The 72089-nt window shown below is 35.9% G+C and overlaps 1 protein-coding gene and 1 long non-coding RNA gene across 2 annotated transcripts; both read left to right on the top strand.

The window, feature by feature from the left end:
• Positions 1-51072: 51072 nt before the first annotated feature.
• Positions 51073-51931, top strand: LOC112740472 (uncharacterized). Its single transcript, XR_003171185.2, has 2 exons — positions 51073-51257; positions 51388-51931. It is a non-coding gene; the product is annotated as an uncharacterized lncRNA (long non-coding RNA).
• A 4407-nt stretch (positions 51932-56338) lies between these two features.
• On the top strand, positions 56339-59066 carry LOC112743574 (uncharacterized). Its single transcript, XM_025792839.3, has 5 exons — positions 56339-56803; positions 56921-57238; positions 57327-57651; positions 58038-58154; positions 58264-59066. Exons 1-5 carry the CDS (start codon positions 56507-56509, stop codon positions 58383-58385), a joined length of 1179 nt encoding a protein of 392 aa, XP_025648624.1. The 5' UTR covers positions 56339-56506; the 3' UTR covers positions 58386-59066.
• The last annotated feature ends 13023 nt before the right edge of the window (positions 59067-72089 follow it).

Genomic DNA, 72089 nt, shown 5'->3' with positions numbered 1-72089 from the left:
CTACATAATTTAAAACTCTTCTTTTCTTATTTATCTTCTCTTTCTTATTTTACGTTCTCATAATTCTTCTTGTTTTATCCTCTTAACAAGAATAAAAGATACAAAAATCAAATAAAAAAGAAGAACAAATACATAATACTACAAAACCACTGGGAAGAAAAGGAAGAAAAAAAATAAATGAAGCAACAATAATAGCAATAAAAGAATGACGATGAAAAAGAAACACGCAAAAAAAAAGAAACACGAAAAAAAATATAATTATATTAAAAAATGTAGAATATCCTATAATGAAAAGTTGATAAAACTAAATTTTTTGAGTTTAGACCAACTTAATTAAATTTAGTTATAAAAAAAATTTAAAAGTATAACATAATTCATTTTAAAAGAAGATACATATATTAGTAAATTAGTATTATACATGATGATGTAATAAGATATAATTAAATGATAATATAAACAAATGTATATCTCAATTAATCGAAATTGAATTCTAAAAAGTTAAATAAACTCGAATATTATCATTTTTTTTTCTAATGAAAAGCAATATTTTATTCATCATCAAGTTGTTCTTAATATTAATAGAGTTCACAGGCAAATAAGGCAATGACCCATAGGCATGTGTTCCTTTTTGTTTATTCCCATGTTAATTGCTATAAAATTTCACAAACACAACTTTATATATATGGATTAGGTAGTTACCATAATACCACAATAGTTTAATTCATAGTATATGGAGTATGTGACTGAAACTTTGAATATTTGGTAAGGAAAATAGAGGATTAGGCAACATGCTGGCTGACTCAATGCATTTAATTTTCGTGAATCGTTATGACGAATCAACATAGTTAGTAGAGAATCATTGTGTGTATAGAAGGTGATACAATTTATTTCAAATAGTCATGACTCAACCATCGTTGTTTTAAGTTAACCGACCCAAATAAATTTCCTTTTTCATTATTGATTCATGTCATAATAGCCCATAACTGTCAATTCCCCCTAGACGACTTTGTCAAGTTAATAGTGACCTTAATCGTAAATTATAAAATTTTATATTGCAAGTTAATTGAATCAAGATTTAATCATATAAATTAATTTTATTGATTAAATATGAATAATATTAATAAATTTAATATTAGTGAAAATTATAATTACTTTGTTTTCTTAATAAATAGTCTTAATTCAATTTTTAATAATATAAATAAATTTCTAAATGTATAAATAAAAATATTTAAAAAAAATTGTATACATCAATGTTTTTTTAAATATCTATTATATATCATATGAATACAATGTTATGAAAATCGAACAAAATCGCCCAATAATACTAAAAATTGTTTGACTATACGATTCGATTGATAAGTCAAAATCGTATGTAAACTACTAAGGTTTAGTTTGGGTAAACAACTTAATTAAATTCCTTTTAGCAAAATAGTTTAAACAATAAATGACTATATTAAAAAATAATTTATAAATAATTTATTTTATCTTTAGATTTTTAACTCTAAAAGTGCTTATTTTATAAAAATGTGATAAAAAATAGTTGTATTATGAGATAAGTCATTTTTTTTACCTTTTTATAAACTTTAAAATAGTTTTTTAAAAAATTACAATTTAATTTTAAAAACTACACTAGACATTAATATTACTACTTTTCATAAGTCGTAAACTCAAAAAAGTCACTTTTAAAACTTACCAAACAGACCCTAAATCGATCGGCCATAATAAATAAAAAATCAACCGTTTTTTAAAAAAGGCTTCTTTTTCTAAAACTTATTATTAGGTGCTTTAAGAGCAAGACATTCATCTTGCTTTCATCAATCAATTGTCTTCAACATCATCATTATATAAAAATTAAAAATATTAATAAAATAAAAATATAATTAATTTATGTTTTAAGGAAACATTTTAAAAATATAATAATAATTTTTTTTAAATATTTTTGATGTATTTAATGAATTGAAAACTAAAAAAATTGTAATAATTTTTATGATAAACTACCAAAAATTCACTTGAATAATTTTGTCGCTGATAAAAATGCATTCAAATTTTGTTATTGACAAAAATGCCCTCAAATAATTTAGAAACAGGACAAAATGTCTAAAAAGATTTTTTTTTGGTAAGTAGCAAATGACTTTTATATTTGACAAACTACTTATGCATTTGATCTAAAATTTTATAGGAATATTTAGATAACTATCTAAAAAAAAGATAAAAATCTCTATATTTTTTATTTTTTAAAAATATTATTAGTTATTGAAAAAAATCGTAAAGAAAATATATACTTAGCAAAAAATCACCAAATTTAAAGAATAAAAATATCTCATTTTTCTAATCATACTTGTAAAAAAACACATCAAAATTTATTTTCTAAACTATTTTTTGAGAATACATATTTAATGTTGGATATTTTTGTCGCGTTTTAAAATTATTTGAAGGGATTTTTGTCGATAATAAAATTCGAGTGTATTTTTATCAGTGACAAAATTATTCAAGTACATTTTGGTAGTTTTCCTAATTTTTATACGGTTTAATTACTCTCTTGATCCTTATAGTTTTGTGAAATTTTTAATTAGGTCTCTATATTTTTTTTATTTTAATTGAGTCCTTACACCGATTTTTTTTAATTGGGTCCCTATACTTTTTTTCCTTTTATTTAGATTCCTGCACCAATTTTTTTTAGTTGGGTGCCTATACAATTAAACTAACTGTCAAAAGGGACCTAAATGAAAAAAAAAAATTGTGCAGGTACCAAATTAAAAAAAATATAAGAACCTAATCAAAATTTTCACGAAACTATGAGAACCAACATAGTAATTAAACCTTTTTATAAAATATTTTCTTTTATGATATATTTAACATATATCTTTAGGACACAAGATAACAAAACCAATCAAATAAGAAGTATCATAAAACCAACACAATAAATAGCAAATAATAAAAGCATTCATAATGCTCTCAGAACACCCAAACATTTTTCCTTTTATAATTGACTATTCAAGTACATGACAAAAAAATTTTTTCATATATAATAAATTATTTTTATTTTTAATATTATAACATAATATATTTAATAATATCAAAAAAGCATAGCAGCTTGTTTGCTTATTTGGTCTCATCTTTGTAGCTATCAAGTTTCGCATTTTTCTTCGAATTCAGTATTCCAAAGTCCAGAAACTGAATATGTTAAGTTTGGTTGAGTTTAAAATGTAAGTTGTGACTAAGTTTGATGTAGTACGAATTTGGGGGAGCGATGCTGTAGGGTGGGAGTTTGTAGGATTGGAAGGCATGTCCGGGGGTCTACTGTTAATGTGGGACGTCATGCTGTTCAAAATGAATAACTGTTACAAAGGGGAGAGATGGTTATGTGTTAAAGGAGTCCTTTTGAAAAATGATTTTTGTTGTGCTTTTGGTTTGGTATATGGTGCTCATACTAGAGTAGAAAAACTTGCTGTGTAGGAGAAACTAAGCTTTATAGCTGGCTTATATCAAGTCCTGATATGCTACATGGGTAACTTTAATGAGGTTATACAGGTTGAAGAGAGGAAAGGTCAGGACAGATTAACAGCGTCAGCAGAAGATTTTAAGAGTTGGGTTCAAGATATGCAATTAGTGAATTTACCTTTGAATGATCGCAAATTTACATGGTTTAGAGGCCACTCTTGCTGTCGTATTGATAGAGTTCTAGTGAGTGTAGAATAGATGGAGAAGTTTTCGGAGATTCAGTTAAAAGGGGGTCTGCGAGACTTGTCAGATCACTGTCCAATTATAGTTGAGAATACCATATGCAGAGGTGGTTCGCGTCCATTTCAAAGCTTAGATTCTTGGTTTACACATGAAGGTTTCCTAAGAATGGTCAGAGAGAAATGGAGGAATCTTGGTGAGGTGCAATTTACGGATAAGTTGAAGGCTCTTACGGTGCCTTTGGGAAGATGGCATAAGAAAAAATTTGGTGACATAGATAAGAAAATTCAACAGTTTGAGGAGGAGATTAGAAAGATAGATGAGTTGGCAGGAAATGAAGTTTATGGTGGTACAGCGAAGGCTAGAAGGAAGGCTCTAGTAAGCTGTTGCAAGCAGTAGTGTGTGAGAAAAAAAACACACTGGAAGCAAATGTCACGCTCCAAGCATGCGAAGGACATCGATAAAAATACTAGGTACTTCTATAACTTGGCGTCAGCAAGAAGAAGGAACAATAGAATTGATGCCTTGGAAATTAACGGAAGGTTGATAAGAAATCAAGCTCTGATCAAGATTGCTATCAGAGAACTTTATAAAGAGTTGTATCACCAGGAGAGATCACCGATGGTGGGATTTAGGGACGGACTGATAAATCGGATTGATGAAGAGGAGTTGATAGCTTTAGAGAGATTACTAACAACGCAGGATATTTGAGAGGCAGTATGGGATTGCAAATCTTCCAAGCCTCCAAGAAGTGATGGGTATAACATGAATTTCATTAAGAAGTGCTGGGATGAGATTGGTGCAGAGTTTACCACAGCTGTTCTGGATTTCTTTCGATCATCAAGGTTGTCTTCTAACTCCAATATTACTTGGGTGTCTCTTGTACCTAAGTACACTAGAGCCAAGGAGATTAAGGACCTCTGACCGATCAGCATGGTAGATTGCGTATACAAAGTGATTTCCAAAGTAATGGTTAGGAGGATGAGATCAGTCATGCCAAGTCTAGTGGGGGAGACACAGAGTGCTTTTGTGAAGGATCGAAAAATACATAATGGGGCACTTATTGCTTGCGAAATAGTGCAATGGCTGAAGACGAGAAGAAAGAAAGCGGTAATCATTAAATTAGACTTTCAAAAGGCTTATGATCGGGTTAAATGGAGTTTGTGGATATTGTGCTACAGAAGATGGGCTTTGGTTAGAGATGGAGGGAATGGGTTAAGGAGTATGTTGGCACAGCATCTATGTCGATCCTGGTAAATGGCTCACCATCTAAACCATTTAAGATGGAGAGGGGTTTGAGACAAGGTGATCCACTATCTCTGTTTTTGTTTGTTCTAGGTGTTGATGTTCTGCAAAGGATGGTAGGGGTGGCAGTCAGGAACAGACGTATTGTGCCACTGCTGGCTGGTTGATAAACCACTATTTTATGGTTTATCTTGTACTCAATTGAGTGGTTTTTATCAACTCTTTACCCACTTATTCATACTATTCGCATGTTTTACGTTTTCCTTCCTGATTTTGTGCTATGGTTGAAAACATGTTTCCTAGGCCTTTAAATTGCTAATATTAATCCTCTCTTATTACCATTAGATGCCTTGAAATGTGTGTTAAGTGTTTTCAGAGATTACAGGGTAGGAATGGCTTAGAGAATGGAAAGAAAGCATGCAAAAGTGGAAGGAATACAAGAAGTTGGAGAAACTGCTAAGCTGTCCAACCTGACCTCTTCGCACTCAAACGGCTATAACTTTAGCTACAGAGGTCCAAACGACGCGGTTCTAGTTGCGTTGGAAAGCTAACGTCCGGGGCTTCGATTTGATATATAATTCTCCATATCTGCCCCGAAGTTAGGCAACGCGAACGCGTGAATGACGCGTCCGCGTCGCATCTGCGAACCTCAACCCGCACGGCCGCATGCACGACGCCTCTGCGTCACTTGCCCGTGACCTAAACGTAACAGAAATCGCAGGGGGAGATTTCTGAGCTGCTTTTGACCCAGTTTTCAGCCTAAAACACACAGATTGGAGGCTATAAAGTGGGGGAATGCATTCATTCAAAGAGAGCTTGCCAATTTTTACTTTCCATGATTTAGATAGGATTTAGATTTAGGATTTTTATTCACTTTCTGGATTATCTCTTTTGATCAGGTTCAATATTCCTTTTATTTACCTTTGCAAGCTACTTTATGAATCCTTTCATGTTACAGATTACTCTTTTATTAATGTTATTTGAGGTATTTCAGTTTAATATTGATTTCTCTTATCCATGCTATTGTTGATTTTACTCTGAAGACATTTTTATTCCAAGTAGATTTATTTTTCTCCTTTTGTTCTTGGTTAAGAAATCAGTAACTCAGGAGTTATCAAACTCAAATGTGATTGATAATTGTTATCTTTGTTAATTGAATTGAACTTCCATAATCCCAATCTTTTCTTAGGAAATAAATAGGATTCGAAGATCAAACCAATTAATCCCTTGACCTTCCTTTATCTTAGTAAAGGTTAACAAAGTGGAATTAAGATTCAACCATCATCACCATTGATAAGGATAGCTAGGATAGGACCTCTAATTTCTCATACCTTACCAAAAGTTTGCTTTACAGTATTTATTTATTTTTAATTGCCATTTAAATTATTTGTCATATTTGTTCCTCATCCTTAAAACCCCAAATTTACAATCTCCATAACCAATAATAAGAACATACTTCCCTGCAGTTCCTTGAGAAGACGACCCGAGGTTTAAATACTCGGTTATCAATTTAAAAGGGATTTGTTACTTGTGACAACCAAAACGTTTGTAAGAAAGGTTGATTGCTTGGTTTAGTAACTATACTTGCAACGAGTATTTACCATAACTTCTAAACCATCAATCTTCAGTTCTTTCAAAATGGCGCCGTTGCCGGGGAACTGCTAACGTGTGCCTTATTATTGGTTATTGTAAATATTTTTCGTTTGCTTGTTTATTTATTTTTGATTTTTCCTTTTTATTTTTATTTGCTACCATGAATTCTCACCCCTCTCGCTTTGAGTTTGGCTCTAACTTTGTTGAAGGAAATAGAAGTTACAGTAGGAATATGCATCAAGGTCAAACCAATCAAGGATGGATGGAGTCAAGAGGATCTAATCAACCCTTCAGGCAACAACACCCTCCAAGATATCATGGACAACGACCATTCTACAATGCATACCCAGCTGATAAATATGGTGGACAACCTTGTAACTACCAACAAGCCCCACCCCGTGCCTATAGACCATCCTCTCAACATAACCTCGAACCACCACACTCACAAGCTTCTCTTCACCATTCGCCACCGTATGATCCTTTCCTACCCCAGTTCCAATCCAATCACTCCCAAGCACCACCACTTCCCTATGTTTCATGTCCAAATCCATCACCCAGAGAATCAGAGGTTCGCCTCAAGGCAACAGTAAATAAACTTCAAACAACCATTCGACAACTGGAGCAAGCAGTAATTCAATTAGCTTCTAGACACGCGAACATTCAAGGACCGACCACAGCCCCATGTGGATAATCTAATGAAGAGCGTAGCATGAAGGAGACACTAGAAACTCCAGTGGACAAGGCAGAGCATGAATTCGTACTAGAACAAGTAGAAGAAGCTGTCATTGTACAAGAAGAAGAGTTGGTTGAAGATCTAAGAGACGCTGAACCTCCATGGGAATCCAGAGTTGAGGAGAACTCCGTCAAGGACGTTACAGTTAATGCTAAGGAGGATAGTGCACAATCCCCAAGGCAAGTCGTTTATGAAGAACTAGACGGAATAACCCAGTACACAAATTCCCTTGATGATGATAGTCACAAGTCAAGTTCTCTTAGTAATGAACTTGCATCCGCAAGTGAATTCTCTGAGATCGAAGAATCTTCCCCAAGTGAATACAAAGATGATGCGGAGGTAGATTTCTCTCAACCTCCAGTCTATGACTTAAGTGATGAGGAAGACATAGAAGACTTTGATCAGGACACAGATGCATTTGAAGATCCTTGCAAAGAAGTGGAGGAATTCACAGAAGATTACCAGGGAGCAGAACTTATAGAACCACTAAAAACACCTATCCCAAGGCCATTACCACCTAATACAAGCTTCAAGTGGGTACACTCCTTAGCTTTAATCTTTACTTTTCCACTTGAATATGGTTTGCTTGAAACAGATGGCCAGCTTAGAGCTCTCTACGGCTTTAAGAGTAAGAGGGAAATGGCTCGCACTCAGAGCTGGTGCACAAGGTTCAATAAAGTTCCACGCTTCAACTCGAAGTGCACAGATTGGTATCATGTTCAATCGAATGGATCTCGGAAAACATTTGGTCATCTTGGTGAGAATCTAATTTCCAAACCGCCCGGATGGAAAAGTATAGATAAAAACGAAGGCGGATTTAGAACCAAAGTTTGGGATCCTGGAAAATATTCTGATATTCATCACTCCGGGAGCCTGAAAATATGTTTGAAGCTGCTCAGAAGCTTCACATGCCTAGTTTGGGACCCCGGAGGCTGTTGGCATTCCAAACATTGGTGGAAATTTCTGGACGAATTTAAGCATAAGCCACCATAACAGGAAGCTCACCAAATGTCCAACTTAAGGACTCTAACTAAAAGTGCTAGGTGGGAGACAACCCACCATGGTATGATTGTTCCTTTTTCAATTTTATTTAGTTTTATTTGTTTTTGAGTTTTATTATATTTTATTTCATTGAACCTGGAATCATGCATAACATTCATATTAGCATTGCATTATGCATTTTGCATATTTAAAAAAAAATTTACGCGACGCGACCGCATCATTGACGCGCCCGCGTCGCAAGTGTTGGGAGAGAATAATAAAACGAACAAAGAGTCACGCGAGAGCGTGGCTGGAGGCGTGCCCGTGGCACAAATTGTCCCACGCGACCGCGACGCTGACGCGTCCGCGTCGAATGGGAATACTGGCCTCCCACGCGACCGCGTGCCCTGGAATTCGACGTCATAATGGTGCACAGTCGAAAGTTGTGCTAGAGTGGTGCTGGACTGGCGCTGGACGCGCAGTCCATCTCACACGACCGCGTACCCCACGCGGCCGTGTCACATCCTACTAAGTGGCTACTCGCGCGATCGCATGCCCCATGCGATCGCGTCACCCAATATTTGGCAATTAATGATTTTTTAACAGAGAGTTGTGCGAGAGCGAGGCTACCCTCGCGCCAGTAGCATAAAACGGGTCACGCGACCGCGTGACCGACGCGACCGTGTGCCCACGCGACCGTGTCGCTTGCGCCGCACAGCTCAACCTAAATTGCCAAAATATCTTATCTTTCTCTTCCCAAAATCCTATTTTCTCTTTTCCCTCCTTATTTCTTACTTACTTCTTCTTCCCTTCCTTCCCTTCTCATTCTTCTTATCTTTTATTTTACTTAATTTATTTGCATATTTCATTCATTGCATCTTAATTTTGTGCATATTTCTGTTTTCTTTTCTAAATTCATTATTTTTTACCTTTGGTGTTAAAATTTTCTTATTTAACTGTTGCATCTTCTCTTGAATTATTTTGGGTGCTTAGTGACTTGTTTTATTCTGGATAGGTAATATTATTTATATCAATGCCAACCTTTTATACCTGTATTACTTTTACATTGACATGAATTTATATTATCTCTCCTTACCCACACTCTCTTCCCTATTGTTGCAAATTTTTGCACTCTTGATTTGCCATGTACTTCTACTGTTTTCTCACTTGCATGTTGAAGCTTCCATGTAAATGAGACCTCTATTATTTGGCATTAACACCCATATTTCATTTATTTTCTTATCTTTATTTTTGGGTTACTCTTTTTCTTTTTCTCTTCTTTCAGGCTGGCCACCGAAGACGGAAAAAGGGAGAAACTTCTATAAGGGAAAACAGACAAGTCCATCTGCACAATCCTTAGAGAAAAGCAACAGTTGAAACAACCCATCCACCTGCAAATCTCAGCATGCACCGAGGACGGTGCAATCTTTCAGTGTGGGGAGGTCGATACCGATCTCCGTGGGTTAATACCTTCCTATCTCAAACACCAATATTTTATTTTCCTTGTTAGTCGTTGCATTTGCATGATTGATTGCATATTTGTTTGATTTTTTCATATTTTACCACTTGGTTAAAGTCGTATTTTCTTTTTCAAGAAATTTTTAGAGTATTTCACTAATTTAAATTAAAACTTTTTATTAAACTTGTTTGAAGAAATATTATTTTGGAACATGGTTTAGAGCTCGAACACACAAAACCAGTGAGATTTTGAGCCTATTTGATTGGTTGCATTTTATCAACCAATAATTTATTTTTAGTGTGTATTTTTCTCTCTAAAATTGTGATCTTTGTCTTGCTTAATTCTATATTTTCATGGTTTGATGTATACATGCACTTATATGATTGAGGCCTTTGTTTCACTGAGCTTACATACCCATATGGCTATACCTTTTCATTATTCTTTGCAAACCAATGTTGAGCCTATTATACCCATTTGTTCCTTACTTTAGCACATCATTAACTCTAAGCGGAAAACAATAATGTCCTTAATTTGAATCCTTAGTTAGCTTAGACTAGTGAGAGTGCTCATAAATTAAGTATGGGAAAAGTTGAGTTTGGAACCATTTGGTTTGAGAATTGAGTATGTTAGAATTTTCTGAAAATGTGAAAGAAATGTTTAGGACATAATTCATGCATCCAATAATTTAATCATATGCATTGAAAAAAAAAATATATATATATAAAAGAAGAAGAAGAAGTGAGAAAAAGAAAAGAAAAAGAGCAAATAAGTAGAAGGGGACAAAATGCCCCGAAGTAAATGTTGAAGGCAATGCATATGTACTGTACTTGAAATTAGAATGCATGAATATGTGAAAAACATGGTTAATGGATAGTTAGATGTGGTATTATGATTACATGGATTGTCTAAAGTTAGGTGGAAAGTTTAAGTTAATTGAGGATTCAGATTTTAGTCCACTTGGCCAAATACAATCCTACCTTGACCCTAACCCCATTACAACCCTTAAAAGACCTCTTGATATGTGTATCTGTGCATTAAATTTATGTTGATTGTTAGATGAAGAGCAAGCCTTAGAAAGCAAAGTTAGTAGAGAATTGAGAGAATCGAACCTAAAACACTTGAGCGATTAGAGTGCATACACTTCCAGTGAGGGTTCGATGCTCGATTCTTTGTTCCCGGCTTTCATGAGCTATTTTCTTCTACAAGTCTATTTGTACTTCATTTTTATGATCTGAATTAGTGAAATCCAGTTCATATTTATTCTTGGAGAACTTATTTACTCTTAACCAAGTAAGTAAAAGCATTTAGCATGTAGTTGCATTCATAGGTTGCATTTCATGCATTCTACCATTCCTCTTCATTTCTTTATAGCTTCTCTTGAGCTTAGCATGAGGACATGCTAATATTTAAGTGTGGGGAGGTTGATAAACCACTATTTTATAGTTTATCTTGTGCTCAATTGAGTGGTTTTTATCAACTCTTTACCCACTTATTCATACTATTCGCATGTTTTACGTTTTCCTTTCTGATTTTGTGCTATGGTTGAAAACATGTTTCCTGGGCCTTTAAATTGCTAATATTAATCCTCTCTTATTACCATTAGATGCCTTGATATGTGTGTTAAGTGTTTTCAGAGATTACAGGGCAGGAATGGCTCAAAGGATGGAAAGGAAGCATGCAAAAGTGGAAGGAATACAAGAAGTTGGAGAAACTGCTAAGCTGTCCAACCTGACCTCTTTGCACTCAAACGGCTATAACTTTAGCTACAGAGGTCCAAACGACACGGTTCCAGTTGTGTTGGAAAGCTAACGTCTGGGGCTTCGATTTGATATATAATTCGCCATAGCTTCCCCGAAGTTAGGCGACGCGAACGCGTGAATGATGCGTCCGCGTCACATCTGCGAACCTCAACCCGCGTGGCCGCATGGACGACGCCTCCGCGTCACTTGCCCGCGACCTAAACGTAACAGAAATCGTAGGGGGCAATTTCTGGGCTGCTTTTGACCCAGTTTTCAGCCCAAAACACACAGATTGGAGGCTATAAAGTGGGAGAATGCATCCATTCAAAGAGAGCTCGCCAATTTTTACTTTCCATGATTTAGATATAATTTTGAGAGAGGTTCTCTCCTCTCTCTTTAGGATTAGGATTTAGATTTAGGATTTTTATTCACTTTCAGGATTATCTCTTTTGATCAGGTTCAATATTCCTTTTATTTACCTTTGCAAGCTACTTTATGAATCCTTTCATGTTACAGATTACTCTTTTATTAATGTTATTTGAGGTATTTCAGTTTAATATTGATTTCTCTTATTCATGCTATTGTTGATTTTACTCTGAAGACATTTTTATTCCAAGTAGATTTATTTTTCTCCTTTTAGTCTTAGTTAAGAAATCAGTAACTCAGGAGTTATCAAACTCAAACGTGATTGATAATTGTTATCTTTATTAATTGAATTGAACTTCCATAATCCCAATCTTTTCTTAGGAAATAAATAGGATTCAAAAATCAAACCAATTAATCCCTTGACCTTCCTTTATCTTAGTAAAGGTTAACAAAGTGGAATTAAGATTCAACCATCATCACCATTGATAAGGATAGCTAGGATAGGACCTCTACTTTCTCATACCTTACCAAAAGTTTGCTTTACAGTATTTATTTATTTTTAATTGCCATTTAAATTATTTGTCATATTTGTTCCTCATCCTTGAAACCCCAAATTTACAATCTCCATAACCAATAATAAGAACATACTTCCCTGCAGTTCCTTGAGAAGACAACCCGAGGTTTGAATACTCGGTTATCAATTTAAAAGGGGTTTGTTACTTGTGACAACCAAAACGTTTGTAAGAAAGGTTGATTGCTTGGTTTAGTAACTATACTTGCAACGAGTATTTACCATAACTTCTAAACCATCAATCTTCAGTTCTTTCACTGGTAAGGACAATATAGAGTTGTCACACCTCCAGTTTGCAGATGACACTATATTGTTCTGTCCACCAGAAGAGGAGACTATCAGAAACTATGTCAGGTTGCTAAGGTGCTTTGAGATGATGTCAGGGTTAATTATTAACTTTGATAAATCAAGTTTAATCCCAATCAATTGTGAACATCAGTGGACGTACAACATGTGCAACTTATTGGGATGCAAGGAGGCCTGCCTTCTAGTCAAATATCTTGGCATTCTTTTAGGAGCAAACCCAAGACTGGTTAGGAATTGGAAACCGATAATTGACAAGGTAAAGGAGAAGCTCAGCCTGTGGAAGACAAAGGTGCTCAATAAAGCGGGCAAGCTAGTCCTTATTAAATCTATGTTAACTAGCTTGCCGGTGTACTATTTGAGCCTGTATAAGATATCGAAGGTAGTGGCAGAAAAGTTAATATCATTGCAGAGAAGATTCCTGTTGAGCAAGGAGGAAGGTAGGAATGGTTTGGCGCTAGTTATGTGGGAGGTTGTTCAAGCCCCTAAAAAGATGGCTGGGTTAGGGGTAGGTAATGTTGTGGTTAGAAACATTGCACTCCTCTTCAAGTTGTGGTAGCATTTTTCAAAAGAGAAATGTCCATTATGGAAGAAAGTTGTATGCTCTTGATATGATTTAAACCCCATTGTGATGTTATCAACTCAAACATTACCTACTAGAGGGGGTGCATGGAAGGATATCTGTCAGCTGCAGTTCAAGAATAGTACTGTAAAAGATAAGATGATTGCGGGGTTGTCCATGGAGGTGGGTGACAGAAGGAGGACTCGATTCTGGAAAGATATTTGGTTACAAAGTGGTCCGTTAAAGATAAGTCTTCCAAGGCTTTTCTCTATTTCAAACAAAAAATGATCTGTCATAGGGGATTGTGGGTTTTGGGATGGGTTAGAGTAGATTTGGAATTTCAAGTGGAGGCGAGATTTATACCATTGGGAGTTGAAATTAGTGGATCAATTGTATGAGACTTTAAGGTCTATAAAGCTAGCACATGATAAGCAAGACAGAATTTTTTGGAAGTTTGACAAGGAAGGTATATTTTTAACTAACTCTTTTGTGCAGGTAATACAGTCAGAATCACTCCCTGAGGATATAACCAGCTATAGTTTCACAAGAACCATATAGAAAAGTTTGGTGCCGCCACGAGTGGAGTTATTTATTTGGTTTACATTGATAGGAAGAGTAAATAATAAAGAAAGACTGCATAGGTTGGGAATTATTAGTCACGGTGATAACATATGCATTTTGTGTAAAAAAGAAGTTGAACATATTCACCATTTGTTCCTGGGTTGTGAGTTTACTTGACAGGTATGGTGTCAATGGCTATCTGAATTTGGGAGATCATGATCTATTTTGGGCTCACTAAAAGAATACTTTGAGAGTTGGACAGGTGTTGCTAACTGGAAGGTAGAGTGCATCAAGTGGCTCATATGCTTTTTTTTTTCGATTATTTGGAACGTTTGGCTAGAGAGGAACGGACGGATTTTTAATAACAAGGAAGGAAGTGCAGAGGAGGTATTTCAGAAATCTTTAAACAGTTATAGAGATTGGAGTAGTTTGGATCCTTTTTGTTGTTAATGGCAATGCCAGAGATGACATTAAGGAAATTTTTTGTTTATTTTCTTTACTTGTTCATGTTGAATTGCTGGTTTGTTTGTCGCTCCACTTTATTGTGTTAGAGCTCTCTTGTTAAAAAAAAAGTATTCCAAAGTCCACGGGGTGCAAGTTCTAGAGGTCGATCGTGTAACACCTTAACTTTTAGTACCTCATGATCGTACTAAAAGTCCGAGCACTACTTATCTCTATTCTTTTATTTATATACTGCGTTTATTTTATATTGAGCTTTCGCGAATACGAACCGAATAGAGATAATATTGAGGGAGAAATCTAAGGCTAAACCAACTACAGAAAATACGGATATATATTTACATAAAGCAACGATGTTCAATCACGGCTCCCCGCCAAGGATTCCTGGGCCTGTCACTGAAATAGAAGATCTGTAGGGGTGAGAACGTCGTCCTCGCATATTCTCAGTAGGGATAGAAAATGCCATAAAAATATACAGAATAATATACAAATAGTTAACTCATAACCCGAAACAAATTTCTTTATTAAACCCTTGAAATCCTTCTTAAGTCTTGCCTAAAACCGTGTAAAACCCTTTCTTTAAATCACATTACTTAAACAAAATTTTCGTAACATTAACAATTCCTCATCTCTTAACAACATTCTTCAATTATCGTAATATCTAAATAAGCCAGCAATGCAAATAATATACTTAAACCCAAACCACAAACATCAGCTCCCACCACATTATTAAATCCACAGCACAAGTAAAATGTCCAGTCAAGCATACAAGCAAGTCACCAAGACAACAGCACAATCACAAATAAACAAGATAAACAACCACAATCAAATGCAAATGCGCAAACAATATGATGCATGCCTTTCCTATGCAGGCCATGAGCTCACGCGTCGATTCTCTATCCACAACCCGACGTTACTCGGAGCGAACCCCGAATATGGCTTCTTACCATGTCAGTCAGGCACAATTATCATCATGGGCGAACCCGTGTCAGTTAGGATATATTGGCATCACGGTAAGAAATAGGCTATCAGTTAGGCAAACATTCCCGCATTAGCAATTTCAGGCTATCAGTTAAGCAGGCTGCATTAGCAATTTGGCACAAAGGCCCATTCAATCAATCAATATGCTATCAGTTAGGCGGACATTCTCGCATTAGCAATCTTTGGCTATCAGTAAGGCGGGCACTTCCGCATTAGCACTTTTCATTCTCTTTATGCCTCCACATCACTAATTACATACACACACCTCCACATCACCTACATTATTAAACGTACCTCCGCATCACCGCTTAATTACACATACCTCCTCATCACCAAATAATCAATCACTCTTATCTCCACATCACCTCATAGGTATACCTTCTATCTTAGCATTAAAACCATTAATTTCTAAATACCCAAACTTCTTTAACTTTTAATCAAGATAATAATCATCTTCTTAATAAATCGAACTCAATTCCTAACTTAAAACAAAATCTTTTCTCAATATATTGAACTTAAAGCATTATACTTTTCTTAATAAATCGTACTGAAAAAAAAGAATATTTTTCTTAATAAATCGAAATCAATTAATACGATTCTTAAATCAAATTTTCTTTTAAATAATGCTTTAAACAAGCCTCGGAGTTTTATAAAAATTTCTACAGTACTTCCTCTAAAATCCGGCCTTTGTCACCCTTCAAGAGTCCTTACCAAACCATCTTCAATTCTCAAAAATCCTTCTTGATAATTCAAACAAATCAAATTCAATATTATAAATCCATTTTTAATTCTCAAAGATCACTTTCAATAAATCAAATTTTTAATACAAAAACCCTTTTCTCAATTATGAATAAATATGTAAACCAAATCTTTTTCTAACATAGAGTTATTTCTCAAAATAAGCTTGTAAATCAAGTTTCCAAAATAAAATTACTTTTTTCGTATATTTTTACAAGAATTTAGACAGAATCTCTTCTTAAAAATAGACTTTACCACCCTCACGGCTCCTTCACTTTCATCATACCTTAACTTAACTCAATTCAAACCAGTACTCAATTCATACATCATTTTACCAAAGCATGTACATAATTTATTCACAGCCACAGTTTCGACAATTCTCAAACATTCAGAAAATCAAATACATATTCATGAAATTCAATTATTTTCACAATCACAAATCCAATACAAATTCATCATTTAACTAATCCAGACAGTCATAAATTATTTGCAATTACTCATTAAGCTTTTGAGCTTTCATGAATTAAAAACTTATAATTTTAAAAACGAATCCCTACCTCCGTATGAAATCAAAATCAACAAAAGTTTTGAAAATTTTTTTTGACTGAACTGCTGAAAAGAAAAACGTTAGAAATCGTGTGTGCCTTCTAAAACTTCAATTAACCGAACTCAAGAGGAAGAGGAACTATGTTACCGTCAGCTTCCACCAAATAAAAATAATACCAACGTATAAAAGAGAAAGATATGAACACTTTTATTGAATTAAATTTTTTATTAGAGTTTCGAATATCAAAAAATCGAGCACCGAAGATCAAAAGTTCCATGGTTTCTCATTCTCTCTCCCTCTCGGCCTTCATTCTTTTTCTTTCTTCTTTGAATTCAGTCACATTAGAGAATGATAAGGTGAGATCATGATTAATGTAATAGAAGTGATTCGGTGTGAAGGTTAGTAAAAATAAAAGAAACATGTGTCATGGTGATATATTATAAAGGAAACTTGTATAATGTATAAGAATTATATATATGTATATAAGCATGTAGCCACGTTATCTCATTCCTCTCTTTGTTTCCTTAAGGCTTCGGCCACGTCCCCCCTTTTATTTTTCTTTTTCTTTTAAATAATAATAATAATAATAATAATAAATTTAATTTTTATTTTATTAAATTTTTTTTTTGAAAAATAATTTAAATTTAATAGAATAAATAATAATTAAAAACTACATCTCAATATAATATATTAGCTCATAAATAATTAATTATTTAATTTTTAAAAATATGGAGTCTTACAGGTTATTCTCGCAGCAAAAGTTTGGTTGCTGCCAGAATTTCTTTATTACACGCGTACATGATAAAATACACACACTTGTACACATATAATTTAAATTAAATATATATTTAAATTTAAAGTATAAAAAATATACTTATTTTTTAAACAAAAAATTTATGAATTAAGATATAACTAAACTATTTTTTTTTTATTTAGTCATTTTTTGTTATTGTATAACATAATATATATATTTGAAAATTGATTATCTTTTTCAACTCTTACGTTGCATTTATATGAGACTATAGCATTTTAATGAATTTTTTACTTTTAATTTATATATTTTTAATTTTTCATTAGCATATATTTATATTTTTGTATATTTATCGATAATTTTATATAATATTTTATTAAAATTTAATTATTTCTATTAAACTACAATGAAGTAAGTGATTGAATTTTTAAACTAATAAAAATCGATTACCAGTTTTCAGAAACTTGAATAAATGTAGAATATGGTAAATAAAAATATACAGTATGTGCATATTTTTATTAACAATTTTGTTAGCTAATCAACAAGAGTGCAGTCAATTAGCAACATTTTTTTTAACTTTATTTTGGAGAGAGTGCAATTTCAAATGATCATGAGAAACAACCAAAATCAAACGAAAACAAATATCCAAAATTTAAAACAAACATTTAAAAGTCAAATGAAATCAAACATTTAAAATTATTGTAAAAATAATATCCAAAAACCTAATAAAAAGAAATATCTAAAATGTGAAAAAAATCCAAAACCTAATAAAATGAGACATCCAAAAATATTAGAAAAAGAACATTTGAAAACAAAGAAAAAAATATCTAAAACTATTAAAAAAATTCAAAACCTAAAGAGAAGACATATCCAAAACATAAGAAAAATTACTAAAAAGAATCATCTAAAACCAAGAAGAAGAAGAAGAATCCAACAGCAACAATGTCCTTCGCCGTCCACTACGTGGAGCATGGCGTCGTTGGTGGCGGACGAGTGGCGAGCCTCACTCGATGGTGTGTGGCTTGTTGTCGTGGCATGATCTGCAACCTTCCTCTGCCTCCAAATGCGTGCGTTTGGAGGCATCGTGGCAACCGGTCTGACATGTATGGCTGCAAGATCCATCATCAGGAGTTAACAGTAATACTTGTTCAATGCCGAGCATCCGTGCTGCATGGAGAGTTTCATGCGTCCAGCGAGAATTGTTTGGAGAGCCGCACACATCGCGACTATCAGGATTGGATATGGAAGGGAACGACGCCGTGGAGAGAACAGTTGGGGGAGGACGTTGGAGGTGTGAATGGAGTCGTTGTCATTGGTGTAAGATCCCGAATTTTTGGAAGTTAAATAATAAGTTATTTATGATTTATTATATTTACAAAAGATTATATTTTCAGAGATTTTTATATTGATTGAAAAATTTTCGCATTCAAAAATTTAAAGCTTTAGTAATTGAAAAATAATGAGAATTTTATATGCTTTAATTTGAATATTTATATTATGAACTTTATTTTATAAATAAAGGAAAAATCTATTTGATTATCTTTAATTTTGAATTAGAGTATTTATTTAAAAAATAAATTTGTAAGTAAAAATAACTAGTATTCTCCAGAGTAATTATATGGAACTATATTTGATTTTTAATTATTACTCTATACCTTAATTTTATTATTTGTTCCTAAAAGAAACCCTAATTCCTAAAATCAAAACCTAATTACCAAAACCCTAAAATCCAAACACACTAACCCTAACTCACTCACCTCACTCACGCCGCCACCCCTCAACCCCCCCCCACACACACACCCTCACAACGCACTCCACCCACACATACGGATTACCGGAGAAGAAAAGAAAGGAGAAGAAAGGAGGAGGAGACAGAGCCGGCGGGGCTGGGAGCTACCGTCGTTGTCGTTGTCGTTGTTGCTAGTCAGGGGGGGAGAGAGAGAGGGGGACGGAGAGAGGGAGAGGAGACGCCGCCGTGCCATGTGAAGTCGTCTACACCGTCACTGACGAAGAAGAGATGCTGCTACTGCCATGCCAGATCGTTCGCATTGCCACCTGCGCCACCATTCGTGCTCGTTGTTGCCCGAGGAGCCGCGAGGAGTTGCCGCCGTCAAAGTCTTCAGTGTCGCCATCATCGTTGTGGGCTTCAAAAAGAGAGAAATGGCTCGGGAAGAGAGAAACGCGTGACGGGGGAAGAGCTGTCTACTATCGTTGCCGCCGTTGCCGAAAACCACCATTGGAGCCACCACACTCTTGTAAGCTCTAGCCCTGTTTTTTATTCCTTTCTGTGACGCCAAAGTCGTGATTACCATAAGGATTGTCGCTTTAGTCGTTTATGTTGGATGATATTGTCACAACGAGTTATTCTGCCGCTGGTTGAAGCTGTCGTCGGAGTTCTCTACCACTGTTCTACTCGCCGAAAGTCATCTGGAGTTGCTGCTGCTCTGTTCTCTCAGTTATTCGTAATTATGGTAAGCTTTCCTTGTTCCAAACACCCGGAGTCGCTATTCTGTTATATATGACTCAGGATTTTGCGACGTTAATATCTTAGGGTTGAGCTACAGTTCTCGCATGTTTGTGAATAAAGTTGCTGTTGTGGCTATGGATATAGTGGAGCTGTAGTTGCGGCTGTCGCTGTGGTGGGCCATGAGAAAAAGGTTTTTTGGACGCATTTGGTTTTGTGGGTTTCGGCTATTCGAGGTAGGAGCTTTTTTCTTAAATTCATTTTACTTTCAAGAATTGTTATAAGTCGATATTATTGTAAAAATGTATTTTTATGATTTTGTAAGACTTATGGATTGATTGGTTAGTTTTGGATGAATATGACTATTTACTTGATTGAATTATTCATCGATTAAGTTGGTATTATGGTAGTTAATGAAAGTTTGATTTGGAATCTGATTTGTTTGCTTATATTGATAAATGGTTTTGTATTTGGAAATATGAATTGTATGTTTTATTGAGGAATGGTTTGGTTGGAACCCTTGAAGGATGGCAAAGTCTAAGTTTTAGAAAAGATGCTGCCAAAAGTTTTATAAGTATTTAAATAAATTTAAAGTAATGAACTAGATTATTCAATTCGAGTGGATTTAAATAATCTGAATTTGATTAGTGAAACAAAATGATTTTTAAGGCTTTTTGGGAAAGTCTTAAAATAAAGAAATGAAGTTGAAAATATGTTTTGGGTATTTGATTGAACGGGAATGGGTTTTGTTTGACTAATTTTGGTTTAAGGACTATGTTTTTTTATGAGTTCTAGAGGAAATTAAAGTAATAGAAGTGAATTAGATATTTAACTTATTTTAGTTTGATCAATTATGAAAAGAAATATGTTTTGGGTACTTGATAGAATAGAAACAAGTTTTATTGAATTGATTCAAATTAAAGATCATGTTTTGAGGATTTTTAATGAAAAATAAAGTAATGAAAATGAGTTATATGATTTTAGTTGATTTGAGAAATGAGTTTATGATTTACTTATTTAGTTTTGAGTAACAACGAAAAGAGATTTATTTATTTAGTTAAAGATTCAAAAATTTAATTAATTATTAATCTAAGGGTTTTGGGAGTAGACAAGCTGAGGTCGAGGATTCCCTCTCTTGTTGCAGTGGACAAGCTTGATGTTGAGGATTCCCTCTCTTGTCGTATCGGAGAGTTAGATAGAAGGTTGAAGATTTTCTTCGGTTCAATTCTGTATTATTAATTCAATTTTTGGTAATGTTTGATTATGTTTGATTGAAATGAGATTTGGATTGATGTGGTAAGGATGTTGGCTTTGTCTGCTCATGAATACGTAAGTTGAGATTGAGGATTCTCTCTCTTGTTGCGATAGACAAGTTGAGGTTGAGGATTCCTTCTCTTGTTGCGGTGGGCAAGCGGGATTGAGGATTCCCTCTCTTGTTATATCGGAGAATTGAATGGAGAAGGTTGAAGATTCTCTTCAATTCAATTTCTAGCTTTGGTATGAACGAGTTAAGTTGAGAATTCTCTATCGTTACATTACAGTCTCTCTCTGTTTAGAAGGTTGAGGATTCCCTTTTGGAAGGTTAAAGATTCTCTTCGTGTTTAGAGACGATATCTAGGTTAGCTACCAGATGTGTCATGTTCTGGTAGTTTAATCGACATGTGAGCTATGGCCAGTAGGACAGGCATGCATCATATGCTTCTATGTGACATTATTTGGGTGTGCATACTGTATTTGGTTTGCCTATGTAAATATTTCTGATTAACTGGTAATTGCTATACTTGCTATATTTGCTCTTGATTGTGTTTGAACTTTATTACTTGTGATTATGACTGGTTAGTTTGGATTATGGTGGTTTGAGTGTTAATTTGATTATGCGTTGAGTCAGAGGCCATGATTTGATTTGTGTTGGGCCGGAGGCCATGATTGGATGAATCAGTGGTAAGTTTGGTTAGAATGGTTCTTTGGCAAGCAGTGAAATGTTATGTTTGCTTGGAATTTTTATAAGTAAAATATGAATTTGGAATTTTGATAATTAATTATTGATTTATGAAAAAATTCATAAGACGAGCAATGATCACTACAGCTGAAAACAACTTTGTTTTTATTTATCTTCTTATGACAATTCTACAACTTCTCTGCTGAGACCGTGTGGTTAAGTTCTCACCCCCTATAACCTTATCTTTTCAGGAAACGGACAAAGAAGCTTATGAAGAGATTATTGCGCTTTTGGCTATGCGATATTCTTGCACTAGCTTAGTTATTATTTTTTTCTCGCCATTATTATTATATTTTTGTAAAGAGGGATAGGAGTCGTGATTTGTAATGATAGTAATTTTTGTAAGTACTTGTATAATGAACTCTAGTTATTATGTGTATATATATATGAGGTGACTTGTCTGGTTTGTATGTATGTATGTACGTTTCCAAAAAAAAAAAGTATTTCCGATTTTCACAGAAAATTTGATACAAATTCGAGTTAAAGGCTCCTATTTTTATTATTAAATATATGGATGTTGTCGTAATGTCCTTGCTATCAGAATGACGCAACCGGAAGTGTGACATTTTGGTAATAAGGGTGTTACATTATGGTATTAGAGCAGTCTTTCTTGTAGAGCCTAAGGAATGGACTAACTATGTTTTAATTTCATACTCTGAGCGTCTGTCATATTGTAGGTCTTGTCCTGATGACGAGAGTTAGAGCTTTATGCAAATGACTGTCTACTGATAAACCCCGTTTTTAGGGTTTATCATGTGTTGAATTTAGAGCATTTTATCAACATTTTCTCACATTTATTCAATGAAATAGCATGGTTTTGTGATTCTCCCTTAATTTGTGCTTAGGTGTGAAAACATACTTTTTAGACCTTAAATTAGCTAATTTTGATTCACCTTTGATTCCACTAGATGCCTTGATTGGTTTCTTAAGTGATTTCAGGTCGAAAAGGTGAGGAATGGATCAAAGGAGTGAAGAGGAAAGCATGCAAAGTGGAGAACACATGGAAAAGCCAAAGAATTGGATGAGCTCATGGACGCGCACGCGTGCTGTACGCGTACGCGTCGGTGCCCGCATGTGATTTTTAAGTGAAAACGTGCCCAACGAATTCTGAGAAGCTGTGGGGCCCAATCTAAACCAACTTTGGCGCCAAAACACTTAAAAGGACCAAGGATTGGAGAGCAAGGGGGATTCCATCACTTTACACATAGTTTTAGTTTAGTGAATACTTTTGGTTAGTTTTAGAGAGAGAAGCTCTCACTTCCCTCTAAGATTAGGATTAGATTTAGGATAATAAGCTTAGATCTAAGTTTTAATTCATGCTTTCATCTACTTCTACCTTTCAATTCTTTGTTGTTACATCTTGTGCTTCTATTCTTTTGTTGTAATTTCGTCTACTTTGTTTCTATACTTTGTTGTTGATCTACTCTTGTTTCTTCTATTTCCTTTCAATTCATTTTGAGGTAATTCATGTCAATAATGTTCTTTTTGATTGTTGTTGTTAATTCCTTGTAATAATTGTTGTTAGATTTCATTCTTGTTGTCAATTTACTATGCTTTTCTTTTATACCTTCCAAGTGTTTGTCAAAATGCTTGAGAGGATGTTAGAGTAGAATTTTATGTTCTTGGCTTGGGAAGGTAACTTAGGAATTCTTGAGTTACTAATGTCTAAGTGATTGATAGTTGGTAGCCATTGACTCTAGCTCTCATTAATTCAATTAGTGAATATCTAGGACTTATGGACTTGGATTGATATAGCTCATTTAACTTTCCTTTACTTGTTAGAGGATGAGTTAGTGGAATTAATCCTTGCAATTATCATATTGTGGTTAGCGATAAGGATAGAGATCCTTGACCACCAAATCTTGCCAAGACCTTTTTGTCATTTGATTTCCATTGCCATTTAATTCTCTTGTTTCTTATCCAAAACCCCAAAATATACATGTCCATAGCCAATAACAAGAACACTACCCTGTAATTCCTTTGAGAGATGACCCGAGGTTTAAATACTTCGGTTATTAGAATAATTAGGGGTTTGTACTTGTGACAAACAAAAATTTTTGTATGAAAGGATTAGTGTTGGTTTAGAAACTATATTGCAACGAGATTTTATTTGAGAATTCTAAACCGTCAAAAATCCATTCATCAAAATGGCGCCGTTGCCGGGGAGTTGTAATGGTGTTGTGTTATTGGTTATTGTATATATGTGAATATTGTGAATAGCTTGATTTTTGGATTGCTCGCTAGTTTTTGCTAGTTTTAGCACTTTGTTTCATTATTTCTTATTAGCTCTTGTTTCCATTTTCTCTTCTCATTATGAATTCTCACTTTGGCTATGAGTTTGGTTCTAATTTTGTTGTAGGAACTGTGAACTTCAATGACCACATGTGTCAAGGATGGAACCAACAAAGATGGGAGGAGCCTGAAGGAATTGATCACTCCTATTGGCAACAACCTCCGAATTCGTATAGGTATAATCACCTCCCTAATGCATGTCATTTCAATGGCTCTGGTGAATCTTTTTGCGACAATCAATTGCCACCATCATATGCCTATGAATCTTATCCTCAACATGAACTTCAACCATACTCACAAGCCTTTCCAAACCAAGCACCTTCCTATGATCCATATCCACCATATGACCAATCACCCATACCATATCCTTGTGACCATTATGAGCATGAATCTTTAGAACCACCACAACCTTATCATGATTACCACCATGAACTACCTCAATACCCACCATCTCCATACCCTTCTCAAGTAGAACCACCTTCCTACTATGAACCTTCTCTCCAAAATGATGAACCCTCTCATCCACCCCAAGCTCCAATAGATGATCCTATCACCTTGCTACTTCAAGGACAAGCGGATATGCAAAGGAACACCCTAGAGTTTGTGACCAACTTGACCAAGGTAGTGCAAACTTTAGCCTACCAATGCTTGAACACTCAAGGTGCTTCCGTGACCACGTGTGAAAGACCAAAAGAAAAGCAAAGCATGAAGAAGAGGTTGAAAAACCCGGTGGAGAAAGAGGAGTCGTGTTTTGTGTTGGAACAATTGGAGGAACCTACAATTATTGAAGAAAAAGAAGACATGGTTGAACAATTAGGAGATGTGAAACCACCATGGGAGTCTCAATCGCCTCCGGAACATATCAAAATTGAAGAATATGAAGAGGTTGATCAAGAGATGGAGTCAATCATCAACGAATTCCTATCAAAAGTTGAATCCTCTCCCATTAGGTGTGAAATTGACATTATTGAAGACAACTCCACACCAAGTGATATTGATATCCTTGTGGAAGAAGTCGACAAGCACGAAGAAATTGAAAAAGGTTGTCAAGAGGTGAAAATAACTAAGGAAGAGCCCAAAGGAATAGACCTTGCATTGTCTAAGTGTGGGGAGGGTCCCCTCCCCAAGTCACCGTCTAACCCAACATTCAAGTGGGTAAAATTCTTATCCTTAAGCTTCACTTTCTCACTTGAATATGGCTTAATTGAAATGGATGGACAACTTAGATCTCTTTACGGAGTTACTAGTAAGAGGGAGTTGTGTAGTGGTTGGAAGTTTGGAACTAGGCTCATTGGGGTCGAACTTTCAAAGCATAGGGACCATGATTGGATGAACGCAAACTTGTGTGGGTCTAGGAAGAGAACTTGGCTTGCTAAAGAGAATTCTATGTGTCAACCACGCGGATGGAAGAACCATGCCAATCAACTTGCAGACGGGTGCGAAGATAAGATATGGAACCCCGGATCACACTTTGAAGACCAACTTTAGGAACGCATATCTTGGGTTGAACTCCACCCAAGCTTGGTGAAGATGGTTGGAATTTCTGTCAACCATTTGAGGAGCAAGGATCCTTGGAGATTCAAGGATGAGTACAAACACAAGCCGCCATGACAAAGAGCTTTCCAAAATGTCCAACTTAAGAACTTAAACTAAAAGTGCTAGGTGGGAGACACCCCACCATGGTAAACTCTTTCCACTCTCTTGTAGTTTGATTAATAAGTGATTTGAGTTGCCATTGTAGATAGTTTCCTCTTCATATAGTGATTTAACAATTTGGTTGCTAGTTGCTTGTGATGCAAGTTTTTCTTGCTTGTACTTGAAAACCCTTCGAAAACCAAAATATTTTTTGTAAATTTGCATTTATCGTTGGTTTTGAGTTGTAGGTCATGTTAGGGTGATCTTTTAGCTATTTGTGGTGTTTCTGAAAAAAAAGGGGGAGGGGCAAGGACGCATACGCACGCTGTACGCGTACGCGTCGATGAGTGAACGCAGATCCCATATATATTCCAGAGAGTTGGGCCAACGCCATGCAAACATTGGGCTTGGGGCACAAGAGAATGCACGCGTACGCGTACATGATGCGTACGCGTCAATGCGCTGACATAGTTCCCATACATATGACCCGGGAGTTGTGCTAACTCCGAGCCAGCACTATGCGTCTAGCCCAACTTTTCACCCATGCGGACGCGTACCATACGCATACGCGTCCATGCCCACATTTCCATTCCACGCGTAAGCGCGCATGACGCTTCCGCGTGTACTCTCTCTTCGCCAATCCACGCGGATGCGCACAGGACGCGTACGCGTGGATAAAAAATGTCTTAGCCCCAGGGACGCGAGCCCTAGCGCAATCGTGTCCATCACCCTTACCTCTTCCAATGTTCCCTCTCCCTCTTATTCTCTCAACCATCAACCGACCACCGTCCGGCAAAACCCATCATCACCGTCGGCTGTCCCGTTCTCTCCTCTCTTTCTTTCTTCTCCTCTCCTCACCTATACCCCTTTCCTTGCCTTTTTCTCACCATTTCGTCCCCTGCTCCACCTTCCGTGCTGCCGCGATCTGTTGCGTACCGCCATCTCTAGGCGGCACTGCACCTTTCTTCCTTTCCCAGCTCCATTTCTCTTCTGCTCTATCCCCAGGTTACACCCTGACCGGCCCATTTTCCATTCCTTTTGCTCTGTTTTTTAGTTCCTTTTTAGTGTATTCTGTTTTAGTTAGCAATGTTTAATTTCTGCTTGTTAGGACAGTTAGATATGCATGTTTTAATTGATCCTGGGAGGTTAGGTAGTTAGGTTGTGGTTAGAAGATTTTAGGCCTGATAAGTGCTCCATTCCTGTTTACCTGAATTGGCTGATTTGAAACTGCTTTGTTGACTGTAATTGATGCTGGTGTTCTATGTATATTATCATTGCTGCATCACTTTTGGTTCATATAACTGGTTTAATTGCTGCCTGGCTGAAGTGAATAATGTGACTCTGCTTGTTATCATCTAGCACATGAGTTGATTAGTGTTTACATGTTTGCTGCATTCTGCATTCATATGACTTTGTTGCTGCTACTTTTGTTATCCGGGAACATCCGATTTACTGCCGGAATGCTGCCCAAATTTCTAGAAATTGTTTTGTTTTTAAACTTGCTAACTAGAACTGAACTTGACACTCTTGACATGGAGCTTCACCTGACTTGCACCAAGTTTATTTCGTGGGTTACTTTGGGTGGCATTTCCATGTTTACTTTGTTTCCCGCTTATATGCATCGTACTTGGTGACCATGGGCATTGTTGATGAATCGCTCTCCTATTGTCTGCTTCTATGCACACTCATATTTCATCATCAATGACTGCATCATCCTCATGACTGAGTGTGCTTGTTTTCCATACCCTTTTTGAATTTCTCTTGATTAAGCCAATAACCGTCATACCACTACTTTTTGAACTAATTTTCTGACTTCTAACTTGATTAACTTACTAACTTTTCTTTTTAATTTCAAATTAAACCTTTCACATTCTTTTGTATATGACAAGTATTGTGCTTAATAAACAAGCATTGTATGCAACTATTGCTTGAATTCTTGGTTTATAGCTCAAATTGAATTCTGATTTTTGTTACTTGCATTCCAAGTATTCTCTTCTTTAGCTCACTTCATGCATATGTCATGCTTTGCTTTGTTTTCCTCTACGTGGCTTAATTTTTTATATCTTGTATATCTATTTTTTCAGGATGGCCGATAGAGGAAAATCTAAGGTTACCTCTAGAAAGCGCAAGAAACCTCAGCCCTCCACCCTTTCTCCTTACTATGACTATGCCAAGAACCCTCTTAATGAGGAGGACAAAGCTAACCAGCAGCTGCCGCCTATAGAGGCGTATAGGTTCCCTAACCTATACTACGAGCTCCGCTTTCCCGACATACCGGAAGAAGAATCTGAATATAGAAAAGAAACTGACCCTCCCAACTGACGTGAGGCGAGCCATTCAAACACGTATTCAGGGGATGGACCTAGACTTTATTGATAGGAAGCTAGGCGGGGTGAACTCATCCTGGGTGAAAAAATTTTACTGTAACTTCTTCAGACACACCTTTGATTCAGTTCACCTGCGAGGCGGTCAGATATTGGTTACGGAGGCATCTATTAAGGATAGATTACACTGTCTGCCTAGGACTGATGGCATAAATGCCATTGAGCAGGCGAAAGTGGCGATACATTGTATGACCTTTGATTACGATGCTCTGAGGGATGTTATTGCCACCACGGATGCCCCTTGGGTGATGGACACTAACAATAAGAAGCCCAAGCGGATGCTGTTTACTTATCTTTCGAGGGAGCCAGGACGTGGCAGCAGATCTTTACCCATTACGTCATGCCTACCACCCACTTTACTGAAATTCCGGTGGACATGCTCGTCCTGATTGGATGTGTTATGGAGGGGAAGGAGGTCTACTTCCCCCGGTTGATCAGGAGATACATGTGGCGAGCAAATGTCCGTGGCATGCTCCCATTTCTCACTTTGGTCACCGAGATGATTGAGCTGGCCGGCACCCCATGGGAAGCAGATGATGAGACACCACCCCCCGACCACGGAAAGGAGGAAGTGATTCCGTGGGGACATGGGTGCATGAGAAACCCCCATCCTGGCGCCGCTCTAGAGCCAGAGCAGCAGCGACACCTGTCGCTTCCTCTTCCTCAGCCGCAGCAGGCCCCGCAGCACCGATACCACCACCAGCACCCCAGCCTACCTATCTGTTAGTACAGCGTCTGTTCTGCTTCATGGAGCGTAGCGAGTGCCACATCATGCGACGTCTCGATAGAGTGGATCAGATGTTTATCGCACTGGGAGTCGAGTTGCCCCCTATTGCCGATTCTTCTTCTTCTTCAGAGGAGGAGGAGCAGGAGGAGGAGCAGGCTCAGCAGGAGGCACCACCACAGACACAGGCTATCCCGGAGGTTCAGCAACCCCCCGAGGAGCCACAGCGTCAGCCCCAGCAGCCAGATACGACTGTTGACCCTCACCATGAGTCCGTGTAGTAGCATCGAGGACGATACTCCATTTTAAGTGTGGGGAGGTCACCGTCGGTAGAGTTGCCATTTTGGGTGATGAGTTCGGACATTTATCACTTCTTTTATGTTATTTTTAGTACTTTGTACTTTATTTTTACTGTACTTTTGGATTATTGTATATATTTGTTATTTCGGGTACTTTTATTTTAGTTCGTTGCATTTTTGCTCCATAGTTTAGACATGCTTTTTAGATTTTTAGTTGCTTTGCATTTGTAGTTGATAGTGTGTATATATATATATATATATATATATATATATATAGTTACTTTAGTTTAGTAGTTGTGATTTGAAAATTGTGGATTATTAGAGCTTGGTTTACCCTCTTTACATAAGAAATTTGGTTTGATTTGGAAAAAAAAGGGATAAACCAAGGAAATTTTAAAATTTCTAAATCACAACATTGCATTTAGGATAAACTTAGTCAAAACAATATATTTTTTCCAAAGAATCTATTTATAGGGCACCACCCCAATTGATTGAGAAAATTTTTGTGGAACTTGCTTGAATCATATATATTTTATGGAACATGTTTTGAGCTAAGAACACAAGCATATGAGATTTGAGCCTAATGGTGTGGTTACATCTTATAACCACTTATTTTTCTTCTTGTGTGAATTATTCTCTTTCTATGATTGTGATCCTTGATTTGCTTAATTCTATATGTCCATTATTCCTTGTATTCATGCATTTATATGATTGAGGCCATTATTTCATTAGCTCACTTACCCAAATAGCCTACCTTTTACCTTCCATTGTTAGCCAATTTTGAGCCTATGCTTATCCCAATTGTTCTTTATTTTAGCACATTACAAGCCTAAAGTGAAAAAATAATAAAAGCCCCTTGTTTGGATCTTTGATTGGCTTAGACTAGTGAGAGTGCTTATTATTCAAGTTTGGGGAGAATTGGGAACATTGGTGGGGATAGAAGGGTACTTTGTATTTTTATATTTAGAAATGGGTATATGTTCATGTATTAATCAAATGTTAACCCTTGTGCATTGATGCTCTTGGAAAGAAATGAAAAAAATGAAATGAGAAAAACAAAAGAAAAAGAAAAATGTGTGGAAAAGAAAAGAAAAAAATAGAAAAAAGAAAGAAAGAAAAGAAGAAAAGAAAGAAATAAAAAGGGGACAAAATACCCCAAAGTGAAGTTCAATAAGAGTCAATGCACAAGTGTTGTGAAATGAAAAGAAAAGGCATGAGTATGGGAAAAAAGTGAAGAATGGATAGTTAGGTTAGAACTTAATTGTATAGGTTATCATAGGTTAGGTGGGAAAGTCTAAGCTAATCCAAGATTCAAATGTTAGTCCACTTAACCATATATGACCCTACCTTGACCCTAACCCCATTACAACCTTTGAGAAAGACCTCATGATAATTGCATGCATGCATTGAATAATTGTTGATTGTTAGATGAAGAACAAATCTTGGAAATCATGATTAGGGAGGAATTGAGTGAATCAACCCCTAAACACTTGAGTGAGTAGAGCGGATACACATTCAGTGAGGGTTCGATTGTTCGATCACATGTTTTCACCATAATAATTCTTATTCATGCAAGTTTGTAAATCTTTTTGCTAATTCAATACAATTGTGGGTTGGATTTGATTCCTATTCCTTTTAGCCCTTGTGCTTGTATATGTCTCTTGGAAGTTGATTTGTTATGACCAAGCATTTGCATTCATGTAGGTAGTTGTATTTAGGTAGTTTGCATATAGCTTAGTTCCATTGAATAAATGTCATACCCCTTACTTCATTCTTGGTTTAGCATGACAATATGCTAAGGTTTAAGTGTGGGGAGGTTGATAAACCCCGTTTTTAGGGTTTATCATGTATTGAATTTAGAGTATTTTATCAACATTTCCTCACATTTATTCAATGAAATAGCATGGTTTTGTGATTCTCCCTTAATTTGTGCTTAGGTGTGAAAACATGCTTTTTAGACCTTAAATTAGCTAATTTTGATTCACCTTTGATTCCACTAGATGCCTTGATTGGTTTGTTAAGTGATTTCAGGTCGAAAAGGTGAGGAATGGATCAAAGGAATAAAGAGGAAAGCATGCAAAGTGGAGAACACATGGAAAAGCCAAAGAATTGGATGAGCTTATGGACGCGTATGCGCAATGTACGTGCACGCATGGATCGCAAATATCAATGCAATGTACTCAATACAAAATTCCGCAAAGTTTAAGAGTCTAATGGATCTTTATAGTATAAGATGAAGGTTCTCCACATGTTATTAATTAATATATATTCGATATTAGCTTCAGATTACAAACCGAAGATCAATTAAATTGTGACTCCCATGGACTGACTTGTATTTGTTTTTGATAATTCATGACATAGATTCTCCTATTTTATTTCTCCATTCAATTAGATGCCAAATCCAGAAAGAGTGGTTGTGAAAGATGTTTTATTGTTGTTACCCTCGTTTTTTTGAAGAAAGAGTTGTCAAGGGACGCGCACGCGTGCTGTACACGTATGCGTCGGTGCCCGCACGTGATTTTTAAGTGAAAATGTGCCCAGCAAATTCTGAGAAGCTGTGGGGCCCAATCTAAACCAACTTTGGCACCAAAACACTTAAAAGGACCAAGGATTGGAGAGCAAGGGGGATTCCATCACTTTACACATAGTTTTAGTTTAGTGAATGCTTCTGGTTAGTTTTAGAGTGAGAAGCTCTCACTTCTCTCTAGGATTAGGATTAGGTTTAGGATAATAAGCTTAGATCTAGGTTTTAATTCATGCTTTCATCTACTTCTACCTTTCAATTCTTTGTTGTTACATCTTGTGCTTCTATTCTTTTGTTGTAATTTCGTCTACTTTGTTTCTATACTTTCTTGTTGATCTACTCTTGTTTCTTCTATTTCCTTTCAATTCAATTTGAGGTAATTCATGTCAATAATGTTCTTTTTTTATTGTTGTTGTTAATCCCTTGTAATAATTGTTGTTAGATTTCATTCTTGTTGTCAATTTACTATGCTTTTCTTTTATACCTTCCAAGTGTTTGTCAAAATGCTTGAGAGGATGTTAGAGTAGAATTTTATGTTCTTGGCTTGGGAAGGTAACTTAGGAATTCTTGAGTTACTAATGTCTAAATGATTGATAGTTGGTAGCCATTGACTCTAGCTCTCATTAATTTAATTATTGAATAGCTAGGACTTATGGACTTGGATTGATATAGCTCATTTAACTTTCCTTTACTTGTTAGAGGATGACTTAGTGGGATTAATTCTTGCAATTATCATATTGTGGTTAGTGATAAGGATAGAGATCCTTGACCACCAAACCTTGCCAAGACCTTTTTGTCATTTGATTTCCATTGCCATTTACTTCTCTTGTTTCTTATCCAAAACCCCAAAATATACATGTCCATAGCCAATAACAAGAACACTACCCTACAATTCCTTTGAGAGATGACCCGAGGTTTAAATACTTCGGTTATTAGAATAATTAGGGGTTTGTACTTGTGACAAACAAAAACTTTTGTATGAAAGGATTAGTGTTGGTTTAGAAACTATATTGCAACAAGATTTCATTTGAGAATTTTAAACCGTCAAAAATCCATTCATCATCTACTGATTAACTTTGTTAGTCTAACGTGCACATTTCCCGGTATTCAGTTTGGCCAACCTAATGCTAGAGGTCAACGTATTTGGGAACACTAACGGGTTATCATAGATGATATAGGAGTATAGGTAATGCGACTCGTGGGTTTTGGGAACATTAGAAGTTGCTCTTCAAAGATTTCTCGATTTCAGATCTTAATCTTTGCTTGTATCCTTGTGTCTTGATACGTCTTTCCTTCTATGTTTGACATTGGAGTTCTTTGTTTCAGATTCTTTTTTGGACACTTATTTGAGTGTTTTTTAATCATGTTCTTTTGTTCGCATGTATCCTTGTTTGATCTTATTAAGAATCACTCTTTGGACCTCTGGAAACTTGCTATTAAGTTGAGTTACCTCCATTTACGAACTTGTGTTTCTTTGAATCGACTAGAACTTATTTTGTTTTGGTATGCTTCATTATTTCTATCGAAGCTTCTTGGTTCAAATTCTTTCTCGATATGCATGTTGATTTTCTTTCAGGTGTATTTTGCTATTTTTTTTGCGACCTTGCTTAATCGTGGTATAAGGTATCCTTCCTATTTCTAGCGAAAGAGTTTTGTGGATGTTAGATTTGTGACAAGTAATAGGTTTGCAAAGTGATTGATTAGGTTGAAAACTTTCGGATAAGTTGTGTGATAAATTACAATTGAAAATTATGAAGGTGAGCTATGTTGAAGTTTGGGAAAGAAACCTTTAATACTTGAGGTGAAACTGGTTATTACCACGGATATATCAGATGGTACAATAAAGTAGAATCAGGATATTATGGAATAAGAGTGTTCTCGGCGAATAATAAGTGAGTTGAAAAGTTCCTACTGCTTGATTAGTTATGGAAACAAGAGGGTTGGTCTGCTAACCACATTGTTTTTCAAACACCTACCTTAAAAATTTGCACCATATTGTGTTTCTTCAAGTTTTGGTAAAGTGTTGGAACCATATAACTTCTTTGTATTGAGTCTATCTTGTAGCTTCTGCTTCGCACCACACCTTTTCCCTTATATATATCTACGTCATATGACGTATCTAATATCTAAAAATTTATATATATGCCAAAGATTTTTGTTTGTTCCTGAAGTGTTCAAAAGTAAAGTGTTAAATCTATGCAGTCTTTTGTATATTATGCTAATTTTCGAGGACGAAAAATTTTATAAGTAGGGTAGGAAGTAAGATCCCGAATTTTTGAAAATTAAATAATAAGTTATTTATTATATTTACAAAAGATTATATTTTCAAAGATTTTTATATTGATTGGGCAATTTTCGTATCCAAAAATTTAATACTTTAGTAATTAAAAAATAATGAGAATTTTATATGCTTTAATTTCAATATTTATATTATGAACTTTATTTTATTAATAAAGGAAAAAATCTATTTGATTACCTCTAATTTTGAATTAGAGTATTTATTTGAAAAATAATTTTGTAAGTGAAAATAAGTAATATTCTCTAGAGTAATTATATGGAACTATATATGATTTTTAATTAATACTCTATATCTGAATTTTATTATTTGTTCCTAAAAGAAACTCTAATTCCCAAAATAAAAACCCAATTACCCAAACCCTAAAATCCAAACACACTAACCCTAACCCACTCACCTCACTCACGCCGCCATCCCTTCACCCCTCACACCCCCATACACGGACACACCCTCACAACGCACTCCACCTACACACACACACACACACACATACACGGATCACCGGCAAAGAAAGGGAAGGAGAAGAGAGGAGGAGGGGACGGTGCCGGTGGGGTTGGGAGCCGTCGTTGCTGTTGTTGTTGCTAGTCAGGAGGGAGAGAGAGAGAGCAACGAAGAGAAGGAGAGCAGACACCTTCATGCCATGCGAAGTCATCGCCGCTATCACTAACAAAGAGGAGACACCGCTGCTGCCATGCTAGCTCATCCTCGTTGTCGCCTGCACTGCCGTTCGTGCCTCTCCCTGCCCAAGAGCTGCTATTGCCAGAAACCACCATTGGAGCCACCACCCTCTTGGTACGCTCTATCCTTGTTTTTGATTCCTCTCTGTGATGCCAAAGTCGTGATTACTGTGAAGGTTGTCACTTAAGTCGTTTGTGTTAGATGATATTGTCACAAGTTATTCTGCCACTGGTTAAAGCCGCCGTCGGAGCTCTCTACCATTATTCTGCTTGCCAAAAGTCATCACCGGAGCTACCGCTGCTCTGTTCTCTCAGTTATTCGTAATTATGGTAAGTTGTTCCTTGTTCTGAACCCCTAGAGTCACTGTTCTATTATATGTTATTGAGGATTTTGCGATGTTAATATCTTAGAGTTGTGCTACAGTTCTTACATAAAGTTGCTGCTGTGGCTGCGGATATAGTGGAGCTGTGGTTGCGGCTACCGCAGTGACGGTCCACAAGAAAAAAGGTATTTTTTGGATGTGTTTAGTTTTATGAGTTTTGATTATTTGAGGTAGGGGATTTTTTCTTAAATTCATGGGTAAAATACCTCAATAAACCAAAGCTCCCCCAATGTTACCAATATCACCCAATTGGATATTTGGCATGTGGATCAACCAAATGACTTTTTTTTATATAAATCGAAATAGGGTAACTCATTTTGCATTATATAAAACTAAATCGAATTATACTTGGTAGAATTACTATGAAACATGTAAATCGAATCAGGGAATTTCGATTTACAACTAAGCCTAGTAAATCGAAACAAGTTGTGCAGATTTATGCTTTTCTGGTTTCATTCAAGTAAATTGAATCAGCCTATTTCAATTTACCTTTCTGGAGACAACAACACATAATTTGAATTAGGTTGAGTAGAATTACTATTGATTTAGCAACATATTTAAATGGAGGCAGGCTAATTCGATTTTAGAAGGAAACCAATGTGTATAAATAGCTGTAAAATATGATTTCTCCATCATAGTGAGGCTCACAATGGCTAGTGATGAGAGCTTTTTGGTCTTGGTACACTATAGAGGGTTGATTAAGAAAAAACGCGATTTGGAATTAATTTTACGGATAAGGATCCGCTTAGTATTTTCATTAGAGCTTCGAAGACCTTCACCGAGTTTAAGGATAATATAATCCAAAAACTGGGCCTGCAAGGCGTGAAATGGGTGGAGAAGTTATTCTACAGAATTCCGATTTCGGTTTTGCGGGATGATGTGAAGTATGATTCATTCGTCATAAGCAATGATAAAGATTTGGAAGTGCTGTTCCACTGTCGCCGACAGTTCCCGGAGGTGAGGACTCCTGAGCTGTGGCCAAGCTTGTGGATGTTGCTTGGGTGATCCACGATCATTTTTTGTTTTAGGTGATCTTGGTAAAATTGGGTTTCCATTGGGGGATATAAGTTTTTTACCCTAAATTCATTTTACTTTCAAGAATTTTTACAAAGTCGGTATTAATGCAAAAAATGTATTTTTATGATTTCATAAGTCTTATGGATTAACTGGTTAGTTTTGGATGAATATGACTGTTTACTTGATGGAATTATTGATGATTAAGTTGGCGTTGTGGTAGCTAATGAAAGCTTGATTTGGAATAAGATTTGTATGCTTATATCGAAAAAATGGTTTTGTATTTGGAAGTATTAATTGTATGTTTTCTTGAGGAATGGTTTGGTTTTTGAAACCGTTGGAAAGAGTTGAGAAATGGTTTGGTTAGGACCTTTAAAGGGTGGCAAAGTCCGAAGTTTAGAGGAGATGTTGCCGAAAATTTTATAAGTATTTAAATGAATTTAAAGTAATGAATTGGATTATTCAATTCGAGTGTATTTAAATAATCTGAATTTAATTGGTGTAACGAAATAATTTTCAAGTCTTTTTGGGAAAGTCTTGAACTAAAGAAATGAAGTTGAAAATATGTTTTGGGTATTTGGTTGAATGGAAATGGATTTTGTTTGACTAATTTTGGTTTAAGGATTATGTTTTTTAGAAGTTTTAGAGGAAACTAAAGTAATAGAAGTGAATTGGATATTTAACTTATTTTGGTTTGGTTAATTATGAGAAGAAATATATTTTGGATACTTGATTGAATAGAAACGAGTTTTATTGAATTGATTCAAATTAAAGATCATGTTTTGAGGATTTTTAATGAAAAATAAAGTAATGAAAATGAGTTATATGATTTTAGTTGATTTGAGAAATGAGTTTATGATTTACTTATTTAGTTTTGAGTAACAACGAAAAGAGATTTATTTATTTAGTTAAAGATTCAAAAATTTAATTAATTATTAATTTAAGGATTTTGGGAGTAGACAAGCTGAGGTCGAGGATTCCCTTTCTTGTTGCAGCAGACAAGTTTGAGATTGATGATTCCCTCTCTTGTCGCATCGGGGAGTTGGATAGAAGACTGGAGATTTTCTTCGTTATAATTGTATATTATTAATTTGATTTTTATTTATGTTTGATTATATTTGATTGAAATGAAATTAGGTTTGATGTGGTGAGGACGGCGGCTTTGTCCCGCTTACGAATAGGCAAGTTGAGGTTGAGGATTCCTTCTCTTGTTGTGGTGGACAATCGGGGTTGAGAATTTTCACTCTTGTTACATTGGAGAATTGAATAGGGAAGCTTGAGGATTCTCTTCGATTTAATTTCTGGTTGTGGTATGAACGAGTTAGGTTGAGGATTCCCTATCGTTATTGATGCGTGAGCATCTTATACATTTTTTCTAGTTATTTTTATATTGTTTTTAGTTATACTTTATTAAGTTTTATTATAATTTAGTGCAAATCATCTTTGGATGCAACTTTGAGTTTTTCTTGTGGTTTTATGGTTTTAAGTGAAATTCGGAGCAGTTTAGATAAGTCTGGAGCAAGAATAGAAAATGCTGTCAGCTCTTCCCTAGGTGTTGAACGCCCAAACTAGCGTTCAACGCCAACAAGGGAGCATGAAGTCAGAAGTGCGCTCTCCTCTATGGGCGTTCAACGCCCAGAACGGCGCTGAACGCCAGCATGCAGACCAAAGCACACACCTATTGGGCCTCCAAGTGGATTTTATCACTTATTAGTTATCTTATTTTATCTTTGTAATTTTTATATTTAAAATAATAACCTTTAGGTTTAGCAATTATTATTAGGTTAGTATTTAAAGGACGAGATCACCTAGGTTTATTATCAGATCTTCTTCTTTTCCACATCTTTTCAGAAACCTATTTTCTTTGTAAAGTTATGAGCAACTAAACCTCCTGTTTAAGGTTAGGAGCTCTATTTATTTCTATGGATTAGGATTATTATTCTTCTATTTTAATTAATGTTTGATTCAATTCTAAGTTGTTGTTTTCGTTCTTAATCTTATGAATCTAGGTGGAATGAGAGTATGACCTTATTCTACATGAGCTCTTGTGATTCTCGAGAGAGCTATCTCGCTTGAGCTACAACTTAAAACACTCCTCCTAAACTGATAATTACTTAGACTAATTGGGATATGTGACATAAAATCCTGTTAGCTTTGGGTAATTAAGGTTTTTGTGGTGCTAAACTAGTTTTCTGAACTTAACCCTCTGATCTGAATTAAATGACCACGAGAGTGGGTTTTGATGAGGATTAGAGGAGATTAAATTGCTAAGAGATTAGGTTTTAATCACTTATGGTTTGCCATAGAATGAATCACTCATTGTTAAAATATTTGGTAAGACGTTTTAATCCAGAAAGATAAACATCTCTGAGACCTTAACTGTTTGCTCATCATTGTTTTACACCAAATCTGTTTATTTGCTTTCTTTACTTGCTATTTTATTATTTATTCGTTTACAACAACAATCACCTTTTACTGTTGCCTGACTAAGTCCAACAGGATAACTATTGCTTGCTCAGTCCGACAATCCTCGTGGGATTGACCCTCAGTCACCCGAGGTATTGCTTGGATGACCCGGTGCACTTGCCGATTAAGTTGTGCGAGTTCTAATTTCGCGCATCAAGTTATTATGCCAACCATGTGCTGAATGATGCTCAAAGGAACTACACTGCCATAGAGAAGGAACTACCAGTAGTTATTTATGCAACCGATAAGTTTAGATCCTATTTAATTGGTTCCAAGGTGATTGTTTATACTGACCATGTTGCTCTTAAGTACCTTTTGACAAAGCAGGATTCTAAACCAAGGTTAATCAGATGGGTGCTGCTCCTTCAGGAATTCGATATTGAGATCAGGGACAGAAAGGGATCAGAAAATCAGGTGGTTAATCATCTGTCCAGGATTGAGCCCGAGGAAGAAACGCCACCCTCTACTACTGCTGTATCTGAGACCTTCCCAGATGAACAACTTTTTGTAATCTAAAAGGCACCATGGTTTGTAGACATTGCAAACTATAAAGCCATGAGGTTCATTCCCAGAGAGTACACCAAACAGCAAGTTCAAAAGATTTTGCACGATGCTAAGTACTACTTATGGGATGAACCCTATCTATTTAAGAGATGCTCAGATGGCATGATCCGGCATTGTGTCTCCGAGGAGGAAGCCCAGCAAATTCTCTGGTATTGCCACAGTTCTGAGTTTGGAGGACATTTTGGAAGGGAGAGAACAGCAACCAAAGTCCTTCAAAGCAGATTCTTCTGGCCAACCCACTTCTGAGATTCCCGAGAACTCACAAGAAATTGTGATAAGTGTCAAAGAGCCGAAAACCTTCCATACAATCATGAAATGCCACAACAAGGGATCCTGGAGATTGAGCTATTTGACGTCTGAGGGATAGACTTTCTGGGACCTTTTCCACCCTCATACTCAAACATGTACATTCTGGTTACCATAGATTACGTGTCTAAATGGGTTGAAGCAATGGCATCACCCACCAATGACACCCGAGTCGTACTGAAATTCCTACAGAAATATATTTACAGCAGGTTTGGTGTCCCAAGGACACTAATCAGTGATGGAGACAGCCACTTCTACAATAAATAGCTGGACTCAATTCTGCAGAGGTATGGAGTCCGTCATAAGGTGGCAACCCCCTATCATCCACAGATAAGTGGACAAGCTGAGGTCTCAAATAGAAAACTCAAGAGGATCCTGAAGAAGACAGTGAGCACCTCCAGGAAGGATTGGGCAAGGAGGCTTGATGATGCTCTCTGAGCGTACAAGACAACCTTCAAGACCCCCATTGGGATATCCCCTTATCAGCTAGTCTATGGTAAAGCATGCCATTTGCCAGTAAAATTGGAGCATAGAGTGTACTAGGCAACAAGGTTTCTGAACTTTGACACTAAGACTGTAGGAGAGAAGAGGTTGCTCCAACTAAATGAACTTGATGAATTCCAGCATGCTGCATTTGAGAATGCCAAAATCTACAAGGAAAGGTCCAATAAATGGCATGATAGGAAGATATCCTCCAGAGTTTTTGAGCCCGGCCAGAAGGTTTTGCTATTCAATTCTAGGCTCAAGCTATTCCCTAGAAAGCTCAAGTCAAGATGGTCAGGACCCTTTGTAGTCACTGGAGTATCCCCGTATGATCATGTAGAACTTCAAGATCGGAATTCGGACAACAAATTCATCATCAATGGCCACAGGATAAAACACTACCTGGGGGATGAGATGGTTCACAAGCAATCCACCCTCCTACTGACATGACAGCAGTGAATATCAAGCTAATGACAGTAAAGAAGCGCTTGTTGGGAGGTAACCCAACCATACGCACCATGTGGTCTACTTTCTCTTTCTTTTATTTTATTTTAGTTTATTTAAGTTTGATTTTATATTGGTTCATTTTATATCGATTTTTTTAGTTTTCTTCATTTTTCTAACGTTTGTGATCATGTACAACACTTAGAATAGAAACAGAAAAGAACAGCAGGAAAAACAGAATACCCTGGAGGAGACCCCCTGATGGCGTTGAACGCCAGATCTGGCATTCAACGCTCAGCGGGGGAGTAGGAGCTTGGATGTTAAACGTCCAAATGGGAGGCAGTCAAGATAAAATTTTAGTCACGCCAGAAAAAAAAAAAGAAAACCCACTCTCTGCGTTCAACACCGTGAGAGGGGCAGCTTCAACTATAAGATAGATATTCAACCAAATCTCCTACATTTCACTCATATTTTTTCATATCATATCTTTTTTATTTCACTCATATCTTTTCATATCATATCTTTTTTTATATCTCCGCAAATCCTATACATATCTTTCCACCTCACCTCTTCATAAATCAAATATTAACTCCACATTCTCCACCACCCTCCCATAACTGAATTCAGTACCCCCCGCACCTATATATACGCACACTCCCCTCACTGTTCCCACACCTCCTCCCACATCTTCTTTCTTCTTCTCACCTTACTTTCTGTCTCTTTCTTTACATCTTTCTTTGCTCAAAGACGAGAAAAGTTCTTAATTTTGGTGTTGAAGACACTCTGCTTTTTCACTTTTTCATCTTCCATGGCACCAAAGGTTGGGGAATCATCCTCAAGAAAGAGGAAAGAAAGACACCCCTCAACAGTCACCTACGAGCTCCACCGGTTTTACACCATGCTTCATGAGGAACACTACTACAATATTATGAGCAAGAAAATGGTAATTCCGAAAGTGAAATTTGAATTGAAGACTGATGAGTACCCGAAAAATCAAGAGCAAATTCGAATTAGGGGTTGGGATGTTCTGGCCAACTCCGTAACTGAAGTCGGAGCTTTAAAGGTCTGAGAATTTTATGCAAATCTATGGATGCCAGACAAACACAAGAAGGATCACCTCGAGTTCAAAACTTGGCGCACCATGGTCCAAGGAAAAACCCTGCAGTTTGGAATGGAAAAAGTGAGAGAAATCTTCAAGCTACCCCATCAAAGGATGACCCTCACTCTTTCAATAGGAGAGTGCAAGCCGATTTGAGGTTAGATCAAGTCCTTAAGGACATATCTCTTCTCGGAGCACAATAGAAGAACAACTCTAAGGGTCAGCCTTTCTAACTGAGGAGGAATGATCTCAAGCCAGTTGTTAGAGGATGGCTGTAGTTTATTCAGCGCTCCATCCTCTCCACTAGTAATTGATTTGAGGTCACTGTGAAGCGAGCTGTGATGATCCACTGTATTATGCAGGGCAATAAAGTGGAAGTTCATCAAGTGATTTCTTCAGAAATATACAATATTGCAGCAAAGACCTCACCCCTCTCTAGCTTGCGTTTCCTCATCTTATCTATCACTTATGTGAGGCGGCCAAAGTCCATATTGATAGAGATATATTTATTGCAGTGGATAACCCAATCACTAAGAAGAGCATGGAGTACACTCGGGAACTTGGACAAGCACCAATCTGGAAGCCAGTATCCCCTCCTCAGAAGAAGCAGCCTAAACGGTCTCAAGAGCAAAGCATCCCTTCGCGCGAGTACTGGACTCAACTAGCAGTATCCATTGGATAGTTGATATTCACATGGACCAATTGAAAGAAGAACACAAAAGCCAGTATGTCATCCTTCATAAGCTGATTGAGGAGCAGAAGAAATAAGGGCGCGAATTGGAAGAGTTGAAGCACCAGAAAGGACCCTCTAGAGAGAGCAGCAGCCACCATAACTGAGGTGGTTGAGTTCTACCCTCATCTCCCCTATCTTACCTCTGTTTTTAGTACTTTATTTGATTTTCTGTTTGTCCATTCTGAGTTACATGATCACTGTTAGGATTTCTTGCTTTCTAGTTAATAAGTCGAATTTTGAAATTTCTTTTCTTTGGTTAATTATTAAGTAATTTTCGAAAAAGATCTCATGTACCACCCACTAAACTTAAATGAAGAATAAAAAGAAGATTAATAAGGAAGTGCATAAGCATTCGAGTTATATGTGCCTTTTGTGCTCTTATTACTTTGATATGGTGGCCTTATCTTTTTTTTTTTCTGAATGTATGATTCAATTGGGCATATTTGATATTGGAGTTGAGTATATTTATTCTTGAGGAATAGGCATTTAGAGAAATATTATTGATTCTTTGAAATAAGAAGAAGATTGATTCTTGAAGCAAAAGAAACAGCAAAAATAATTAAAAATAAAGAAAAAATCAAAAGAAAAAGGTCCAAGGCTTTGAGCATCAATGGTTAGGAGGGTCAAAATTGATCTAAAAGCTCAAAAGAGTGGTTTTCCCTAACCATATGCTCGTGGTGTGAAAGTGTCAAGTAACCCTTGAGACTAAGCACTTAAAGTCGTGACCCAAATGTTGTATAGAGTACGCCTAAGGCTCTGAGTACCACTGTCTGGGAATAAAAGCAAAAGTCAAACCCAAAAAGTTCCCCCACTTAAGTGCTTGTGGTGTTTATGTATCAAGTCAAGCTTGAAGACAAAATACTAAGAGTCACGGATAGGCTCAAAAGTGCAAAGCACCAAAAGAAAAGAAAACATGTGTTCAAGAATCAACAAGAGTCTAAAGAAGAAAGTCAATAATATCATCCGAGTTCTAGTTCTTGAGGACACCAATATTTCTGAGCATCAATGGATAGTGAGATGCCAAAGCTATTCAGAAATAGAGTGTCATTAGCTCTATTCAGTAATTAGACTTGAGCTTGATTGACAACTCGAATCTTGTGTATCTTCTCTTCCTTGGTCTTCTAATGTTTTTGGTTGCTTGAGGACAAGCAACAATTTAAGTTTGGTGTTGTGATGCGTGAGCATCTTATACCCTTTTTCTAGTTATTTTTATATTATTTTTAGTTAGATTTTATTAATTTTTATTATATTTTAGTGAAAATTTTACCTTTGGATGCTACTTTGAGTTTTTATTGTGTTTTTATGATTTTAGGTGAAATTCAGAGTAGTTTGGAGAAACCTGGAGCAAGAATAGAAAATGCTGTCAGCTTCCCCCTGGGCGCTGAACGCCCAAACTGGCGTTCAACGCCAACAAGGGGCATGAAGTCAGAAGTGCGCTCTCCTCTATGGGCGTTCAACGCCCAGACTGGCGCTGAACGCCAACATGCAGACCGAAGCACACACCTATTGGGCCTCCAACTGGATTTTAGCACTTATTAGTTATCTTATTTTATCTTTGTAATTTTTATATTTAAAATAATATCTTTTAGGTTTAGCAAATATTATTAGGTTAGTATTTAAAGGAGATCACCTAGTTTTATTATCAGATCTTCTTCTTTTTCACATCTTTTCAGAAACCTATTTTCTTTGTAAAGTTATGAGCAACTAAACCTCCTGTTTAACGTTAGGAGCTCTGTTTATTTCTATGGATTAGGATTATTATTCTTCTATTTTAATTAATGTTTGATTCAATTCTAACGTGTTGTTTTCGTTCTTAATCTTATGAATCTGGGTGGAACGAGAGTATGACCCTTATTCTACATGAGCTCTTGTGATATTGAGAGAGCTATCTCGCTTGAGCTACAGCTTGAAAACACTCCTCCTAAACTGATAATTACCTGGATTAATTGGGATATGTGACATAAAATCCTGTTAGCTTTGGGTAATTGAGGTTTTAGTGGCGCTAAACTAGTTTTCTGAACTTAACCCTCTGATCTGAATTAAATGACAACGAGAGTGGATTTTGATGAGGATTAGAGGAGATTAAATCAGTAAAAGATTAGGTTTTAATCACTTATGGTTTGCCATAGAATGAATCACTTATTGTTAAAATAGTTGGTAAGACGTTTTAATCCGGAAAGATAAACATCTCTGGCACCTTAACTATTTTCTCATCATTGTTTTACACCAAATCTATTTATTTGCTTCCTTTACTTGCTATTTTACTGTTTATGCATTTACAACAACAACCACCTTTTACTGTTGCCTGACTAAGTCCAACAGTATAACAATTGCTTGCTCAGTCCAATAATCTTTGTGGAATCGACCCTTACTCACCTGAGGTATACTTGGATGACCCGGTGCACTTGCCAGTTAAGTTGTGCGAGTTCTAATTTCGAGTACCAATTACATCACAGTCTCTCTCTGATTGGAAGGTTGAGGACTCCCTTCTGGAAGGTTGAGGATTCCCTTTGTGTTGAAAGATGATATATGGGTTAGCTACTTGATGTGTCAGGTTCTGGCAGTTCAACCGACACATGAGCTCATGGCCAGTAGGACAGACATGCATCATATGACCTATGTGACATTGTTTAGGTGTGCATATTATATTTGATTTTCCTATATGAATATTTTTGTTTAACTGCTAATTGCTATACTTACTGTATTTGCTCTTGATTATGTTTGAACTTCATTACTTGTGATTCTGACTGATTAGTCCGTATTTTGGTGGTTTGAGTGTTGATTTGATCATGTTTTGGGCTGGAGACCGTGATTTGATTTGTGTTGGACCGAAGGTCGTGATTTGATTTGTGTTAGACCGGAGGCCGTGATTTGATTTGTTTGGGCCGGAGGGCGTGATTGGATGAATCAGTGGTAAGTTTGGCTAAAATGGTTCTTTGGCAAGCAGTGAAATGTTATGTTTGCTTGGAATTTTGATAAGTAAAATATGAATTTGGATTTTTGATAATTAATTATTGATTTTTTAAAAGATTTATAAGATGAGTAATGATCACTACAGCTGAAAATAACTTTTTTTTATATATCCTCTTATGACAATTCTACAACTTCTCTGGTGAGACCGTTTGGTCAAGTTCTCACCCCTATAGAAGTATCTTTTCAGGAAACGGACGAAGAAGCTTATGAAGATATTATTGCGCTTTTGGTTATGCGATATTGTTGTATTAGCTTAGTTATTATTTTTTTCCTCACCATTATTATTATATTTTTGTAAAGAGGGATAGGAGCCGTGATTTGTAATGATATATAATGTTTGTAAGTACGTGTATAATGAACTCTGGCTATTATGAGTATATATATGAGGTGACTGTGTTTGGTTTGTATGTATGTATCTATGTTTTCAAAATATAAGTATTTCCAATTTTTCCAAAAAAGTTGATGCGGATTCGAGTTAAAGGCTTCTATTTTTATTATTAAATATATGGATGTTGTCGTAATGACTTCGTTATGGTGCATCTAGAAGCGTGCCATTCTGGTAGTAAGGATATTACAATTGGAGGATATAATAAAGACGTTGGAAAATATCATGGAAGCCTTGTTAGAAGGATTTTGTGTTTTCTTGAATTTAAAAATAATTTTTTTAACTTTTTAATCAGATTTTTTCTTAGTTAACTGCAATTAGCGGTACTCTTTTTTAATTTTTTAATCAGATTTTTTCTTAGTTAACTGCAATTGGCAATACTCTTAGTCGATTACTTATATTTTCTCTTTTATTAAAAAAACATTTTAATTAAAGTACTGGCATATTTTGGAATTTTTATTTAAATTAAATAAATATATAAATTACAAAAATACATAAAATGTGAGATATTTATAAAAATGCGTAATCTTACACATCTCGGATGCTGAGGGGTAAGCTAAAAAATGAACATATCTTGGCATCGGATACCCCGTGCTGTGATCAGATGACACCGAGACATATCCTGAGTGCTCCCGGGATATGTCTTATTAAAGAGATCGAATTCTGAACACTCGAAATATATGGCAACTTAGAATGGGGTCTCAGAACTCGAGATATGTACAATACTCCAGATGGGGTATCAGCTCCCGAGATATAATCAATGATGTAATTTGGGTATCAGTACCTGAGATATATGTATTATGGTTTAGGTGTCTCTGTACCCAAGATATATTGCAGAATAATTCTATTTATAGAACCCATCCCTCAACCATCTACTCACAATTCACAAATCAATCTTTTCTTCCTCTTCTTTCCGTTTTGATTTGATGGAGCATAATCAATTCTTTTTTGTTGAGATTTATCCCAATCGGATAGTAAAACACCGTGATGAAGGAGACAAGAAGCGGCATGCAACCCGCAATGTCGGTCACATCACGCTCTGTCGCGGTGCACAATGAGTGATATGTATGACAGAGCAGTGCAGACCCTTATGACAACTGGCTGCAACGATGAAAATCCTCCAACATTGGCAGCCATCTCAAAGGGACAAGTGTAGCAGACTTGCCTGTGAACAAAAACTCCCTAATAAGCATCATCAAGTAGCACCAGGCGTACTGACGGAGTGTATCCGGAGCTACCCTAGTTGGAATGTGTGAAACCTTATCCCTCTACCAGTTTATCCTCACTCCGAAAACCTGCTTCCCTCCCTCTGTCTGTGGTGGCGGCCTAGCGCTAAGTAAATCCTCAACATAATCCCATGTGGGGTGTCCATGTCATCGTTGAAAGTCTCTGGTACAACTCCCAATCAACTCTCCATCAGTATGCAGACCAATGTGGTAGGCAACATCCTGGAGTTAATGTTGACCTCACCCTATGGAAGGTGAAATGTGTGGGTCCCGGGCCTCCACCGCTCGAAAAATGCAGAGATCAAAAATTGTCAAACACGAAATCCCTTAACTCTACTGCATGTCCAAATTCTGCCTCCTTAAGGTAAGGCAATAGGATGTCCGGCGGGGGAGACCCAGAGTCACACGGCGTGGCAACAGTAACTGTGGTCTCTGCAATATCTATAACATTTACTCTCGCATATTAATCTCGTTTAAACTATTAATTGTGTTTAACCATTACTAAAAATTCTAAATCAAGTAGATAAATATCGATAATAAATGCAACAGATACAGTACAAATAGAATTTGTATTGTTAATATTCATAGCACTAACTAAAGACAGGACTATCAAGTAATATATAAAAAATTAAATAATTTATGTTGCACTATTCTAACTTGACTGTCACATTTGGGCATGACTTCAATTAATTACCTATTAATTTCACTAACGAATTAATTAATAGTTACCTATTTTATTTATTTAACCTAAGTTACAATTAGTTACCTGTTTTATTTATTTAACGTAAGTTACAATCAATTATACAAAATATCAAACCATACTATACCTGACTAAATATATATAAATTGCCTAACTTTGTCTAGTCACTAAGTCCTATCACATTAACTAAATTACTAAAGTCTAAACATCTAAACTAATTATTTACTGAAAATAAAACAAGAAAAAACTACTAACGTCAAAATCTAAAGCTCCAGCCACGTGCCAAGTAGCATTCAGTCTATTGATGTCTCTATCGCGGATATGTTCTCGGGGAGCCATATTTACTTAAGAAACTCGAACTTAAGCATTCAGAAACTAACAAAATTCTTAAAAACTATTCAAATGCACAGCAATCTCAGCTGTTGTGACCTTATATATGCATCTGAGCATATTTTGGATGCTAAAACCCAAATCAGTCAAATTGTACACATCCTGGATACTAAGACGCCTTTCTAATTTGTCACATATCTCGGGTGCTCAGTATCGGATCTCCGTAATAACACATATTCGGGTGCACTCAGGATATGTCTTGTGTAAAACCCCAGATTTTGAAAAGTTATTAATAAATTATTTATGATTTATTATAATTACTTGAGATTATATTTTTGAGATTTTGTATATATACCGGGCAAATTCTTATTTACAATTTAGAATTTTTTATAATTTAAAAATAATGAGTATTCTATATGTCTTAATTTTAATATTTTTAACCTTATTTTATAAATAAAAAAAATTAATTTACTTATCTCTAATTTTTATTAAATTAGCATTTGAATGAAAATAATTTGCAAATTGTAATTTAAAGGTATTTTAAAGATGGATACTCTATATTTAATTTGGTTTTTAATTATTATTTTACTTTTAATTATTTTATAAAATTACACTACTACCCCTACTTTTAACAAAAATACCTAAACTAACCCACACCACCCAAACCCTAACACACTTACACTCACTCTCTCACCCCCTCACTCTGGTCACACACCCACTAAATACAAACCTAACACAGCAGCAACTTAAAAAGAAGAAAGAAAGGAAAAAAAGAAAGAAGAAAGGGGAAAATGGGAGGAGGCCACGGAGAAGAAGGAGAGGTGGAGGAGGGAGGAGCTCGCACCATCATCGTGGACCACCGCTGCCATTGCGTCCTGCTGCTTGCGCCGTCGCTGTCGTCCAAGAAGCTGCTATTTCTGTTCGTCGTCGCCGTTGTCCTTGAAGTTCACAAAGAGATATAGAGACTGATGGAAGAGGGTGACACGCACGGGAGAGGGAGAAACTGCCTCTACGCCGTCGTGAACGAGTCCAGCCGCCTCGCCATTGTCGCCGCCATGGGTTTTGCCGCTGGTGAGGAGAAGACATCGCCGCGTTTGGTTGTCGCTACCGCCAGAGTTCTGGTCGCCATTGTTGCTTGGGATGGCTGCCGGGGCCGCCGCCAAATTGGTTCAAAGACCGCCGCTGCTCCGTTTTCTTATTCAGTAAGTATTTATGTTTCGATAACCCCCCGCGTTAGTGTTCTGTTATGGGTAACAAGTCTTTGTGATATTAATATGTTAGGAGTTAGTAACCGAGGTTGCATGTTATGTTTTAAAGCTGTTTATGTTGTTACAAAAGTGTGTGGGGCTGTGATTGGAAGCTGCCGTTGATTTCGGGTCGAGAGGAAAGGAATTCTTTGAACTCTTAGTTTATTTAAAGCTGTTTTCTAGTATCTTAGTTTATTTTCTCTTGTTGACGTCTTTACTTTCCCAATTTAATTTATGAACTCTTCATGTTAGATTCAATTTCCTTTTTAATGCAATTTGAGGTATTTCATATTTATTGCTTCTTTCTTCATTTGTTTGATTCCTTGCAATTGTTGGTCTTAGATTTTACATTCTCTTATTACTTTTCTACACTTTTATTTTGCGCCTTCCAAGTGTTTGATAAAATGCTTGGGTGGATTTTAATTTAGATTTTTATGTTCTTGAATTGGATTGATTATTTAGAGACTCTTGAGTTATCAAAAGTCTTTTGTTAAATGGTAATTGGAGATTGTCGGTTAGCTTGAGCTTCACCAAAGCTAGTCTTTCACTGTGAGTTGACTAGGACTTGTGAACTCAAGTTGATTGTATGCACTTGACCTTCCTCCATTGGTTAGAGGTTAACTAAGTGAAGGCAATTCACATTTACCATCCCAATTTTTTATGATAATAAGGATAGGACTTCTAATTCTCAATCCTTGCTAAGAGCTTTCTTAGTTATTAGTTTATTTTTCTCGCAATCTATATTTTCTTGTTCCTCATTTCAAAAACTCAAAAATATACTTTTCTGTAACCAAAAATAAACTACACTTCCCTGCAATTCCTTGAGAGACGACCCGAGGTTTAAATACTTCGATTAATTTTATTGGGTTTGTATTTGTGACAAACGATTTAAACATTGATTGAGGTTTAATTGTCGGTTTAGAACTATACTTGCAATGCGATATTTCTGTGAAAATCTTTACCGATATTTTTCCTCCGTCACTCTCCCCGTGGATATACACCGGTGTGTGTTATATGATTATGAATGTTTATGATTTGAGATTTGGGGATGTACGACAGAGGGACAGTCCAATGATTAGCTACTAGGACTTGTCGGGTTGGCTATATAACTGACAGATGAGACTCATGAGCCGTAGGACAAGCATTCATCATATGCATATATATGACATTGTTTGGGTGTGCATATTGTAATTGATTTGCCTATATGAATAATTATGTTTAAAAGCTAATTGCTCTACTTAATGTAACTACTTGTTTGTGTTTGAACCTTTTTACTTGTATTTGCGTCTGAAATTGGTTAAATTTGTGGTGAATTGGCTGTGGATTGAGTTGTTTGGGCCTAGAACTGTGGTTGATTATAAGATGGGCCAAAAGCCATGTTTGGTTTGTGTTTTTGGTTTAGAAAAGTATGAAAAATTAAACTGGTTCAGCATAGACTTAATGAACCTATGCTTGGATCAGCTTGGTCTTTCATGCTGTCTAGGAAAAACTTTTAAAAAAGCTTTAAGATTTTTGAATAATTAACATTTTTCTCTTTTGAAAAGGATTTCGGATTTTTGAATATAAATCTTTGGTTTTGAAAAGATACATAATGCGGTTATTAATCACTGTACTTTAAAAACAGTTTTATTTTCACATATCCTATTATAATAATTCTCTAACCCTATAGTGAGAACCAGTGAGGACAATGTTCTCATTCCCCTACAGGCTACAGGTCTTTTCTTTTTCAGGTTATGGATGACGAAGTTCAGAAGAACTTATTTCTTTTCTGTTTAGACGATATTTTTATATTACTTTAGTATTTATGTTTCCCTCGCCTTTAACTTTGCAAGTTCTGTAAGAAGGATAGGATTTTGATATGAAATACTTGTAGAGTAATAATATGTATATATATGTATTCTTGTAAGTATTGTAATTTGCATGGTTCTAAAAATCGAACCGGACCGGTCAGTTCAACCAGGTTAACCGGAAACCGGTCACCTAGTCGATCCTGGTAAGTTTAGAAACCGTCTGGTAAAAAATCGGTAAAAAACCAGTTGAACCGACGATTAACCGATGAACTGGAAAAACCGTCCAGTTTTTTAGCGGGTTTTTGGTTTCACTGAACGGTGTCGTTTTGTCCCTTAAAAAAAGGCTAAACGAACTAACCCTAATCCCTGAATCACCCATCTTCGTACTCAGTAGCAACAGCAACTCATCTCTCATCTCTTTTCTGTGAATCATCGCATAGCCACCACCACCAATCGAGCAGCCCACCGCTACCGCATTCCGCAGCCACCGCATCCTGCAGCCACCGCGGCGACGGGTTTGACCACTGCATCATCGTCGAGCTCGCTGTAGGTAAGTAATACTCTATTATTCCTCCTCGCCGCCTTCTGATTTTCTGATTTTTATCCCTACCTAACCCAACGAAGTCACCACGCCTCCCAGCCCTCTATCAACCCTAACTTCCCTTTCCTTCAACGAGCAGAACTACAGAAGCCAGAAGGAAATCCACCATCCCTAGCCCAATTGACGCCGGCAATGACCACCAGCAGTTGCCACCGTCGCGGTTCGAAGCTTCAATCGGCGTAGTTGTCGTCTGTTCGTCTGAACTTCGAAGCTTCTGTCGTCAGCAGCACGATTTGAAGATTCTGTTGTCGTGCTCGTCGGCTGGTTGGTTTGAACTTCAAAGCTTCTGTCGTCGGCCACCCCTGTCCTACCAAGCATCACTTCTGCCGCCGTGGACTCTGTACCTTCTTTCTTCTCTCTAACGCAGTGAGTTCTTCAATTTTTCAATTAATTTTTTTATTTTGTTAACTATATGAAACTGCAGTGAGTTCTTCAGTTTTTTATTTCAGTTAATTTTGTATTTTGTTAATTATATGAATTTTCGCAGAGTTCTTTAGTTCTTCAGTTTTTTATTTTGTTAATTTTGTAATGCTGGATAGAACTTTGGATTCTGAATTCAGAATTCTGAATGTTGCTAGAATTGCTGCAAACTTCGAATCTTTTTATGCTTATGAATTTGATCATGTGCGGCGTTTATCTTAGTTGCTGTAAAGAGGGGTTGAGGGGGAGAAGATAGGATATTGTTGGTTCATTATTCTGATCAATTGGGGAGTTTCTAGCTAGTACTGGAATTGTGGATAAAATTGTTGCAAAGTTTCCTCATATGAATGGTTCTGATTGAGGCTTGTAATGGCAATGTGATAATGGTTATTGTTTGCTTTTTCTGATAATAGAAATCCCAGTAAATCAGTTTCCAAATACCTGATTTATAGTGGTTTTAGGACATACTAAAATGATTAAGTAAAAATGAGCTGCTATAAATTAATGGGTAAAAAGGCTATTTAATTAGAGATAAAGTTTAAGAGTAAAAGTGCATAAAAGGTAGGAGGATGAGAAAATGCTCCAACATAGCAGGGCACTAATTCTCTTGAATCAACCATGTTTATAAATGCTAATGAGAAGCACATAGTTTTTATTGTATAACAAAGCTTGACAGCAAACTTTGTTGTGTATGAAAGATTCAACTGATAATACTTTTTTAGTTCAGTGTTTTAAATTGCATTACACATTTTCAGTTGAGGCCTATAGTGGTTTTAGAAGTTATTGCAACTGCTACGAATCTACCGCTTTGACAGCATAAACTGCCTTCTCTTGCCATTATTTGTAATTTCATCAATTGTAATGTAAACCACCACAGAAGCTGTATATTTTGAATTTTATTAAGTTAGAAATTATTGAAATTATATATTAAATTTTTAATAATTTTATTTAATATTTAATTAAATCGGTTGAATTCCGGTTGAATCCCGGTCGAACCAGTGAACCAGTAAACTAGTAACTTTATCGGTTTATTGACCGGTCCGGTTCTCGCAATCTTGGTAATTTGTATTGTAAGTATGGATTTATGTTTTCAAGAAAATGGTCTTTGAAAAATACGGTTTAAAGTTTTAAGAGTAAAGTATCGTTTTTGTCCCTAACGTTTGGGGTAAGTCCTATTTGTGTCCCTAACATTTAAATCGTCCTATTTGTATCCCTAACGTTTATAAAAGTGATTCAATGTTATCCTACTATCAATTATACTAACAAATTAGATTATATTTTTCAATTATTCTCACTTGGATGTATTCATTCTCAATTAGGTCTCACTTGGATGTGTTCGATTTTAATATTATACTCACTATTTGTGTTTAGATTCAATTATGTCCCGAAAAAAGTGAATTATATAAATATTGTAGGAATTAGTTTCAACTTTTGATGAGTTATTTTTTGGAGTGGATCATCAATTCTATCTCAGACATTTATATTCTAACTTCAAGAAGAGATTTTTAAAACTCAAACTAAAGCGTTCATGATGTGTAATTGACAGCAAGATAACATTGAATCACTTTTACAAATGTTAGGGATACAAATAGGATGATTTAAACGTTAGTGACACAAATAGAATTTACCCCAAACGTTGGGAACAAAAACGATATTTTACTCAAGTTTTAAACAGACTAATATTTTAGTATTAAGTATTTTAAGAGTTGTTGTAATACCTAAACTATCAGAGTAGCACAACCAAAAGCGTAATATTTTGATAATTAAAGTCGACATCGTCCGATCACAGAACGATGTCTCAAATGTCGAGATTATGGGTGGCAAAACGGGTCGAGCCCGTCGGGCCGATCTGCTAAACCCGCTAAAAAAGGCGGGTCGGGTTAGGAATTGGAGCCCGCCAAATTTAAAAAATCCGCCAAACCCGCACCGCCAAATTGGCGGGTTTTGACGGGGCGGGGCGGGCCGGTCCGCCGGGCCGAAGGTTTTTATTTTTCTTTTTCTTTTTTATTAAATAAAAGAGTGATTACTATTATAAAATTAATAATTATAGAATTTTTAAACACTTTTTTTTCATTTTTTGTTTTTATTCTTCTTTTAGTTATTAACTTTATTTATTTTATTTTACAATTTCGTATATATGCTCAAATTATGTGACTTATTTTTTAAAATAAAGATGATTTTATTGACAAATATTATTTTGAACAATTTTATTGAAGTTAAAAATTAAAAAAATAATAAAAAAATTATATTATAATTTGACTATTTTTTATTTGTATTTGATTTTTTAATTATTATTTTTTGGTTAATTTTAATAAAAGTTTTATTTTTCAAAAAAAAAAGCGGGCTAGTCCGCCAACCCGCCAATCCGCCATAAAGCGGGGCGGGCTAGCATTTTGAACCCATTTTAGTTGGCGGGGTGGGCCGGTCCGCCCTGTTTATAGGGCAGGCCTAGGCGAGGCGGGGCGGGTTGGGGCGGGCCGGCCCGCTTTGCCACCCCTAGTCGAGATATATTTAGTTTTTGAATTATCCCTCACGTAAGAATACGTATTTTCGTAAATATATATATATTTTAGTAATTTATATATTTATTTAATTTAAATAAAAAAAATCTATGTTTTGTGGATTTTGAATGGGACCCACTGTGGCTCAAAGTTCAACTCACGTCGTGGCTTGTGCTACTGCTTCCTTTCCTTTTTGAAAATTGCTTGCATAACTCACGCTCTCACTGTCACACACCTCAACAAATCAATGTGCTTTTTGCACTTTCCAAATCTTTTCTTTTCAGAAGAAAAATAAACAATATGTGCAATTATAAATAAGTTATCTTAAAAAGATTGCAAATCATGTGAGACTGACCCTAAATCATACTTAGCTCATATTTTACTGGATCCAACGACCAAGAAGAATACCATATGATTATTTTCTAATTTCTAATGTTTTATGCATATTTTTAATCAATACTTCTAGTAAAATATATAATATTTTTTATGTACTAGCTACATAATGTACCAAAGCAGGATAAATTATGGTATATGAAACTACTAGTTCACAAGGAATTTTCTTCGGTGAATAAAATTTGACATCAGGATTGATTTCTCCAAAACATTTTATGACAAATTTATAGATTTATCGTTTATCAATTTTTTTTAAAAGAAAAAAACTCTAGAAAAGTGTTTTCTTTACCCGTTTAATGAATTGAGAATAATATATTTTCATATTTGTTGCAAGAAATAAAAAATAATTATCAGATATTTAATATTTTCAGGAATTATATTTTTTATTTCTAATATTTTTTCCAGCAAAGAGGTGGACAGTAAAGAATTTCCAAGATTTGGGAATATGATTTTATATATAAAATTTTTAAAAAACTCTTTCAAAAGTATAATAAGTTTATAATTAAATATATTAAGAATGTTTTGATAATTTTATAATTCTAGGAATATACATCATAGACCAAAAATATTTTAATTTAATCTTGGGAATTTAAAGAATTTTCTAAGAAATTCTTTGTTAAAGAAACAAATATATTAAAATTCGAAGAATATTTTTCGCAAGGAACATCAATTTTGAAAAATGCAGTTAAATGAATTTATAATCTTTAAACGAAGGTATTGAGTAATGTTAATGTGTTCGGATAAAATAATTATCTTTGTTAATACACTTCATATTATTATAAAATTTAAAATACCAAACCAAAATAATTATTTTATCATTAATTGAATCATGAATAAAATTTTTAACATAGTGTTATCTACTTCTACTTCTTATCTTCTATAAATGATAATTTATTAATATTTACTATTCTACTATCTACATTCTACAATGAGGATTGAAAAGAATTTGGCGCACAAATTTCTTAACCTAAAATGTTATTCGTTTTATTTATATTAAGTATAAGTATATATTAAAATTAGTTATTAAAATAAATTATTAATACAAAATATATTTTTAAAATATAAAATATACATTGAATATAAATTAAATAATATATATTTTTATAAATAAATATATAATAACTAATTTTAAAAATTAATTTTAATATATAAATTATATTTTTATATTCGTTATATATACAACTGTTAGAATTTATTCTCAAGATTTCCTAGTAGTAGTATAAGTTTTTTGCTATATTGGTTAATTACATATTTATTATTTTATTGTTAATTTAATAATAAAAAATAAATCAATAAATACGTGAGAATATAAAAAATGCAGTTGAACTCGAAATTTATTATGAAAATATAAAATATTTACCATTTTGATTGATTTTATATTTATTAGTATTATTGTATACATCTAATAAATAAAGTAGTGCATTGATGCACTAGTCCGTCTAATTTTTTAAGATAGAATTATCGGTGTAAAATTTCAATCATTACTTTCTTTCTTATTTATATAAAATTTTTAATTTATCAATTTTTTCTAGTATTAATTATTTATCAAGAAAGGAAGATTTTGTTAAATAAAAGCCGATATTTCTGAAACTGGAAGACCGGCGCGCGCATACCGCACACTTACTGCAACAGCGCGTAGACAATTACAGCACCGCGCTTTTCACCCCACACAAACCCCCCTCTACAAATACCCCCTGGATTTCTCTCTCTCCATCTCCCACCGAAACCACACTCCGATCCGCACTCTCTCTCTCTCTCTCTCTCTCTCTCTCTCTCTCTCTCTCTCTCTCTCTCTCTCCATATTCTCATAACCTTTCCTCACAAGTAACAACCGTTCCCTCGCTTTTTCACATTTCCCTTTCTGCCCTTTGTGGTTTGTTCGTTATGGCTGAGAATTTGGACGACGGTGAGTTTTGGCTTCCGCCGCAGTTCCTCGACGACAACGACGACGACGAAACGGCCTCGTTCCCCTCGAACGAAGACTCGCTGTACCACTCTAGTGGCGACGACTTTGTGTTTCCCTTCGGCTCCTCCACCGGGGCCGCTTCCTCTGACCTAAGCTCTCCCATCAGTGGCTCCAGCGAGACCGAGAGCGACGAGGACGACCATCTCCACCGAGTCGCCGAGTTGACTCATCGAGTCGCTCACTCAACCCTACATTCCCATTCCACCAAACCCACAGTAATATACTAAGCACTTACTCCCCCCCCCCCCGGGCCTCTTTTTATTCTCAAAGAAACTGATTCTTTTTTGTTGAATTAGTTGTGACGGTTATGTTTTTTCGTGGTTTTTGTGCAGGGCGGTTACGCATCTGGTTCGCCACAATCGACGCTATGCGCCTTCCGGTGCGGGAATGGGTCGAGCGAGGGAAGTCCTAGCAGCGTTTGCAACCTCTGCTCCGCAAAGGCCACATGGGATCTCCTGCACGCGGCTGCAGGGGAAGTCGAAAGGATGCGCCTCTCCCAACAACAACAACAACAACAGCAATCACAATTACCATCTTACCCCTACAACCCTTCCCCTTCCATTCCCAACACAGCCGCCGGCGCCAATTCGGACTTTTCATTCTACACTCAACAGGCACTCTCCCACCAGAAGCAGTTTCAAATTGCACAAGTAATAACCCATTTTAACCCTCAATTATTTTCATTCGACAAAATTTATCTTTTTATTCAGTGGATTTATTTGTCATTTTCTTGTTTAGATTCAGATGCTGAGGCAGCAACAGGAATCAGTGTGGGGTGGTAAAGGTGTTTACCAACGGAGGCAGAGTAACCAAATGGGAGCAAGAAACAGAGGAGGAAGAAGTGTTAGGCCACTTGGCTTGTCTCCATCTGCATGGCCTTCGTTACATGCTGCCAAGAACCAGAACAAGCACCACAAGCACCATAATCAGCAGCAACAGCAGCAGTACGGTTCTGGAATGAGGGCTGTGTTCCTCACCAACCCTTCCACTACCAGGGAATGTGCTGGCACTGGCGTCTTCCTCCCCCGTCGTGTTGATACCCCTGAAACCAAAAAGAAGCCAGGTCAATACTTTTTCCCCCTCTAGCTAGATTTTGTTTTTCCTTTGCGGGGGTATTTTAGTACTTGTGATTCAGAAATGAATGAAAAATCATGTCTTTTCAAGTGTTCGTTGCATTTAATAAGGTGGCTGTTACTAGTAGTGGCGTTTTATGAGGGTTTCTTGAAGCGTTGGAGTTAGTAAATGCAGGTTTCTGCCTCCAATTGCTAAACCTTGTTTTATGATTTTGGTTTTTTCTCTTTTTTTTTTTTTCGCTTTTTTCTTTTGGGGGATATTATTATTATTATTATTATTATTATTATTATTATTATTATTATTATTATTATTATTGGGAAGTTAATGCTAATAATTGTGTTAGTGGATTACTGAAGTAATTTTGCGTGTTTGCAGCGTGTGCGACGGTGTTGGTTCCAGCTAGAGTGGCTCAAGCCCTAAATCTGAATGTTGATGACATGGTGGGGTGCCTGCCGCATCGATTCAATTCCAGTTCAAACATGGAAGAACATGGTAAGCAATAATAATATATAATAATTAAATGGTTTTGGAATGATATTATTTTAATTGAACATTGGGTTCACTGAGCTGTGTGGATCTTTGACTTTTGTTGCATATGCAGTTGTTAGTCCAAGGCTCAGAAGCAATTATGTCCATACGTCTCAGCAGAAGCGCAACACGAGGCCCCAGCACGCACTCAACAGTAACAATGAAATCAAGCTGCCGCAGGAGTGGACATATTGAAGTTAAATTCATATTCATCCCTTTTGTTTGTATGGGGAAAAATGGAATAGTAAATCACTTCTTTTGTTATTTGGTTTTCGAATTAGAGGGATAAAATCTAGGGTAGGAAATTGAAAGTGTTTAGAAGGGAAATGTAGTGTAGTCTTCTTCTACAGGGTATGTTTGTGAGGTGGGTTATAGATATGATTTTATTTTACTATTATTTTATTTTTTTTTGTTTTTTTTTTTTGGGGGAGGGGGGGGGTGGGTTGTGGGTTGTGGGTTGTTGCTTTCCACAAAAGGGTAGAGAGTATAGGTTGAAAATAAAGTATAAGTTGGGAGCCTCTGGGAAAGAGCCATGTTGCCAGGTAGCATTGTAGTGATAATATGATGCTTTTGTTCCTTTTGATGGGAGCTTCGAAGGTCACAACTCACAAGCAAAAGATGGATGGGTCAATTTTTGTCTTCTTCTGTTTTTGAATTTTTAAATGGTGTGGTGCTTTTAGTTTTGGGTTAAAGCCAACGACGGAATTTGAAGGGGGCTAAGACCAGATTTGCAGAGGGGTTTTGAGGTCTTCCTTCCAATCGTTGAGTGTATTACGAACGGAATCATTTTGGGGAATTACTTGTCAGTAAAATTCTGATTCCAGCCTGTCCATCTTAAATACTATGAAATAATAATGAAAGGAATTTTCTTGATCTTGTCTCTGCTTGTTAATCATGCCATTCATGCGTACCAGCCCTTGTGTAATAAATCAAAATTCCGAAAATTAGAACTTGTAGAGATGCCCATGTCGGCCGCATTAGCCAGTAAATATCATTTAAATTTTGGTACGATGAAAAGGTAATTACAGGATTTTTTTTAATATGAAAATATTATTGGTGTTTTTAATAAAAATGGGTGCATTTGGTGTATTTGCAAATTGGTGGACGTGTTGGTAACTGCCGCCAACAGGGGGTGGTTTGGCTGAGTTTGCGTGTGATGACACGTGTCTCAGGTTGTTTGGAGATGCAACACGTGGAAGTGTGCGGAGTGCTCTTCCTATATAAAGTAAAGTTCGGTATTATTTCATTGCGAAAAAAAGAGTTGTTTGAGTGTGTTTCTGATGTGATGGAGAGTACCGCAAATTTGGTGGTGTATCACAACGGTGAGATTATACAGAATACTCATGAAGGAGTGAGTTTTGTGTGTGAGAATCTGTTTTCGTTTGTGATTCCATATACCAGATGTTCATGGAGTTTTAGAATAGTCTCTGTCAAAGGATGGAGAACGATATATTCAGGAGAGTAAGCAATATTTTGTATTAGAATCTCATTATAGTTTTTAGTGGTCTAATACAGTTTGATATTATGCCGATCATTGACGATGCAAGTATACAGAATATGTTCCATATTCATGGGCAGACTTTAGTGTGGCAGCCAAAGATTGAGGTGTATGTTGAGTTTGAAAATATAGAAGATGAGATTCAACATGATTTAGATATAAAGGATGATAGAGGTGAAGTGTACGAAGGAATGAACAGTGATAGAGTCATAGCGAAGAGGACTTCGAAACTACTTATGAAATCGACGACGCAGACGAGGATGGTGGTGTGTGTTTAGAGGCAGCAGTGGAGAATGTAGTGGTTCCTCCCGCAGTTTAGGGGTGTACGCGGATCGGATATGGCCAAAAATTCGATCCGATCCGTACAATTCCCATCGGATCGGATCGGATATGATATCCGCATTTTTTAGTGTCAGATCCGATCCGCAAATGTGCGAATCGGATCGGATCGGATATTGGATATATCCGCATAATTGAACATTCTCTTTTTAATCATATTTCTATGTAAAAAATCAATAAAAATATTTCTTTCATACTTTTAAACTTATTTATTCCTAAAATATTTTTAATCAAATTTTTCTTAAATAACAAAAATAAAATAAGACAATATGTGAATAATAATTACTAACTAAAGCATACAAACAAGTAAATATAATACCAAACATACATATATCTATTTATTTATTAACTATTATTGTGTGGATCTGCGGATCCGCGGATCAGATACGCGGATGTTGAGTAGATATCCGCGATCCGATCCGATCAATGTGCGGATCGGATCGTATCCGCAATTTTTGGATCGGATGCGGATATTTACCGTGGATCTGCGGATACGATCTGATCCATGAACACCGCTACCGCAGTTAGTCAACTGATAGACATTCCACCTTTTATGCGTAGCTTGGATCTTGATGCCATGCATGCACCGGAATTTCCCGAATATGCAAACATAAGTACGTGATGAGGGAATAATACGTTCTTCTTAATTTATATTTTGGATGGATCAATGAGTGACGATTTTTGTTTTGTGTAGGTGTTTTTGATCATGAGGACGAAGAGTTCAGGATCGGAATGGAATATAGTACTAGAAAGGCTGTCGTCGCAGCAATTAGAAGTTACACTATCTTTAGAAGAGTCGACTACAATGTTTATGAGTCCAAGCCACAGACGTTCTATGCAAAATGCAAGACGTATGAGCATAGGTGCAACTGGCTTATCTGAGCCAGCTTGATACAGAAAAAAAGTTGTTAGGAGATATGGAGATACAACGGTAGGCATACGTGCACCATGGGAACGATTTCACAGGATCATTTCAAGTAGGACTTGGACACAGTTGGTGAGGCTATAAGGCCATTGGTTGAGACCAACTCATCCATCAAGGTGAAATCTATAATTACGGAAGGTCAGTCTTGGTTCAATTATACCATCAGTTACCAAAAGGCTTGGTTGGCAAAGCAGAAGTCCATAACCAAAGTTTTCGATGGTTGGGAGGATTCTTACTAGGCTTTGCCATGGTAGTTCTTGATCATGGTTTAGAAGATGTCTGACTCAATTGTCCAGATAGAAACACGACCCCTGTACAACGGGAGTGAGGAGGCAGACGGTGTCAGGATATTTCACCGCGTATTTTGGAGTTTCAATCCATGCATTAGGGCGTTCAAGCATTGCAAGCCTCTAGTTCAAGTTGATGACACACACATTGACGGAAAATACAAAGGTACACTTTTGGTTGCTGTTGCATAAGATGGGAACCAGAACATTGTGCCTATTACTTTTGCCCTCGTGGAAGGAGAGACAACTGATGCGTGGCACTTTTTTCTTAGCAATTTACAAAGGCATGTTGTTAGAAGAGACGGTGTGGATATGATCTCAGACTGACATGAGTCAATCCGGGCAGCAGTAAATCGTTCCGGAGGTGGTTGGCAACCTCCAAGAGATTGGTAGATGTTTTGTATAAGGCGCATCGGTAGAAACTTTTTAAGGGCATTCAAAGTCCCGCACTTACAAAAGCTTGTTGTCAACATAGGGTATTCAAGGATAGTGGAAGAGTAAAACATCAACTATTAGAGGTTGCAAGAGCGAGGCGAGGCATATGCACAGTGGTGTGATGCCATTGAACTTAGAAACTAGGTATTGGCATTTAACGAGGGACATCGATGGGGCCACATGACGACGAACCTTGTCGAGTACATTAATTCAGTGTTGAAGGGTGCCCAAAACCTCCCTGTGTTGGCACTCGTCCGAGCAACATATTATTGGTTAAACGAGCTATTTACGCGAAAGAGTGTCGAGGCTCACGATCGCAAGCGTGCTAGATTTACTTACTCTGTATTTGCACAACAGTGGATAGAAGAAAATATGCAATGTGCTGGGAATATAGTTGTGCACAGGCTTGATAGACGAAATGAGGTGTTTAAGGTGCGCGAAATGTCTAATGGAAAGGTGTTGGCAGTTGATCTTACACGACAGGCGTGTGATTGTGGGCACTTTTAGGTGGAACGACTACCATGTCACCATGTTATTGCTTGCTATGCTAACCAGCGTCTCAATTGGCAGCTGTATGCACTACAACAAATATGGCCTTTAGCAACGCCAAATTTTGCAACGCCTTAAAACCGTTCTCTTAGATAGGTTTAGACAACGGTTTTTTAAAGTGTTACTGGTGAATTTCATTTTTCATCAATTTCTAGCAACACAGTAAAACCGTTCTGTTTGACTATTTTAAAGAACGGTTTTATAACCGTTACCATGAGTTGGCTTTAAGCAACGGTTTTTTATTGTTGTTTAAAGAATTGCACAAAAGAAATGCATTAAAACCGTTGCCGAAATGCTACACTTTAAAACCGTTCCATTAGATTGTCTTAGACAACGGTTTTTACAGTGTTGCTGTTGAAGTTCATTTTTCATTACGCTATAGTAACAAAATAAAATCGTTCTCTTTTGACTATTTTAAAGAATGGTTTTACAACCATTACAACAATTGTTTATGAAACAACTATTTTTTAATATTATTTAAATAATTATACAAATTAAACAATACCAATAAAAATAATTTCAGATAATCATATAAATATAAACTATTTTTTCTATAAATACTAAATTTATAAAATACTCAAAAACTATTGTTATAAATAAATAATAAATGTTATTTTAAAAAAAATAATATTAAAATAAATTTATAATAAATATTATATATTATTATTATTATAAATATAAAAATATTATATTTTAAAAACATAAAGTTAAAATAAATTTATAATAAATATTATATATTATTATTATTATAAATATATAAAAAATATTATATTTTAAAAACATAAAGTTAAAATAAATTTATAATAAATATTATATATTTTTATTATAAATATATAACAAATATTAATATAAAAAAATAAAATTAAAATAATTTTAGAATAAATATTATATATCCATTGAATAAATATTTTACTTTATAATTTTATTAAAATCTTCATATTATCTTTATTTTTTTTTTCGTAACCCTAACTCTATAACCTAATTTCTAAATTAACCATACATAAAGAAAAGAAAAGAAACGAGAAAAGGGAGCTCGAAGGGGGGAAACCAAAAGGGCGAAGAAACAGAGAAGAAGAGAGGGAAGAGATGGAAGGGACGGCGCCAGCAAGGGTTCCACCGTCGTCGCCGTCGCCGTCGCCGTCGCCGTCGCCGTCGCCGTAGAGTGGAGGTGGAGGAGTGACCGAGAGAGAGTCTGACGTGAGGGAGAAGAGAACGCGAGAACTAGGGAAGGAGGGAGGCTCTATTCCGTGCCGCCATGCCTTCACGCCGCCGAAGGAGGTCACGTCACCGTCAGATCTGAAGCCGAGGAGCCGAACGCCGTCGAAGCCGCACCGTCGCGTCACCGTGGCTGTGCCTCCGTCGAACCCGTCACACCGCCGCTGCCGTGATGTCATTGCTGTCGCGAGGGAGAAGAGATGCGTGAGGAAGGAAGCTCGTAGGGGAGAAAAAAGACGCCGCCTGTGCTGCCAGCTCCGTCGCGTCTGATCTCCACTGTTGCCGTCGAAGGTCCGTCGCCGAGGACGTGGAGAGGAGCCGCCGTTCATGCTTGTCGCCACCAAAAGAGGAGCCGCTGCCGCCGTCGATTGTCACTGGAGAACACACCGTACCGTCGTGCCTCTGGTCGCCGGAATCACGGACCGGAGAGAAGGGGGCTTCCTTTCCTGTTGTTGTTGCCTCGTTCTTTTATTGTAAGCCATCTCTGTTTTGAATTCCATTGAATTCATTTCTGTTTTTGATTCCATTGAGTTTGAATTCTCCATTTTGCTGCAACCATGGTCACTGTTGTTGGAGTTTAATTGATTTGGTTTCTGTTTTGATTTGAATTTTGATTTGGTATAATGCTGCCTGTTTTGGTCACTGCTTCTCTGAGTTTAAATGATGGGTTCTCTCAGTGATAATATTCTAGGTGATTGAGTGATACAACTTTTATGTAAATTAAGATTTATGACACTCCCTGTAAACATAGAGATGGATTATCACACTTCACCACCCTAAAGATACTGTAAACATGGAGATGGATTATAACTGGTGACTATTTCCTTATGAGGAGTAGCATTCTAGAGTTATGCATGAGTTATAGAGTTCATGAGTACATGCAATCCATCTTTTTGATTTTGTAGCACTATGCTTTTGCTATATTTCAATGTCAGACTTAATTTGATACCCTGAACAAGCTGCTCTTACATTGTATTTTTATTGTTGCTATACTGTGCATTATTTCTACTATTATTTTTGCTTTGTATATGACTAATATATGACCTGTTTTCACATTAAGATTGGTGTATTAGTACTTCTATTGATTAGGCACATCTTATTAAAAGATGGGAATCTTTTTCTGCTTTTTGCAATAGGTGTGGAACATGGAAATGAGATAAACTCTGCAGTAGTTGCAGACAAGTGCGGTACTGCTCTGAGAAACACCAGGTAGCCGAATTGTTTAGATGTTTTATTTAGTCTTCTTTCCACAAATTTTATCCTAATAGTTATCTTTTGTTTTCCTCATCCCCTCTCGCTATTAGTAAACATTATTAGCATTAGGCTTAGTATTATATTTAATTTGCTAACTTTTTTGTTCACTGGAAAATCATTATGAAGGTGAGGGAGAACTTAGTATTATATTTAATTCTGCTTCACTGCTTCTACCTCGCTGCTTCTGCTTCACTGCCTTGGCTGATTGTGGGTTGTCATCTGTGGTAAGTGGTCTTTTTCTGATTTTCTTTTGTTTAGTTAGGGCGTGTTTGGCTGTTGGCCATTTTTGTTGGAGTTAAGAAGAAGACAGGAAAGCGGTGTGTGAGTTTCTGCTTTTGTGTTTGTTTCAGTCCTTTGAATAGTGATTAGAGTTTGGATTATGAGATGAGACGTGATTAACTGATTATGGTGTTGCGATTAGGGAGCAGAATAAAGTATGGGAATGTGGGATTTGCTAATCTTTTGCTGTTGCTTTTGTTCACTAAATTATTATTTGGAAATGCTGTTGCTTTTGTTCACTAAATTATTATTTGGGGGCGGCAGGGCGGGGGTTGAAAAAGAGTGTTCGGTGAGCATGATGATGAAAATGGTTGTATGTGAGGACATGGCTTTTTGTTATTTTCATTAATAAGCACGATTAATTTACTTGAATTGATTAATTTGAGCTAGGCTTTCAATAAAATCAAGACTCAAGTTAAATAGCAAAACCCGAACAAGAAAATCAAGACTCAAGTGTTAAATAGTTAGTTTTCTTATAGCAGTTGTGAGAGTCTGTGACTTTTACTTGGTGCACTAGGCTATAAATAACTCTCTCTCTCTCTCTCTCTCATTGAGTTGTAATTGCTGTGATTTTTCTATAAATAACTCTCTCTACGCGGCTGGAATAAATCATTAGCAATAGTGAAATTATGGAATTTTATTCATCTGGCTAAATGGATGAAGCTGTTTTTTTTTCAATTAAATGTATATAAATCGATAAGAGGGATGGTATATAATGCTAAAAATATTAATGTTTTAGTCTCTTTGAATATATTATGGTAATTTTAATTATTCTCTTTGTATAGAGACAACTGTGAAGAAAACATGAGGACCTACACAATGGTTGAAGATTCATGCAAGATAGTTGGAAGATAGAGAAGAAATTACTCTAAATATTGAAGGAGAGAGAATTGGTCCTACTGATGAAGTTGTAAACAACTTGAGCAAATTGGGCATAGTGGCAAGGAACTCATATGTTTGTCCATTAATTTTCACAAACTGGAAGGGATTAAAGATAAAGAAGCTATTTGGGAATATGTTTAAGTGAGAATATTAGTCTTGTTTCTTTTAGAAACTTAAGGAAATGTACACATTTTATTCTTATTAGCAAATAATATGTGATTGTGGATCTTACAACAATTTTTATAAGTCAAATTTGATGGAAATGTTCAATTATTTTTCTTTAGTGACTTTATTCAAGTAGTTTAGATTATTTATTGACATTAAATAATAAAAAAAATTGAAATTAAAACCGTTGCCGAAAACGACATCAACAGTAATGCTTTAAAACTGTTGTCATAGATGGCTATAAACTGGCAACGGTTTTAAAACCGTTGCCGAAACCTGGCACCAACGGTAACGGTTTAAAACCGTTGGCTATGTGAATAATAAAATTACAACAGTTTAAAACCGTTGCCTATTCAGTTACGGTTTTAAACCGTTGTCATGTTAATAGGAACGGTTCGAAACCGTTGCTTATTAAGTAATGGATCAAAACCGTTGTTTAAAATTTTTCGTCAAAACCATTGTCTATGCCACTAACTGTGGCAACAGTTTTTCTGTTACTGTTGCCTTAGGTAAAAAACCGTTGCCTTTGAGCATTGGTAACGGCCGCATATACCACAGGTCAAAAACCGTTGCCAAAGCGTTGCCTAAAGTTTTGGGAACGGTTTTTCAATCTACGGCAACGGTTTTTGACCGTTGCGAAAAGCCTTGTTTGTTGTAGTGATGTGAATGATGTGTACAAGATGACAGAGGTTCGTAAAGTCTACAAATTTTAGTTCGTACCATTAGGCGATCCAGAGACATGGCCTAGTTACCCAGGACCCATATTGGTCGCTAATCCCGACTTGAGGCAAACGTCGAAAGGTCGTCCCAAATTGACCCGATACCTAAATGAAATGGATTCATGCAAAATGTGTGGTCCTCGAATATGCCATCTCTGTGGTAGACAGGGCCATAATTAGAGTCGATGTCCTCAGCGTGCTGGACCGAGTGGAGTTGGTGATGATGGTGGTCCCTAGATCTTTGTTGGTCTCTGTGTTTGTATTTTTAGGTTAATGTTTGGTGATGATGTTCGTCGTGTTTGTATGTTTAAGTTAAATTTATCAACTAATGTTTTTTATGTTCGTCGTGTTTGTATTTTTTAGTTAATTTTATCAATTAATGCATGTGTGAGTTATTACAGTTGACAATTTCTGAGATGATAATTTAGAATTTGATAAAGTAAACTTACAAAAGATTAATTTAAAAATTACATTAACTTAATTTAAAATTCGATAAATTAAAGTTACAACAGATTAATTAAAAATCAACTTAATTACTAAACCGATGCTCACTTCTTTTCAGTCATCCAATGCAGTCCCTTTGCCCGTCATGCCCTGACCGAAATGCGACAGAATAAACCTATTAGGTGGATTTCTATTTGTCCATAGGTTATATGGATGACCCCGATCTGAATCATTGACATCCGGAATGGCCGACCCACCTACCTCTGTCGGAGCAGATGGACCGAGGTTGTACTCATCAACAACCTAAAAAGTGCTCGGCCTAGAAGGTGGTAGCTTGAGACGAGCAGGATTCATATGTGGAGTGATGAAACCACTCTGTCAGAAATCACACGACGCCCTCCCTGAGCTGTGATAAGAAGTAGGTGCCTGTCGAAAAGAGGCCATATTTACTGATGCCCAACGTGGATGAGCCAACTCTGACGGTAAAGGGACAATGCTGAAATCTACAAAACCACCCACACCAGTGTCAAGCCATTGCTGTATATGATCATCCCCATCCCATCAACGGGCATCTGTGTTGGCATTGACAGAAAGTCAACCAATTGCTGTCCGGGATGAATGTGCTGTGTGGGCTGAATATGCTGGCTGGACTGACCTTACCAGTTGTGTTGACTATGACAGCTGGGCTGACTGCGATAGCTGTGACGACTGGGCTCGCTGTGGTCACCAGACTAGCTGTGGTGGCTATGCTAATTGCGACGGCTGTGACGACTGGGCTTGCCGTGGTCGCTGGACTGGTCGTGGTGGGAATACTGACTGTGGTCTAGTTGCTGTAGGAGATAATAAGAAAATAGCTCAAATACTACATATTGTGGTGGTCCCTGATGTGCTGGTAGCTATGGTGCTGGTGGATGAGGTGGATGTTGAGGAACTTGCTCCGATAATCTTAGCAGACCTCCGTACAAACCCACGTACCAATCACGGTACTCAGTCGACGGTCTAAAGTCCCAATTCTGAAGGGGGGTGTAGATCTCGCAACCGAGTGTTACGGCGGTTGTCCCATACCTCTATCCATTCCGCATGTATAACTCTCCAGTCATGAAGTTACACTCCACGAAGAGTGATGCAATGCTCTGAATAGACTCCAAAGTGTCCAATGGCTCTGCGTCTCTGATACGGCGAATCCATGCCAGCTTTATATAAGATTTGAAGGAACTACTCACAACGGGTTCGCAGCCGAAATCGCGATGCTTTGGCTCTGTAGGAATTTGCCGCTGCTATTTGTCCAGCCGCTCACCATTTATCCATCAATGGGTAGGCCAAATATATGAGCGACACTGGTAATCTCACCCACCAGCAATACAAAGGTGTGAGTCTCCGGCCTCCACCTTTCTACCAGAGCAGATAGTAAGGAGTAAAATCTTCTGATCACCCTAATTCTAGAAACGAGATAGAATTCAGTTGCTCGTAAGGCGTCTTCTACCATCGAATTCCATGTCTCCGGCGGATCCAATTTACGAACCATAAGATTCCTGTTAGACTGGTATAACAAAAATATATTTATTCATTAAATATATTTATTAGTTTAAATGAATGAAGATTATAACAAATAAATATTTATATACTAATTTACATCAACATAAATTTTTTTATTACTAATCATAAATAAAAAATATTTATTTATTTAAATATTAAAAATAAATAAAATATCTATTTTTGAAAATAAATAAATATAAATATTTATTAAAATCCAAGAAAAAATTAATATTTATTAATAATATCTATTAATTAAAATATTTATTTTTGAAATATTCAATAATATTTATTTATTTATTAATATTTAAATTACTTATTAAATGTACAGAAAACTAATCACATTATAACAAAAATTCAAAAAATTTATAATTTTTACATTTATATAAAATAAAATAATGTTATATTGGATAAATAAAAATATTATTCAAAAATATTGTATTATTTATTAAACTTAATAAATAATAAAAAATACAAATAAAAATAATAATATTAAAATAACAATACTATATCATCATATGATACTAACAATAATAAAAATTAAAAAAATTTAAATACATAAAAAAATAAAATTTGTCAACTTATATAAACTGAATGATCCAAATAATTGCTAATATATTCTTCAGGTGTCATATAATTATGAACCATTGTTAATTAATACAAACTTACAATATTTTTTTATGTATAAAATCACTTTTTTTTTCAACACTAACTCTCTTCTTCTTCTTCAGATGTTTTTCCCTAAAATTCCTCACTTTCTCCCCAAAATTCCTCTTTTTTGATGAATGAATGCTTTGGAGGAAGGATTGAGCTCAATTTAAAGAGCTTCAACCCTGCATTATTTGTTTTCGGAGGAGGAGGTGTCCTCTACATGCCAACAGCTGCTCTAACACGTCCTCCCAGTGTTGAATAGGGCTCTGCAGCTCCTCGAAAATGTGTGAAAATCTCTGTAAAAGCTGCATGAAATCTCTACCCAGCACACCCACCCCGTGTTGGTATGGATTCTCCATGTGTGCATTGCAGTCTGCAAAAGCTGGTGGCCATTTCTGCTCATCATGCCCTGTGTTGCCCGGGAGCTCCACGTCGACGAAGACCTTTAGCTCATTCTGACGACTCTCTGCTAACATGCCTCCTGCGTGTTTATCTGACTTACAATTTAGCAAAACACCTCAATTGTCAATATTAGACCAAAACACCATTAACATTTCTATAAGAAAAATAACTTCTGATAATTACAATAGCGTTAAAGCAATTGTTTATGTAATTATGCCTTAAATTGGAAAATGTTCACATCTTAAATTCCTTATTCGATAAGGTGTTTTTCTTAGAAATACTAAAGAGATAAAAAACAATCACCTTAAAATTTATTTTATTTAGTATTTATTTATTATAAAATATATTAAATAAAATTTAAAATAACACATTTTAGTATTTTTCAGTTAATACTTTTTTATTATCAAATATTTTTTATAAAATAAATGTTTTATCTAGTGTCTTTTTATAAAATGAAGTTTTATAAAATATATACAAAATTTAATATTTTAATAGATTTATATATAAGTTTGATTTGATGTGTGTTTTTTTAAGTAATAAATTTGAAATTAATGATTTTACTAATATATATTACAATTAGTTATTTTTATAAAATTTAAACTTTTTACATATTTATTAGAATAAGAATTTTAATTTTTTCTAATAATAATATTTTAGTGATTTCTTCGATACCCAATTAATTTGAGGGTATTACATACCCTTTTTACATGTTCCAATTAATTGGTGATAAGTGTATTCATTAATTCTAATCAGTAAATAAATTTTTAATTTTTAAAAATAAAAAATAATAAATTTAATACATGTATTAAATATTTTATATATACATATCTTAATATACTGTACATACATTTAACTTTGGTTAAATCAAATCACCGTATGTGGTAAATCTTAACTAAATTATTTAAAAGAAAAAAAAGAAAAAGAATTAAAATTGGGCCGTTGTATATACTGCTGGAAAAAGAGGAAAGAACATATAACCCTAATTCTTTTCATCTAATTTCGTCTTCTTCTCTTTTCTATATTCACAGCAAAAATTTGTTTTCGTTGGCGACTTTGAATGGAAGAACGATAAAGAGAACGATCGATTGTTTTGGGTTCCAACAACAAAATCGACGACTTTGAATTGAATAACAGTAAAAAGACGATGGATTATTCTGGTTACAGCAACAAGATCGACAACTTTTGAAGATTAGAAGGAGGAAAAGAAGGTATATCCTGAGAATGAAGGAGAGGGAAGAAGACGAAAACGAAAACGAATTTTTAAACTATTATTTTTCATTTCTTGCTTAATAAAAAATCAAAATTCTCTTTCAATAAACAAAATGAACAAACTCAATATTATAATGATAAAAAAATGAAGATACAACTTAGAACAAAAAATGCAACAAATAAGAAGAAAGAAGCAAGGAGAAGAGGAGAAACAACATGAGAGAAGATACTCCGCAAGAGATTAGACTCAAACTCTCTGTATATAGGAAAACAATACACAAACCGTTACTAATGTTTACAATTAAGAAGATTTCGATTTCTATTTGTCAGAGCTTCCTTCACAAATCGGTAATGCTGATTTCATTATGGACAAAATTTTGTCCTTTTCTAAAATTGTTAGTCACGTTTTCAATCTATTTTTGTCACATCAAGAACATTAAGATAACAAGATTCAAGAACTCAGCTAGTCAAGGGTAGAAAATCAATTTTCTGTTTCTAACCAGTTTTTCTGTCTTACTGTGTAATAGTATTAGAGCAGCTGCAATAAGTATGTGATATATAAGGAGGGTCACCCATAGTTAAAATGTGGCTTTTGCTGTTGAACAATTGAGTTCTAATCTAGGGTACAAAATTTTGATCACAAACTCTTTCTGTCTTTCTTATTGCTTCTGCAAACTACTCTGATTTCTAGAACTGTTCATTTTGATGAAACATATTTTTTGTATTCTGAATTATTCACTATAATTTTACTGAAAGGAATGTAGCTCATGCCATGGATAATCATGACTTTGCCTCTTCCTTCACCAAACATACTTTACAGCATATAGGTCATCCTATTCCTATTGAGAATAACACTTCTAAATCAACCAGTGCTACTCTACCTTCTCACACTAATTGTTTAGAATTTAGATATTGAGCATGATACTACTAATACAAACCATTGTTCTGATTTACCAGTAAAATCATCCTCAATCCCTATTTCAGGCATAGATATACAACTCCTTCACATAGATACTGATGCTACTGTAGTACATTCACCTTCCATTGAACATTCTGCACTTAATACTAATAGACATTCTATGTGTTTTGTCGATTTTTAGCAAATCGATGGTG

The sequence above is a fragment of the Arachis hypogaea genome, chromosome 14 (genome assembly GCF_003086295.3).
Source record: "Arachis hypogaea cultivar Tifrunner chromosome 14, arahy.Tifrunner.gnm2.J5K5, whole genome shotgun sequence".
NCBI classification, from domain to species: domain Eukaryota; kingdom Viridiplantae; phylum Streptophyta; class Magnoliopsida; order Fabales; family Fabaceae; genus Arachis; species Arachis hypogaea.
Note: the sequence above shows the minus strand (reverse complement) of the source record. Positions and strands in the feature narration are given on the sequence as shown.

Bases quoted from the DNA above. Each gene is read 5' to 3' on its own strand.
- LOC112743574 (XM_025792839.3), top strand. From the start codon at position 56,507: ATGGCTGAGAATTTGGACGACGGTGAGTTTTGGCTTCCGCCGCAGTTC. The intron at 57,652-58,037 runs GTCAATACTTTT...GCGTGTTTGCAG, and splicing joins TGAAACCAAAAAGAAGCCAG to CGTGTGCGACGGTGTTGGTT. The intron at 58,155-58,263 runs GTAAGCAATAAT...TTGCATATGCAG, and splicing joins TTCAAACATGGAAGAACATG to TTGTTAGTCCAAGGCTCAGA.